The 72,089-nt window shown below is 45.7% G+C and overlaps 1 pseudogene; it reads left to right on the top strand.

Annotated features, from left to right (window-relative positions):
• Positions 1-56,476: 56,476 nt before the first annotated feature.
• Positions 56,477-56,965, top strand: LOC147711700 (serine/arginine-rich splicing factor 2 pseudogene; annotated as a pseudogene).
• Positions 56,966-72,089: the final 15,124 nt, after the last annotated feature.

Here is a 72,089-nt window from a genome sequence, read left to right as displayed (position 1 = left end):
TCAGGTCTCAATAAAAATAAAATGGGTGTACGAAATTTACAAGAAACAATGATCTTGAAACATGATTGCCCGGTATACCATACCGAGTGCCTTGGATATATATATATATATATATATATATATATATATATATATATATATATATATATATATATATATATATATATATATATATATATATATTCACTGAAAAAACCATAGGTTTTAGGCCTTATATAGTTAGGAATTAGCATTTAAAAAACCTTTGAAATTCACTGAAAAAACCATAGGTTTTAGGCCTTATATAGTTAGGAATTAGCATTTCAATTCAATTCAAATAAAGCTTTATTCGATTTTTTTCAGAGAAAATCATAAAAGCACATATAATACAGCATAAAAATGAATATGAACTACAATCAGAAAGACATACTACTTGTTAAAAACATGTTAAAAAAGGGTTACATTTGTGCAAAATTGTGCAAAGTTTAGCTGATGGGGAGCGGAAGACAGTTAGTTCATGGATGCTCTACACCTTACAACATATTTCAAAAAGCTACTAGCTGCATTGATTGTGAGTTCATCTTCAAGCATATATAGCTTAAGTAAGGCTGGTCGGCACTGTCTTAGGCCCCAGTATTTGAGGAGCGGAGAAAGATATTTCCGTCTACCATAGTCATAAAATTTACAAAATAGGATAACGTGAATGTTGGACTGCTTGGAAACATTGTCACAAGGACAGACCACCGGAGTAGGTGACCAATCGTTTACAGTGGGAAAGGTTAGTAGGCGAAAGAAACAATCCGTCCTCATCCTTGTCAGCAACATTCTCGTGTAGGGGGTGGTGAACGGGGAAAGGTAAGATGGGATGCCGTCGTCATACAGTAGGAGGTTGTGATTGACAATCGATGCTTTGTTGCCTTCGAGATAAGAACGCCTATCTGAAAGCATTAAAAAAACCATGAAAATTCACTGAAAAAACCATAGGTTTCAGGCCTTATATAGTTAGGAATTAACATATAAAAAAACTATTGAAATTGCTACTATATAGTTAGTTGGACTAACTATATTTGGCGCACCCGCAATCCACTGCTGATGATGTCCCATATTACATCATTCATGACATGGTCAGTGACATCACTGATGACATCACTGATGACATCTCAAATGACATCACTGATGACATCTCATTTGACATCACTGATGACATCACTGATTACATCATTCATGTGATAATACGATGCACCTCCTCACACTCTAATATAACCTTTGATACACCCAGTGTTAAATACAGACTACCATTCTTGAAACTATTGACACACCAATACCAGTTACTACATAGGCACTCACTGATTCCTAGGTCTACTCACACATCCACTCATTCACCCATACAATCACTCATACATACAGTCACTCATCAATGCAACACTATCATATGCACTCATACACCTATGCAGACACTCACACACTGCCACTTATCCATGGAGTTACTCACACACCTGGTCAGTCGTGAAAGAATCAATCACACTTCCATTTCCTCATCTATATAGTTATACACACAACACCTTACTTATTCAAACATATACTAACACATACTTACTCTCTTATACAATCACTGATACAATTACACATTGATCTGCACAGAGTCACACACCTCCCAGCCAGCCACACACACACTCAGTCTCCCATACAAATACTTGGGCAACCAATCAATAACCCATATAGCCACTCATATAGCTACTGATCACCGCATGCAGCAGCTTACACAACAGACATACTGATGCACACATTCACACAGTTTAGTCACTAACCTATGCATTCAGTAAGACACATTTAATCACTCACTCATACAGTCAGTCAAGCACGTACTAAATCCTTCATCCAGACACTTATACATCCACTCATTCTTCAATAGGTAAAACATATTTAAACTTTACAGAAAAGCACAGTCACTGGATGATGTCATCAGTGATGTCAAATGAGACGTCATCAGTGATGTCATCAGTGATGTCATTTGAGATGTCAGCAGTGATGTCATCAGTGATGTCACTGACCATGTCATGAATGATGTAATATGTGACATCATCAGCAGTGGATTGCGGGTGCGCCAAATATAGTTAGTCCAACTAACTATATAGGAGCAATTCCAATGTTTTTTTATATGTTAATTTCTAACTATATAAGGCCTGAAACCTATGGTTTTTTCAGTGACTATACATATATATATATATACATATATATATAAAAACCATAAAACTCTCCAAGCTTACATACGATGAAAAAAGAGAGTAACGGACACCAGGATACAATGGCAAGTTTATTCTTCACACACCTCGGTATTACCTACTGGCGGTAGCCAGTAGGTATATATAGTTAGGACGGTTTCCCATAGGAAATCCCCAACATTCTATTGGGAATAACTTTGGCCCTGGTTGATGAATCTTCGGAAATTTCTCAAAGAAGATGGCTCGCTCTGCTCCGCTCCTTCCCTGAAAATTTGGGGGGGATTCGTCAAGTGGGGGCTGAGAAAAAAGGGGGGTCCCAAAACGTGTTTTCCCCATGTTAATTTCCATAGGACCTTTAGACTCGGCTACAGCCCGAACGGCTGAACGGAATTATTTGAAATTTGGTAAAATGGAAGAGACTGGTTCGCAGATTACGCTTTTTTTAAAAATGGTGTAAATCCGTCCAGTATTTGCTGAGAAAATTGCATTTAAATTCAATTATATATCTATAAGCGCGCACGCGTGCGCGCACTGTCCCCGCCTGCCTGCCTGAAATTGGGCCGCCGCGCTGCCCACGACGACCCGGAAGTGCTGCGCGGCCGGCTGCAAATGTCCGCCCCCGCCGCGAGGGGGAAGAAGGATGATGGCAGCTGACTTTGCAGGGCTCTCGTGATGGGAGGGAGCCCTGCCACCCGCAAGAGAAGAGGCTAAGTGCCCACCTCGTTTTTGTCCCCGCCTGTTTGCCTGCCTGAAATCGGGCTGCCGCGCTGCCCGCGGCGACCCGGAAGTGCTGGGGCTGGCCGGGCAATCACAGCGCGGCCGGCCAGAAATGCCCGCCCCCACCGCGAGGGGGAGGTAGACCCTGGGCTCTAAATTCCGGATACAATGGCTCTTTCCCACGTCTAGCCTGTCATAATGTTGTTAGCTACGTTCACCCCTTCGCACACAGGCAAGTCATCTCTACTTGTCTGGCAAAGAACCGCTATCGGCTGGAGCACCGTGCGCCTATGCAGCCGGCCTGCCTAGACTGCAGCTTCAGTATTCAGGGACCGTAGTCTCCGTGTGAGGTAAGCGTGGCCCTATTAGAGACATTTAATAAAAAATAAACAATACTTTCCATCACGGAAGTGCTGGGGCCGGCCGGCCAATCACAGCGCGGCCGGCCAGAAATGCCCGCCCCCACCGCGAGGGGGAGGTAGACCCTGGGCTCTAAATTCCGGATACAATGGCTCTTTCTCACGTCTAGCCTGTCATAATGTTGTTAGCTACGTTCACCCCTTCGCACACAGGCAAGTCATCTCCACTTGTCTGGCAAAGAACCGCTATCGGCTGGAGCACCGTGCGCCTATGCAGCCGGCCTGCCTAGACTGCAGCTTCAGTATTCAGGGACCGTAGTCTCCGTGTGAGGTAAGCGTGGCCCTATTAGAGACATTTAATAAAAAATAAACAATACTTTCCATCACAGTCAAGGGGCGGGGGGCCTTGCACGCGACTATGGTCAGACCCCGCCCAGTACACCGCGGGTTACCCTCGGCCATACTGGGCGCAGGTTAGGTGTCCGCTGCGGGTGCTGCCCATGCACTTACGGCTGTCATACGTTCACCCCGTCCATGCGAAAGAGCCGCTCTGTTTGTCTTCTGAGCATCTGCTGGAGCACCCTGCGCAGGTATCCGCTGCGGGTGCCCATGCATAACAGAGTGCTGTGCGGAGATGGACTGAGCTTTGCGGCCATAGGATGTGCTCACAAACCAACGTATTTGACAGGCTGAATATACAAACGTCGCTTTATGGTAACCCTGCATGCTGAGTTTGCAGGTCAAACATTTGTTTATTCTCTTGTTAATGCATTAAATTTGGCATCTTTTTTTGGGAGGGGGGCGGGGGCGTTACAGATATTAAACGTGGCTGAAAGTATGGGCATAAGAGATGGTATGTAATTTCCACTGTTTCAGTCAACACTGCTGTTTAAGATGGCCCAGTGGGTTTATTCGTTCAGAAGGGAATTTGTTAGAGTAAATGTAACCTTACAAAATACACATCACTAAAAAATGAAGTTTAGGGTGTACGAAGCAATGTGGTATGAATGTGGGTCCCATTGAAAGCTTTACAGTAAGTAGACATGGTGTGTGCCCCTGTGTGTCGCCATGACAACCTCTGGGCCTGGAATTTATCCCGTGCGAGATGTTGTCGCTCGCTGGTGCAGGAAAGTAACTAATTAAATGTTAAATGTAGGTTTATTTAGACTGTGATCTATGGTTGAAGGGAAATATGAGTGTCTTTTTTTCATGGGGGCTAGGCATGTTTATAGAAGTAAGGACACCCTTTTTAAATTAGTCTCGCTTGTTTTACAATTTAGTGTCACTGATCCCAAATTGTGTTTTATTCCCGAGACCGCTGGAATTTAGGAGGACCAAATTATACGTTAAGGGTGACTAAATTATATGGCATGAAAAGAAAAGTACTGTGGAAATTTTGTGTACAAGTATATTGTCATTTTAACACTAATTATCACTAAAAAAAACATAGGTTTTAGGCCTTATATAGTTAGGAATTAACATATAAAAAAACATTGAAATTCCTCCTCTATATATATATATATATATTAGCATTTAAAAAACCAATGAAATTCACTGAAAAAACCAAAGGTTATACACTATATATAGTTAGGAATTAGCCTTTAAAAAACCAATGAAATTCACTAAAAAAACCATAGGTTTTAGGCCTTATATAGTTAGGAATTAACATATAAAAAAACATTGAAATTCCTCCTATATAGTTAGCTGGACATTTTATTGATATAAAACCTATGAAATTCGACATATAGGGGCCGATCAGGATGGCGGACGGAAATGGGTACTGTCCGCCATGGTGGGGGAAATTTTACTCCCGGCTGCGCCGCGGAGATACCGCGTTTGGGATTAGGATATTCATGTGACGAAACTCCGACCGCGGCGGACGGTTCACAACCAACACCGTCCGCGGCGGTCGGAACACAACCAAGTCCGTCCGCGGCGGACGGAGTTCAATGAACAACCACTGCCGCGGACGGAAATGACCGCGGAAAATAAAACATGTACCGCCATACCTGAGAATACTCCGTGGCCGCAATTAGGATAAATCCGCCCGTACCACGGAACGCACAGCCATCCACGTCCGCGGCGGAAACAATGCCACGAGAACCACAGCATCACCGCGGAAGGCCAACACGCACAACATCCCTAGCGCCGAACAAATGTCAGAAACTGCACCGCAAGTCCTAAGCAAACATACGAACATTGACAAGCCCCCCCCCCCAACACCAATCACAAGCCACCATGACAAGTCCCAATCATCCAATAATGCACACACGTCAACACGCCCACCTACCACCTGACTCGCAACAACCATTGAGACACGACTACAAAATGACACCCACACACAACCACAATCCTTTGCACCACAGCATTGCTGCCAGCAAGAGGGCAAATCGAGAAACTGCTAACTCACATAAAATCACATAGAAGACACCCACCCACCACCCTACCACACCCACCACACAAACACCCACCACACAAATCCGACACATCACACACCACACACCTGCACCTCCCAACTCACACAACTCACACACTGAGCACCACACACCATGGCACCCAAAAAAAATCCTAAATTCTCAGAGACAGAGTTGAGGGTAATGGTAGACGAAATAATCCGTGTCGAGCCCCACATCTTCGGGGCCCAAGTCCAGCAGACGAGCGTGGCGCAAAAGAACCACATGTGGGACAGAATCGTCACTCGGGTGAATGCGTCGGGGACTGTGCCGAGGACGAAGCATGACATTCAGAGGCGGTGGCATGACCTGAAGACCAGGGTCAAGGGCATCCGAGCGAAAAACGTCACTAGAGCCAATCATACTGGCGGTGGCACACCCCCGGAGCCATTACCCTACACAGATTGGGAGGAGAAGGTGCTGGGGATACTGCACCGAGAGAGCCTAGACGGACTTGACGAAGGAGAAGAGACTGGTGAGTACAAACCAACACCACGATCAGCACGACATGGTCAGGCTCACACAACTGAGAAGAAACATCCCCCACGCCCCAAACCATGCACGTTCGACACCAACTCACTAACATGTCCATGGCTCCCAACAGGCCCCCATGTTCACGGGGAGGGTGGTGGTGGTGGTGGTGGTGGTGGAGGGTGGGGTGTGTGAGAGGCCCAAACTACAACTCCCAACAGGCCCCCATGTTCACGGGGAGGGTGGTGGTGGTGGTGGTGGTGGAGGGTGGGGTGTGTGAGAGGCCCAAACTACAACTCCCAACAGGCCCCCATGGTCACGGGGAGGGTGGTGGTGGTGGTGGTGGTGGTGGAGGGTGGGGTGTGTGAGAGGCCCAAACTACAACTCCCAACAGGCCCCCATGTTCACGGGGAGGGTGGTGGTGGTGGTGGTGGTGGTGGAGGGTGGGGTGTGTGAGAGGCCCAAACTACAACTCCCAACAGGCCCCCATGTTCACGGGGAGGGTGGTGGTGGTGGTGGTGGTGGTGGAGGGTGGGGTGTGTGAGAGGCCCAAACTACAACTCCCAACAGGCCCCCATGTTCACGGGGAGGGTGGTGGTGGTGGTGGTGGTGGTGGAGGGTGGGGTGTGTGAGAGGCCCAAACTACAACTCCCAACAGGCCCCCATGTTCACGGGGAGGGTGGTGGTGGTGGTGGTGGTGGTGGAGGGTGGGGTGTGTGAGAGGCCCAAACTACAACTCCCAACAGGCCCCCATGTTCACGGGGAGGGTGGTGGTGGTGGTGGTGGAGGGTGGGGTGTGTTCGACAGGAAACCGAAATGGCTACAAATCCATATACCCATGTAATGTCCAAATTACTGACCAGCTCGATCTTGTCCCTCAGGTGATCGTCAACTGACTGCGGAAACCAGTACCCGGCCGCCAGCCTCGCCTCTCACATCTACAGGACTCTCTGGTGACGAGGACACAGTCAGCTCCGGGGCGGAGGATGGAGCGGGACCAAGCACGCAGCCAGGGCCATCTGGCTCACAGGGACTCCCTGGACAGACCAACGTCGCATGTGTGACTCCAGCGGCACCTGTCTCTGTGATCTGCACAGTCCCCACCACCACCAGTACCACCAGTACCACCAGTACCACCAGTACCACCAGTACCACCAGCACCACGACTCCTGCCGCTGCCACCCAGCAGAACCCACCGCGCAACGCTGGTCCAACGGCCCCACACACAAGCAGGGTGAGTGGGCCACAAACACAGGCAACGGGACAACATCCAATCAGGCGAGCCACACACCGCCGTGCAGAGGAGGAACAGCTACCCCAGCCAGTGGCACAGTCCCTACAAGCTCTTGCCAGGTGCCAGGCGTCATACGACCGGTCCCAGGCAAACGCTGATCGTGCACACCAGGACTCAGTGGACAACACCAACACCCAGCGCCAAATCGCTGGCATCCTTGGCCAGATGTTGCTGATCATGGGGCAGCAGGCAACGATGTGGAGTAAATGGGTTGGCCGGAACAACCCCCCCCCCCCTCCACCAAGTGTGGTAGCGCCACCGCCACCTCCGCCTCCCCCGCCACCTCCGCCTCCGCCGCCACCTCCGCCTCCGCCGCCACCTCCGCCTCCGCCTCCACCGCCGCCACCACCACCTGAGCCCCTGGCGACGGATGTGGCCCATCAACAACCTGCCCTCCCAGCTGACTCTGTTCCAGGTCAGAGACGGAGGGGCCGTCCGAGTAAGAAAGACGCTGAGAGCAGTGTTGGAGCGCCAGGCACACGCTCCAAGAGGGGACGACCATGACAATGTCACTGCCTGTGCCACACATTCACCCAGCTAAGTAGCCTGTCCCACAGACAATCATTCCCACTGGTCTGCTGGTCTACCCTGACACCCCCCAATGTGGCGTCAGCACGGACATTTCTTCAGCCAATACCTTCAACTCCAACTCCCTCCACCCCACTGACTTGTAAATATTCACCAGCACAGAAGCACAACCTGTAAATAAATAGCATTAATTCACACAATGATGTTTTGCCTCCATGTTTATTCACATGATTGCCATCAGATACAGACGTAAACAGGTACAGGGATCATAGTCGTACATGATCATGGCGCTGCGGGAGTGACCTAGAGAAAACCAGAGACAGCAAACACACGTCAGTAAAGAGATTCACACACATCACAACACAATGCACAGCTACATTACACAAACGACAACCATCACACAAGCATGGGATGAGAGCACACACATCATGGACACTTCCATGTCCAAAGACATGAAGACACACATGTGCAACCATCACAAACAACACCCAGCTGATTAACCCCATACCCACACAACACCAGCAAACATACATGAGGCATTGTCAACCGCCACTACAGGTAGATACTCACATTCAAGGGAAGTAGCGATCTATGAGCTGGCGCCTCTGGTCCACACCTTCCTCCTCACCACTATCCTCATCAGTGGACATGGGTGGGATGGGAGGCCGAGGCACTCCTTCGTCTTCAGGGTCCAACAGCAGTTCAATGCCATTGCGTACTGCAATGTTGTGGAGCATGCAGCAGGCTATCACGATCTTGCATACTTTTCCTGGTCTGTAAGGCAGGGCCCCTCCGGTCTTATCGAGGCACCGAAACCTGGACTTCAGCAGTCCAAAGGTACGTTCGATGACTCTCCGTGTCCTTCCATGTGCCTCATTGTACCGCATGTCACCCGCCGTCCTCGGATTACGTAGGGGACTGAGGAGCCAGGGCCGGTTTGGGTAAGCCGAGTCGCCTATGTAGGGGGATGACAGAGACAAACATCTGAAATATATATGGTGGGTACCCCATGCAACACAGAGATCACAAGAGTACCCACTGCACACTCACCAACAAGCCACGCTTGACCGGGTCGCAGATTTGCCATGAGTCGTGGGACATTGCTGCTCCGCATGATGTGGGCGTCATGTGCGGATCCAGGAAATCTGGCACACACATGGGAGATGATGTTGTTCGCCAGGCACACCACCTGCACGTTCAGCGAATGAAAGTGTTTGCGATTCCTGAACACTTGTTCGCGTGCCCGTGGTGGAATCAGAGCGATGTGTGTGCCATCAATTGAGCCCACAACGTGAGGCATGTGGCCCAGTGCATAGAAAGCAGCTTTGACAGCTGGCAACTCTTCCGGCCGTGGAAAATGTATGTACTCATCCTTGTAGAGCATCATAGCTGTCAACACATCCCGAAGAACCGTGCTAAACATGGCCTGCGACATCCCCCCGGAAACTGCAACAGTGAACTGAAAAGTGCCAGTAGCGAAGAAATGTAGTACCGCCATGACCTTTGCAGTGGGTGTAATCGACCCAGGATACGTTCTACGTGGCTGCAGATGAGGAGACAATAGTGCCACAAGGTCCATCAACCGACGTCGATCCAGCCTGAATTTCCGAATGATCTCCTCGTCTACCATATCCTCCAGCACAGTGTATGGCCGAAGCACATTTGGAGCCCTCCTGTGTGGGACAGAGATGTAACTTTGGTCAACTTACAAACGACGCATACGTGTAGAACTCCATCACATGTGTACCTTACTAGACAAAACTTCTGTCATCACCCTAATGTTTCGTAGACACATCACAGACACTCATGCTACTGCATGCACACAAACGATAAGTGTACACACGCCATGTCATCAAGCACAAATGCCACCACCAATAATGATGTGCATACGGAAATGACATGCATGGTGACACAACGTACAAAACACATACACGGAATGCATGTGTACCACCACCACTGTAGTCACCTCGACACAACAAGAAACTGACAACAGATGCATTAATTGGCCACACAGCCGTGATGTACTGTGTAGTTGTGAAGATGTAACAACGTCTGTAGGGTCACACCCGACGTCAACAAGTAGAAATGCACATCTTTTGCCCATAATGTGCCGACCGATTGCCATTGTATGGACACACATGCTATATTGTATGACATATGACCTTTCCCAATCACGCTCACATCCCTCATGACACAACTGCACACAACACATCACGGTGCAGCGTCTGACAAGATCACATAATTGGCGCCGCCATGGCGGTGCTCAACTTCCGCTACTTCCCAAAGGCCATATGCGGCCAGCGTCCCTCTCCCCATTGGCTGCATGCGCATGGACCGTCACGGGCAGACATCGGCGACTGCACGTGCAAGCCTCAGGCACGGATGCTTCCGTTGCAACAATGTACTATCACTGGCGCCTCCATGGCGGTGCACGTACTCAGCGGGGGAGGTGCAGGCCCATACACCCTGTAGATGTAGTCAATGGACATGCCATTTCATGACCCCCCTTACAGTCACCTTGCATCATCCACCGTACACCGGCCGGAGCGGCCGGGCCTAGGACGACCGCCGTGCCCGGCCATGTACAACCGCCGTGCCCGGCCATGTACAACCGCCGTGCCCGGCCATGTTCAACCGCCGTGCCCGGCCATGAACAACCGCCGTGCCCGGCCATGAACAACCGCCGTGCCCGGCCATGTTCAACCGCCGTGGCCGGCCATGTTCAACCGCCGTGCCCGGCCATGAACAACCGCCGTGCCCGGCCATGAACAACCGCCGTGCCCGGCCATGAACAACCGCCGTGCCCGGCCATGAACAACTGCCGTGCCCGGCCATGTTCAACCGCCGTGCCCGGCCATGAACAACCGCCGTGCCCGGCCATGAACAACCGCCGTGCCCGGCCATGTTCAACCGCCGTGCCCGGCCATGGCGCTTGTGTTCATGGCCGGGCACGGCGGTCGTCCTAGGCCCGGCCGCTCCGGCCGGTGTACGGTGGATGATGCAAGGTGACTGTAAGGGGGGTCATGAAATGGCATGTCCATTGACTACATCTACAGGGTGTATGGGCCTGCACCTCCCCCGCTGAGTACGTGCACCGCCATGGAGGCGCCAGTGATAGTACATTGTTGCAACGGAAGCATCCGTGCCTGAGGCTTGCACGTGCGGTCGCCGATGTCTGCCCGTGACGGTCCATGCACATGCAGCCAATGGGGAGAGGGACGCTGGCCGCATATGGCCAATCGCAAGTAGCGGAAGGTGTGCACCGCAACTATGGGCCAGTCATTGGCCCATTTCACGATCACGCTTCCAGGGCTGACCAATTGCTGGCGACGTATGCCACTGACACGTGCTGAGGGCCCTATATATGTGTGTTGGCCAAAACGACGCTACCTACCCTGGGGACCAGTGCTGCCTGTGACCATCACCTCGACCTACTGCTGCTGCTGAGCTGACCACCGACTGCTGCCTGTGACCATCACCTCGACCTACTGCTGCTGCTGAGCTGACCACCGACTGCTGCCTGTGACCATCACCTCGACCTACTGCTGCTGCTGAGCTGACCACCGACTGCTGCCTGTGACCATCACCTCGACCTACTGCTGCTGCTGAGCTGACCACCGACTGCTGCCTGTGACCATCACCTCGACCTACTGCTGCTGCTGAGCTGACCACCGACTGCTGCTCTAGTGCCATACTCCGTGATCTTGCCATGTCGAGAGGCAATGAGATCCGGTCTCGACCCTTCACCGCCGCGGAGCTTGATGTCCTCGTGGACGGTGTACTCCGCAACTATGGACGCCTCTACGGCGCACCAGGACGGGTGGTAAGTGCAGTGTGGGACATGTTGGTGTGCATGAGGGGGCTAAATGATCTTGCCAATTTCTATCTTAGCTGTGTAGTGTGGGCTACACATATGTTCCCGATTGTGCATGTCTGCTGACAGTTACGTCTTGCCCCTATGTGTGTCACAGGCCACCTGTCCACTGACTAAAACCCTTTTCTCTTTCATCATGGTAGGTCAAGCTGCACCTTCGCAAGGACCTGTGGAGGGGCATAGCACGGGAAGTACGGGCATTGGGGGTGTGCAACAGACGACATACACACTGCCACAAACGCTGGGACGACATTTCCAGGCTGAGCAAGAATGTAGCTGAAGTAACACTGGGCCTGATTCCAAGGACGCCCCGTCTGGCCCGACGCTCCATGACCCCTCTCATGCACCGTATAATTGCAGTGACGCATCCTGAACTGGCCGAACGTCTGAGTGCCGATCAACAGCAAACTAGCGGTGAGCATACTGTCTGTGTAGGAAACTTGTGAGTGCTATGCATGTATTGGTGCCCAGACACACTATTGAGTTCTGTGTTGCGTACGTATGCCTGTGCTGCCATCTTGGTCCCATTGGGTGGTACTCATTTGACAGCCAGGTCCGCCATGTTGACACGCCACTTGCTTAGTACTTGAGTGTTAATGCACATCCCCTAGTGGTCCATGGCCCCATTCCAGGAAATGTGAGGATGAGTGGTAGGGGTGGGCCATGTGCAGGATGTGGGCTCCTAAACCTTTGTCTGCTATGTAATTTGGCTATCCTGTTCCTTCTGTACGTCAGTCTGCCCATGACTCACACATCTTTTCTGTGCATTTCAGCTTTGACAGAGGACACTCTGCCACAGACGGTGGAGAGTAGCCGAGGAAATGAGTCCGGCTCAGACATCGCACACACGCAGACTGACACGGAGGAGGCCAGCGCCGGAGAGGGGGACAGGACCGTCCCTGAGGACTCGCATGTGGAGACACCATCGTCCTCCTCGTCGGACTCTCTTGGTGAGCCTGCACTGTTGTCACAGACTGGGAGTGGGCACTCATCACCTTCTGTCGGAAGACAGCACACAGGGCCCACACTTCCACCAACTGCACCATGTACTGTTCGTGGCCGGAGGAGTAGGGGGAGCAGAGTGGCGTTCGGTGCAGGCACCGCTGCCCCTGCCACGGTGAGCCAAAATGCACTGTGTGCTGAGGCAGTTGATCTGCTGCGACAGCTGTGTGTGGGGCAGACCAATATGACGAATGCATTCCAGGACCATGATAGGAAGTTGGGGCAGGTGGTGGCATTCATGGAAGGGATGCATGGCGATCTTTCAGGTCTACACAGGACAGTGCAGTCATTGGCAAGCAGTGTGTCGTCTGCAATAGTTCAGTCGAATGAACAGGGTCCTACTTCTGTTTCCCCATCTACACCGCTGGATGTCTCAGGGGGTAGTGATTATTGTGAGCAAGACTCAAATAAAGGTTATTGCACTAGAAGCAGCGTCAGACAGCACGTCAGGGCACGCAGGGCACATACCACATCCCCTAGATCACCTACATCTGTTCACGTACACGACGTCAGATGCACTGGAGTACACACACAGGATCCACAAGTGTTGTTGGAGGACATGCCTTCAGGAGCTACACAGGCATTCAACACAAAAGGTACTCCCAAGGCATGGGATACTCACATGTCCATGGACTGTTCCTTGGACAAGGCCAGTCAGAAGACTAAGGCACCTACTAAGAGCAGGGAGAATCCCAAGAGCAGGCCCACAGCGGTCGATAGGAACACTCCCAAGGACAGTGAGAAGACTAAGGCAGCTACTAAGTGCAGGGAGACTCCCAAGAGCAGGCCCACAGCAGAGGTAGGGGACACTCCCAAGGACAGTGAGAAGACTAAGGCACCTACTAAGAGCAGGGAGACTCCCAAGAGCAGGCCCACAGCGGTCGATAGGAACACTCCCAAGGACAGTGAGAAGACTAAGGCAGCTACTAAGTGCAGGGAGACTCCCAAGAGCAGGCCCACAGCGGTCGATAGGAACACTCCCAAGGACAGTGAGAAGACTAAGGCAGCTACTAAGTGCAGGGAGACTCCCAAGAGCAGGCCCACAGCGGTCGATAGGAACACTCCCAAGGACAGTGAGAAGACTAAGGCAGCTACTAAGTGCAGGGAGACTCCCAAGAGCAGGCCCACAGCAGAGGTAAGGGACACTCCCAAGGGCATGGACACACACAGAGAGCAGGTGTCTACTGGAGACAGGTGCACCACAGACGACAAGTCTGCTAGCAGGAACAGGGCGGCGAGCAGGGCACAGGCTACATCCAGAGACAACACTCCACCTAAGGATAAGGCACCTCCTACGGACAAGGCATCTAGCATGGACATTGGCGCAATCAAGGACAGGCATACTCCACCCCTGGCTGCACTGAGGCTGATGTTTACTACTGGACGCCAAACTAATGTCTCCGCGGCGGAGTCCCCCCATACCTCCACTCCCATCCAGGCCAGTCAGAAGCAGAGGTGGGTGTCCCCTGTTGTAGCATCCCCCATTACACATCATTCCGAGTCCAGGCGGCAGGCACAGAGCAAACGACAAGCAGGCTCCAGCACGTCCCCAGAAACCAGGTCCCCGGCAGCAGTTGCTCCACCTATGCTGGGTGGTGATTCTTTGGAGTCCCCGCCACTTGGCAGTCCAGTCCTGTCCAGGGTGCACTCACACCTCCATAAGAAACGCAGACACACACCATTGACACCTGCCACACCCGATTTGGCTCTAGGTCACCTATCACCAGCTCCCAGGCCCACCCTGCCTCCTGGCCCATACAGCCCTGTGGCTCATCATTTCAGTTGTCCCAGTGGCGCTGGTGCAGTTGACTCTCATGTATCAGATGGTGGCACAGTGTCAGTTGTGCCCTCTCCTGTTGCACGTCCTGGCAGTGTATCTGGGTCTATGGCTCACGTGTCAGTTAGGAGATCTGTGGCTGTGTTGCACACTCCTGTTTCTGGTGCTGCCAGTGTGTCTGGGTCAGTGGCTCACGTGTCAGTGACTACATCTGTGTCTGTGTCTCACACTCCTGTTGCTGGTGCTGCCAGTGTGTCTGGGTCCGTGGCCCATGTGTGTGTGACTCGGGCTGTGGCTGTGTCTCACACTCCTGTTGCTGGTGCTGCCAGTGTGTCTGGGTCCGTGGCCCATGTGTGTGTGACTCGGGCTGTGACTGTGTCTCACACTCCTGTTGCTGGTGCTGCCAGTGTGTCCGAGGCAGGTGGTTCACGCAGTCCCCCTGAGTCTGTGATGTGAGGTGCTGTACACTTCACTGAAATGTTACTTCACATGGTGTGTCCATTGGGAACTGCGTGGCACTCTTGTGGTTCCTGTGACGGGTTGGTAGGGACACGTAGTTGTGCAGCCTCTGATGTACCTGCTGTGTACTGCACTGTGCCCTGTTGATGCTCTGATACTGCATACTGCCCTCTCGTTACCTGCTATGATGTACCTGCTGTGTACTGCACTGTGCCCTGTTGATGCTCTGATACTGCATACTGCCCTCTCGTTACCTGCTATGATGTACCTGCTGTGTACTGCACTGTGCCCTGTTGATGCTCTGATACTGCATACTGCCCTCCCGTTACCTGCTATGATGTACCTGCTGTGTACTGCACTGTGCCCTGTTGATGCTCTGATACTGCATACTGCCCTCTCGTTACCTGCTATGATGTACCTGCTGTGTACTGCACTGTGCCCTGTTGATGCTCTGATACTGCATACTGCCCTCCCGTTACCTGCTATGATGTACCTGCTGTGTACTGCACTGTGCCCTGTTGATGCTCTGATACTGCATACTGCCCTCTCGTTACCTGCTATGATGTACCTGCTGTGTACTGCACTGTGCCCTGTTGATGCTCTGATACTGCATACTGCCCTCTCGTTACCTGCTATGATGTACCTGCTGTGTACTGCACTGTGCCCTGTTGATGCTCTGATACTGCATACTGCCCTCTCGTTACCTGCTATGATGTACCTGCTGTGTACTGCACTGTGCCCTGTTGATGCTCTGATACTGCATACTGCCCTCTCGTTACCTGCTATGATGTACCTGCTGTGTACTGCACTGTGCCCTGTTGATGCTCTGATACTGCATACTGCCCTCCCGTTACCTGCTATGATGTACCTGCTGTGTACTGCACTGTGCCCTGTTGATGCTCTGATACTGCATACTGCCCTCTCGTTACCTGCTATGATGTACCTGCTGTGTACTGCACTGTGCCCTGTTGATGCTCTGATACTGCATACTGCCCTCTCGTTACCTGCTATGATGTACCTGCTGTGTACTGCACTGTGCCCTGTTGATGCTCTGATACTGCATACTGCCCCTCTCATGTGCTGCCTCTGATGGACCTGTTCTGTGCAATGGACTGTTGATTCTCTGTGCCCCTCTCATGTGCTGCCTCTGATGGACCTGTTCTGTGCAATGGACTGTTGATTCTCTGTGCCCCTCTCATGTGCTGCCTCTGATGGACCTGTTCTGTGCAATGGACTGTTCATGCACTTGGCCCCTCTCATGTGCTGCCTCTGATGGACCTGTTCTGTGCAATGGACTGTTGATTCTCTGTGCCCCTCTCATGTGCTGCCTCTGATGGACCTGTTCTGTGCAATGGACTGTTCATGCACTTGGCCCCTCTCATGTGCTGCCTCTGATGGACCTGTTCTGTGCAATGGACTGTTGATTCTCTGTGCCCCTCTCATGTGCTGCCTCTGATGGACCTGTTCTGTGCAATGGACTGTTCATGCACTTGGCCCCTCTCATGTGCTGCCTCTGATGGACCTGTTCTGTGCAATGGACTGTTGATTCTCTGTGCCCCTCTCATGTGCTGCCTCTGATGGACCTGTTCTGTGCAATGGACTGTTCATGCACTTGGCCCCTCTCATGTGCTGCCTCTGATGGACCTGTTCTGTGCAATGGACTGTTGATTCTCTGTGCCCCTCTCATGTGCTGCCTCTGATGGACCTGTTCTGTGCAATGGACTGTTCATGCACTTGGCCCCTCTCATGTGCTGCCTCTGATGGACCTGTTCTTTGCAATGCCCTGGTGATGCTCTGATACTGCATACTGCCCTCTCGTTACCTGCTATGATGTACCTGCTGTGTACTGCACTGTGCCCTGTTGATGCTCTGATACTGCATACTGGCCTCCCGTTACCTGCTATGATGTACCTGCTCTGGTGCCCACTTTGCCCATGCTCACGCATACACTGTGATTGAACCCCTATTTTGTGAAATAAAGGTGGTCTATGAAATCTCGTGGTTTTTCGTTGTCATTCCTGCTTGCGTACTACAATTGTGTATTCGTATTTGCTTCTCATCAGTGGTTACGGTGACATGACACTCCCCCTCCCTACGTCACGTCCCTTGCTGGTATTCACCTCCAGACAGCCAATGGTTTGTGCCTTACCTGCGTCGTCCATAGTAGGCCATGACTAGGACGTGGTGGATCGCGAAGAGCATCGGGAAGGCGTGTAGCGCAGGGTCCATGGTGGTGGTCAGCTTGCGGTGGGTATCTCGGCTATGTCACCTGTGTTCGCTGTGGGGATTCCGACGTGTTCAGACAGGTTGTTTTTCCGCTGCGGTTTTATGTGTGTTTTCCGCCATCTTGATTGGGGGGACGGTCTTCGTCGTCAGTACGTACGGCGGTGCGTCCGGATCTGTTACGTCCGCCGCGTGGTCGTGTGTAGTTGGCCGGCGGAGCGTGCTTTTCCGTCGCGGACGGAAATTTGACAAGTTTTCCTATCCTGATATGGCGGACGGAGTATCCGCGGCAGGCGGACACGGAAAAGGCTTTTTCCACCTACTCACGGGCCGCGGTGGCTCTTCCGTCCGCCATCCTGATCGACCCCATAGTTAGGTCCACTAACTATATATTTCGCGCATCCGCAATCCAATGCTGATGATGTCACATATTACATCATTCATGACATCACTGATGACATCACTGATGACAGCTCATTTAACATCAATAATTACACCACTAATGATATACTTCATGTTATAATTCAATGCACCTCCTTACACTCTAATACACCTAGTGTAAAATACAAAGTATCATTTTTGAAACTATTGACACACCAATACCATTTACTACATACCCACTAACTAATTCCTATGTCTATGTGATAATACAATGTACCTCCTTACACTCTAATACACCTAGTGTAAAATACAAAGTATCATTTCGCGCATCCGCAATCCAATGCTGATGATGTCACATATTACATCATTCATGACATCACTGATGACATCACTGATGACAGCTCATTTAACATCAATATTTACACCACTAATGATATACTTCATGTGATAATACAATGCACCTCCTTACACTCTAATACACCTAGTGTAAAATACAAAGTATCATTTTTGAAACTATTGACACATCAATACCATTTACTACATACCCACTAACTAATTCCTACGTCTATGTGATAATACAATGCACCTCCTTACACTCTAATACACCTAGTGTAAAATACAAAGTATCATTTTTGAAACTATTGACACACCAATACCATTTACTACATACCCACTAACTAATTCCTACGTCTACATGCACATTCATTCATTCACCCATAAGGTCATTCGTACATACTGTCACTCATCATTGCAACACTATCATATGCACTCATACACCTATGCAGACACTCACACACTGCCACTCATCCATGGAGTTACTCACACACCTACTCAGTCCTGTAAAGAATCAATCACACTTTGATTTCTTGATCTATACAGTTAAACACAGAACAGCTTACATTTTCACAGATATACAAACACATACTTACTCACTTATACAATCAAATCCTTCATCCATACTCTTATACATCCTCTCATTCTTCAATATGTAAAACATATTTAAACTTTACAAAAAGACACAGACACTGGATGATGTCATCAGTGATGTCATGAATGATGTAATATGTGACATCATCAGCATTGGATTGCGGATGCGCGAAATATATAGTTAGTGGACCTAACTATATGTCGAATTTCATAAGTTTTATATCAATAAAATGTCCAGCTAACTATATAGGAGGAATTTCAATGGTTTTTTATATGTTAATTCCTAACTATATAAGGCCTAAAACCTATGTTTTTTTTAGTGAATTTCATTGGTTTTTTAAAGGCTAATTCCTAATAATATATAGTGTATAACCTTTGGTTTTTTCAGTGAATATATAAATATATATGATCTTGTATCAGAGAACGGGTGCTAAGTAACCAGCTCCTCGCTGGTTCTGGAGGCTTCGCAGCAGGAAGGATTACAGAGGCTCCTGGACTTTATTGACTCGCCGTGGGTCCCTGCTGTTGGTGTTGAACTCGGGACAGATCCACAAAGATACCGGGTTGACGCGGGATTGTGGGACTGCAAGGACCAGCATTCCCTGATGCTATCAGTGTGTGCCTCTTCCCCTAATCAGCCCCCCTGCCTGCTCGCAGCTACTTAACATCTCACGACCCCCGCTGCACGGGAGCCGCTCGCTGCTAGAGCCCATACCTTTGTTTCTTAGAAGAATTACGGAGGCTCCCGGACTTTGTTGACTCGCCGTGGGTCCCTGCTGTTGGTGTTGAACTCGGGACAGATCCACAAAGATACCGGGTTGACGCAGAGTCTCAGAAGAAACTCCAGCTCGTTCAGAACTCGGCCGCTTGTCTACTCTGTAAAGTTCCTTGGAGATCCCCCATTTCCCCTTATCTTAAAGATCTACATTGGCTCCGCATCTAAAACAGAATCAAATTTATGGCCCTCTGCTTTATGCTTGGTAGTTCGGGCTGGACTGTTCCCATGAGGCACAGGGTCAAGGCTGATTTGCATATAGCCAGTGTCTGACCTAGGGTGGTGTGGAGTGCAAAAAACCGATGGATTTAGGCCCAGATCTTTGTACTGGGGTGAATGTAAGACATTGTTCTGCATTCTGTCCATCAACTGTGTTTTTTGCAATTTTCACCCCGAGTGGGCTGGGTATGCTCAGACGTGAGTCCCAGGCTCTCCACATTACTGGAGTCAAGCTATCCATGCTGAAGAAGGCTGATAGCCAGAAACCGGTCCTTGGATGCTTGATTCCAGTCTAGGAATGACATGGCTTGGCAGTTCGGGCTGGACTGTTCCCATGAGGCACAGGGTCAAGGCTGATTTGCATATAGCCAGTGTCTGACCTAGGGTGGTGTGGAGTGCAAAAAAATGATAGATTTAGGCCCAGATCTTTGTACTGGGGTGAATGTAAGACATTGTTCTGCATTCTGTTCATCAACTGTGTTTTTTGCAATTTTCACCCCGAGTGGGCTGGGTATGCTCAGACGTGAGTCCCAGGCTCTCCACATCACTGGAGTCAAGCTATCCATGCTGAAGAAGGCTGATAGCCAGAAATCGGTCCTTGGATGCTTGATTCCAGTCTAGGAATGACATGGCTTGGCAGTTCGGGCTGGACTGTTCCCATGAGGCACAGGGTCAAGGCTGATTTGCATATAGCCAGTGTCTGACCTAGGGTGGTGTGGAGTGCAAAACACCGATAGATTTAGGCCCAGATCTTTGTACTGGGGTGAATGTAAGACATTGTTCTGCATTCTGTTCATCAACTGTGTTTTTTGCAATTTTCACCCCGAGTGGGCTGGGTATGCTCAGACGTGAGTCCCAGGCTCTCCACATCACTGGAGTCAAGCTATCCAGGATGAAGAAGGCTGATAGCCAGAAACCGGTCCTTGGATGCTTGATTCCAGTCTAGGAATGACATGGCTTGGTAGTTCGGGCTGGACTGTTCCCATGAGGCACAGGGTCAAGGCTGATTTGCATATAGCCAGTGTCTGACATAGGGTGGTGTGGAGTGCAAAAAAACTATGGATTTAGGCCCAGATCTTTGTACTGGGGTGAATGTAAGACATTGTTCTGCATTCTGTCCATCAACTGTGTTTTTTGCAATTTTCAGCCAGAGTGGGCTGGGTATGCTCAGACGTGAGTCCCAGGCTCTCCACATCACTGGAGTCAAGCTATCCAGGCTGAAGAAGGCTGATAGCCAGAAACCGGTCCTTGGATGCTTGATTCCAGTCCAGGAATGACATGGCTTGGTAGTTCGGGCTGGACTGTTCCCATGAGGCACAGGGTCAAGGCTGATTTGCACATAGCCAGTGTCTGACCTAGGGTGGTGTGGAGTGCAAAAAAACGATGGATTTAGGCCCAGATCTTTGTACTGGGGTGAATGTAAAACATTGCTCTGCATTCTGTCCATCAACTGTGTTTTTTGCAATTTTCACCCCGAGTGGGCTGGGTATGCTGAGACGTGAGTCCCAGGCTCTCCACATCACTGGAGTCAAGCTATCCAGGCTGAAGAAGGCTGATAGCCAGAACCGGTCCTTGGATGCTTGATTCCAGTCTAGGAATGACTTGGCTTGGTAGTTTGGGCTGGACTGTTCCCATGAGGGACTGGGTCAAGGCTGATTTGCATATAGCCAGTGTTTGACCTAGGGTGGTGTGGAGTGCAAAAAAATGATGGATTTAGGCCCAGATCTTTGTACTGGGGTGAATGTAAGACATTGTTCAGCATTCTGTCCATCAACTGTGTTTTTTGCAATTTTCACTCCAAGTGGGCTGGGTATGCTCAGACATGAGTCCCAGGCTCTCCACATCACTGGAGTCAAGCTATCCAGGCTGAAGAAGGCTGATAGCCAGAAACCGGTCCTAGGGTGCTTGATTCCAGTCTAGGAATGACATGGCTTGGTAGTTCGGGCTGGACTGTTCCCATGAGGCACAGGGTCAAGGCTGATTTGCATATAGCCAGTGTCTGACCTAGGGTGGTGTGGAGTGCAAAAAAACATGGATTTAGGCCCAGATCTTTGTACTGGGGTGAATGTAAGACATTGTTCTACATTCTGTCCATCAACTGTGTTTTTTGCAATTTTCACCCCGAGTGGGCTGGGTATGCTCAGACGTGAGTCCCAGGCTCTCCACATCACAGGAGTCAAGCTATCCAGGCTGAAGAAGGCTGATAGCCAGAAACCGGTCCTTGGATGCTTAATTCCAGTCTAGGAATGACATGGCTTGGTAGTTCGGGCTGGACTGTTCCCATGAGGCACAGGGTCAAGGCTGATTTGCATATAGCCAGTGTCTGACCTAGGGTGGTGTGGAGTGCAAAAAAAACTATGGATTTAGGCCCAGATCTTTGTACTGGGGTGAATATTAGACATTGTTCTGCATCCTGTCCATCAACTGTGTTTTTTGCAATTTTCACCCCGTGTGGGCTGGGTATGCTCAGACCTGAGTACCAGGCTCTCCACATCACTGGAGTCAAGCTAACCAGGCTGAAGAAGGCTGATAGCCAGAAACCGGTCCTTGGATGCTTGATTCCAGTCTGGGAATGACATGGCTTGGTAGTTCCGGCTGGACTGTTCCCATGAGGCACAGGGTCAAGGCTGATTTGCATATAGCCAGTGTCTGACCTAGGGTGGTGTGGAGTGCAAAAAAACGATGGATTTAGGCCCAGATCTTTGTACTGGGGTGAATGTAAGACATTGTTCTGCATTCTGTCCATCAACTGTGTTTTTTGCAATTATGCATAAGATCAAGCAGGGGCTAGCCCCTGCCTACCTCCAGTCTCTCGTCCAATCTTATGCTCCTTCCCGCCTTCTCAGATCCTCGTCTCAAGGGAATTTCCTGATTCCACGTTTCAAACTGGCAAGAATGGGCGGACGCTCCTTCTCCTGTCTTGCCCCCAAACTGTGGAATGCTCGTCCAGCTCGATTGAAACTTGAGCCTTCCCTGACGAAATTTCGTAAAAAGCTTAAAACCTTGCTTTTCCCTCAGTGATGACCACCTGACCTCAATACCACTGCCTTTAGCTGGCGCCGGGAGACCCCATGCGGGTAGCTGCGTGCATTATAAGTCTAAATACAATACAATACAACACAATACGATACGCAGGATTGGGGGACTGCGAGGACCAGCATTCCCGGCTGCTATCAGCTGGTGCCTCTTCCCCTAATCAGCCCACCTGAACAAAAATCACAAGTCACTGACTTGTGATTCTTGTTTTAAATTGTTTTTATGAAATGTATAATCATGTTTTTTAAAAATTTGTATACTGTATGAAGATCAATTTTGTTTTGAATATGTAATAAATGTACAACAGAGGTTTACGAAATTCATGGTGTGGAAAATATCTTTTTAAATCACTCTAAATTGTTTTATCTGCGTTATTCATTCTCGTAGAAACTAATGCTTATGTTTGAATTTTAAAATACTTATGTTAAAATCTTTTTTAATAAATACACTCTTAGATACGTAACTCACTAAAGACTTGGTCACTGCAGATATATAAGATTGTTGATCCATAGACTTTCCCTCCCCAGTTGAAGTACGCTCTTAGAGATTATTATTCAAAATCTTGTAACTTTACCTTTCCCGCCGAAATAACGGCATGCTGGTTCTTGGGTAAAATACTCAACTTGTGTGTTTTCTTTGTTGAGGGGACGCTCGAGTCTGTTTCAGATGTTGTTACTGAACACAGCATTATTTGCTTACAGGAAACATGGTCAATGGAGGAACAACACATAATCGGGTACCAAACTTTTCATACCTCAGCGGTGGCTAGTGCACTGGGCCGTAACAAAGGGGGACTGTGCATATATGTTTCCACCACCGGGGGCATTAAAGTGCACAAGTTTCTGTCCACTGAGTTATACCAGATACTGAGGATTAAATGGGGCCATTTGAATAATATGATCATAGTAAATTTTTATAATAACGTGCCACCCGACATGATGGAGACTATAATCAACAAGCTCTTGTCAAGCTTATTTACTCTAAATGACCAGTCAGTAGGAGAAAAGGTTATGATCTGGGTAGGGGATTTCAACTGTACTACCTGCCCTTATAGCTTGACGGGCATGTGCGCCCTATCTGAGCATATGGAAGATAGCCCCACTCATTTCAACCATACGAAACTTGATAGTACTCTCAATAACATCCTCTTTTGTTTTAACCTGTCTTTTGTAAATGAGTTATGTAGTCCGAGTATACCGTTTCAACCTACCTTTAATGGGAGGGGGAGTAACTCCATAATTGCCTTTACACTAATTTCAGCAGCCCATGCTGGGTTAGTAGTAACTTGGGAAACGGGTCAGGCTTTGTTTTGTGATCACTACCCTATATACTTCAGTATAAAAGTTAAAAGACAGACACGAACGGCAGTGGTTAACTCACCATATACAACAGAGATCAAATTGGCCTAAAAAAATAGCTTCACTATCAAATGGGAGAAGGTAAAACCCTTAGGCTTTTTGAAAAAAATTGTTTCAACATCTGTTGAAGATATGTACATTTGTCTGGCACAAGATGAGGTCCCAGAAAGAATAATGGTCTCCTTTTCTAAGATACAAGCCGCCGCAAAAACTCTATTGACTAGAGAACATCGGGTTGAGGTAACAAACGTCCACAGGTGGTTTGACAGCAAGTGTACCAAAGCATTAACAACTCTTAAAAAGGCCTTGCAGGCAACACCAAAAAACCCTGACCTAATTTGGCAAGCTAGAAAGTCATATAAAAAGATAATTAAGGTGAGAAAAGCCACACTAAAGAAAGAGGCATGGGTGGTCTTAAAAGAGGCGTCGCAAAGAAGAGATAATACGGCCTTCTGGAAGGTGGTAAACACCCTCTACTGGCAAAGCAAAGAGGCTGATTTTATAGACATTGCAATAACTGGGGATTGTTGGGTGGCTCACTTTAAACATCTTTATGATAGAGCCACCCGTGGTGACTCCGAGATTGCTCCCAGTAATGGGACTGTCAATTTTCCTGACGGTAACCAACCTAGCCCATTCCCATTAGCCATAATTTTAGCTGCCAGGAGGTTATTAAAGCGATAAAAGACAGTTCATCAGACAAGGCATCGGGTCCGGACGGCGTGCCGATCGATGTCTATAAGGCTGAGCTAGATCTGTGGGCCCCCATGATAACGAATGTCCTAAATAGGGCGAACAAACATAGCTTCATATCCTCCTGGACTGATGCTATAGTTGTACCTATTTTTAAAAAAGGTAATAGGAACCACCCCACCTGCTACCGGCCAATTTCGTTGCTGGACGCGTTGATGAAGGTGGCGGGTCGTATTATCCTAAATAGGATACAAACCTGGGGGGAGGAAAATCAAGTTATTTCTAAGCATGGGCTGAAAATTCGTTCTGCTCGTGGAATTTGCGGATTTTCTGTGATTTCACGATCCGCGAATCTCACAAAATCGCGGTAAAATCCGCAAATCAGCGGTGACGAATTTTTAGCCAAGCACTTACAGGGTTACAGCAGCAGGTGCAAAAGTTGAAGCTAATTTTTTGTAACCTTTTACAAAAGGGTTACAAAGAAATTAACTTCAACTTGGGCACCTGCTGCTGTAAGCCTGTAAGTGCTTCCTGGCGCCTCGTTGCCTACTTGCAACTATTCTCTGACCCTTGAAGCCGGGTCAGAGAGTAGTTACAAGTAGGCAATGAGGCGCCTGTCACGAAAATTAAACCTCAACAGGAAGCACTGTCACATATAAAAACAAGCATTTGCAATGCAATAGGTCTCGCATTAGGAAAGTTTGAGCTATTGGTCTTGTAAATGCCAATTTTTTTTATTTATGTGTTGGTTTTGAAAATAGCCAAATTAATAGCTTTGTCATTTACAATGCCAATAGTTATAACTTTCGCTAATGTGACACCTATAGCATTTGTAATGCAACATATTTTGTATTTACGTGACTTAGATGTATTGATATTACAAATTACAATGGCTTTTAATTTTTTTAAATCATTAATGCTTAAATAAAAGTGATTTTAATTTATAATGGCAATAGCTTAAACTTTTGTAAATAACTTTTGTGAAGATTACGTTCAGTGTATTTTATTGTGACGAAAATACAAGAACAGAAGTGAAATATTAACATCTTTTTGTGACATTTGTAATAAAGCTTGAAACGTTGAGAGAACATATTTGAACCAGTTGTTGTTGCATGGTTGTGCAGATTGATGCAGGGGTGGCGCTGAGTGGTGCTGTGGTGGTGCTGAGTGGTGCTGTGGTGATGCTGAGAGGTGCTGTGGTGGTGCTGAGTGATACTGGGATGGTGCTGAGTGATGCTGGGGTGGTGCTGAGTGGTGCTGTGGTGGTGCTGAGTGATGCTGGTGTGGTGCTGAGTGATTTTGTTGTGGTGCTGAGTGATGCTGTGGTGGTGCTGCTGAGTGATGCTGTGGTGGTGGTGAGTGATGCTGTGGTGGTGCTGAGTGATGCTGTGGTAGTGCTGAGTGGTGCTGTGGTGGTGCTGAGTGGTTCTGTGGTGGTGCTGAGTGATAATGTGGTGGTGCTGAGTGATAATGTGGTGGTGCTGAGTGATGCTGGAGTAGCGCTGAGTGATGATGTGGTGATGCAGAGGACAGAAAGGCACAAAAAACAGTCTAACAACGGGCAGAAGGGCAGAAAAACAAGGGAAAAACGAGTCTAACAGAGGGCAGAAGGGCACAAAAAAACAGTCTAACAGAGGACAGAAGGGCAGAAAAACACGGGAAAAACGAGTCTAACAGAGGGCAGAAGGGCACAAAAAACGAGTCTAAAAGGGGGCAGAAAGGCACAAAAACGAGTCTCACAGAGGGCAGAAGGGCACAAAACACGAGTCTAACGGGGCAGAAGGGCAGAAAAACAAGGGAATAACAGAGGGAAGAAGGGCACAAAAAACGAGACTAACAGAGGGCAAAAGGGCAGAAAAACAAGGGAAAAAAGAGTCTAACAGAGGGCAGAAAGGCACAAAAAAACGAGTCTAACTGGGGGCAGAAGGGCAGAAAAACAAGGGAAAAACGAGTCTAACAGAGGGCCGAAGGGCAGAAAAACAAGGGAAAAACGAGTCTAACAGAGGGCAGAAGGGCACAAAAAACGAGTCTAACAGGGGGCAGAATGAATCCCGCCCTACGTGTTTGTCCACGAAGATGCCACCATTTTGTGCAATACCTCTACTCAACTGGAGTACTTTCTACTGTCTAATCAGTAAGTGCTCCCTCGTTGGCTAAATGTATAGGGGCAGATTTACAATAACTGGCGCATCCCCAGGGATGCGCCAGTTATTGTGCGCCACAGCTCCGCCACTCATGGTCTGCCGCATTTACAATGCGGCGCACCATGTGGCAAAAACGGCACAGATGCGTGACGCATCTGTGCCATAAAAGCAGCATATTGCTGGAGCTGCATCGCAAATGCGACGAAGCTCCAGCAATGCTCTGGGGGCCCTATCTCCCCAATGCTGCGTCAAGCCTTGCGCCTGCTTCAAGCAGGCGCAGGGTTTTGATGCAGCATTGGCCTAAAAGTGACAGAGTGAAATCTTGTAGATTTCACTCAGCCACTTATAGGAGGCGTTCCTGCGCAGTAACGCCTTCCCCTGCGTCGGAACGCCTCCTAATGCGCAGGGCTTTACAACGTGACGCATCTCTCAGCATTGCTGGGCACAGCTCCAGCAATGCTCTGGGGGGCCCTATCTCCCCAATGCTGCGTCAAGCCTTGCGCCTGCTTCAAGCAGGCGCAGGGTTTTGATGCAGCATTGGCCTAAAAGTGACAGAGTGAAATCTTGTAGATTTCACTCAGCCACTTATAGGAGGCGTTCCTGCGCAGTAACGCCTTCCCCTGCGTCGGAACGCCTCCTAATGCGCAGGGCTTTACAACGTGACGCATCTCTCAGCATTGCTGGGCACAGCTCCAGCAATGCTCTGGGGGGCCCTATCTCCCCAATGCTGCGTCAAGCCTTGCGCCTGCTTCAAGCAGGTGCAGAGTTTTGACGCAACATTGGCCTAAAAGTGACTGAGTGAAATTTTGTAGATTTCACTCAGCCACTTTTAGGAGGCGTACTGCGCAGGAACGCCCTCCCCTGCGCCGGAACTCCTCCTGATGGCGCAGGGCTTTACATCGTGACGCATCTCTCAGATGCGTCACATTGTTAATACCCAGCACCATGGCGCATCTTTTGTGCTGCCGCTGCGTCACAAAAGTGACGCAACTGCGATGCAAGCGGCTTGTAAATCTGCCCCATAGTGCTTTTTCTACACTGTACCTGCGTAAAGGGCCAGAAGATGTGTCTCCAGTGACCATATGTGCCTGTGCCTGTGTTACAGGCACACATGGTCACTGGAGACACTTCTTCTGGCCCTTTACGCAGCTGCAGTGTAGTAAAAGCACTATACATTTACCCAAGAGGGAGCACTTACTGGATTAGCCAGTAGAAAGTACTCCAGGGCAAATCGCAAAAAAATCCCCGATTTCGTGGGAAAATTTGCGAATTCCCGTATTTTTTTGCGATTGCGCGGGGAAATACGTGAATACGCTGAATGCGAATTCGCAAATTTCGCCCATGCTTAGTTATTTCAAACCTGCAGTATGGTTTTAGATCAGGAAAGGGGACTGTGGAACAATGTTTAAATCTGGCCCTACTTATCTCGAAATATGCAAAGAGAGGAAATATTTTTTATCTCCTTCATCGATTTAAGTGCCACTTTTGACTGTGTAGATCACGAGTTTTTATGGATAAAGTGATATGGGGATTGATAGCCAAATTCTTTTATTTATTAAGGAACTTTATAGGGGTGCAGGTGCAAGGGTGAGGTACGGTCGAAGGGGGGAGCGTTCAGATAAATTTCCTATAAAGAGGGGGGTCAGACAGGGGTGCATTTTAGCACCCCTGTTATTCACCTTATACATCAATTCAATCAGACAATATCTTAGGGCCTCACAGCACGATTACCCAACCATCAGTGGGACCCCAATACCAATATTATTATACGCTGATGATCCGGCCTTAATGTCGCGGACTAGACGAGGACTACAGAGGACTGTGGATAAATTTACCAGCTTTATGAGGGGCAGAGGTCTAAGAGTTAATATATCAAAAACCTACACAATGGCCTATGGGAAAGGTACATAGTGGGCGCCCTGCCCAATTTTCCTCGATGGTAAGAGAATTGAAACCATGGATAGGTTCTCTTACTTAGGTGTAAACTTTGGTAGGAGGGGAAGTTGGCAAACAGCAGTAAATGCTAGGCAATTAGCTTTTACATGTACCATTGGAGCCTTAAGAAACTTTGCGACCAAATTAGGGGGAAAGCCAGCGAAATAACTAATTTATATTTATTAAGCTAAATACGTCTCAACTGCTACATATGGTGCTGGCTTGTGGGGGACTGAAAATGCTCAGGCGATACAACGCTGCGAAAATCAGTTCATCTGCCACCTACTGGGTGTTTCTAAATCTTCATCCACATACATACTACATATAGAAGAAGGCCTTCCCTACATTTCAGATAGCATAAAGATCTCTCCCATACTCCTCTGGCATAAGGTTTGGGTTACTCGTGAGACCTCACTAAATAGAGACTTAATAAACAACTGTCTCTCTCTTGACGGAGTGGCCAAAATTAAATGGCTATCCTATGTAAGAAACACGTACAATGAGATAGGACACCCGGAATTCTTTGATAGGCTAACTAGTACGGAGGTGGTATCAAGAGGCTCGCTCAAAAAGATGGCTCTTAAGCACTTAGCTAGTTCTAGGTGGAACGTTGAAAAAGGGAAAAATACTATCCTCAGATATCGGCAAATTACCTCTCATGAGGGGCTACAAAAGTATCTTATATGCTGCTGACTCGCTTCAGGCTAGGCACCTTTTTTCGTTTGGTTACTTTTCCTCTTTGTAATAATTGGTCCATGGATAACTCTGTATGTCCCTGTGATGACATTTCTTATCAATCGAACATACATTGTTTGCTGTTCTGTAAATGTTACCAGGCACCACAAAGGTCGTTCTTATTACCTGTCCTCAGGGCATAGGGTATCCGAACCTGCATATTAGCCTTCGTTAAGTTGCAACAGCTAGAAGAAGATAATGTTATCCATGCAGTAACCAGTTTTTTAAAACTTGTTATAAAATTTCGGAACACAATGTGATGGTTTTTTAGCAATTATAAATTGTTCTTAATGTATAATACTTAACTATGATACTCTTGATATCAATTAGCTTTGACCTAGATTTGTTTTATTCGATCGTGTATTTCGTAAAATGTGTATATATATATATATATATATATATATATATATATTACCTACTGGCGGTCGCCAGTAGGTAATTATAGTTAGGATTTTTTTCAATGTTAAATCTCAAAATTCTATTTGGAATAACTTTGGCACCGGTTGACGAATCTGCCTGAAAATTTCCTGAAAATGGCCTCGTTGAGCTCCGGTCCTTCCTTGAAAGTTTGGGGGGGATACGTCAAGCGGGGGCCGAGATAGAAGGGGGGTCCCAAAACGCGTTTTCCCAATGTTAATTTCCATAGGGCGGTCGATTTCACTTTTAACCCGAACGGCTGAATGGATTTCCACCAAATTTGGCAAAATTGTAGGGACTGGTAGCCCGATGTGCCTTTGCTATGTCTCAAGATATGTGCTCTAGTGGATTTTGAGTAATTTAGGTTCCAAAAAATATATATATCTATAGCAGCGCACCGGTGCGCGCACCGGGGAGCGCTCCGGGCGCGTGACGCGAGGTGCGCATGGAACGCTGATTGGCTCTCGGGTGTCTGTAAACATTCGAAACAGTCCAGAGCGGCCGCCATCTTGTGTCTCGGTAAAATCGAGACATAAGAGGTGGCTAAAAAAAAGGGGGAAATGACCATAAGGCGTCAGGGATAGACCCCTTTGACCCCCTAGGTTTGATGTGGGGGCTATAAAAGGGACCCGCGGGGCATTTAAAATATTTTTTTTTTTCGTTTTGCGCGGGGGAAGCGCCCGGTGCGCGCACCGGGGAGCGGCCCGGGGAGCGTACTATGATGAAAAAAGGTGACAGAGTTTTTAAAAAATGAAGTTTTGATTTAGAAATTGGAGGTAGTTCTAAAAAGAACTTTTTTTTTCTTCTTTTTGTTGTTTTATATTTTTTTTGTGTTTTTTGAACTTTTTGAACTTTTTTGGCTTTTCAAAACAGTTTTATATTTTTTTTTGTATTTTTTTAGGGGGAGAAACAAAAAAAGGGAATTGAAACTGGCTCAACTGGAGCAAAAAAACAAAAAACCCAAAAAATTACTTCTTTTTGGGGCACTTGTGGTTGTCACCTGCAAGGACGATGAGCTTAACGCTTTTTTCGCCATAGGCGATAAGCTTGCCACATGCAGAACAAGTGATTTTAAAATCAGCAAATCTCGCCTGAATGCAAGGCATCACCTCGGATGTTTCTGGTTCCGATGGAGTGGGTTGGTTTCTTTGGGAGGGGGTCCTTGATGACTGGGGGAGGTTACTGGCCAGTTCCCTGAACTCTGCACGAGAGTAGTTGATTGGGTGCTTTCTGGTCATGTGCCGAATCATGGTATAGTTACCAAATGAATATTTTTTGTTTGGGTTGCCCCGTGAAAGTTCATCATTGCAGATGAGGCAAGTCACCTTGGGCGCATTCACCTTTTTTTTCCCCTCTGGGATTGAAAAAAACTCCCATACAATGTGTGGTTTGGGTTTGTATGGGGTATTTTCTTCTGGCAGCCATCTTCTTCTCCCCTCCTCCTCTTCCTCTTCCTCCTCCTCCTGTTCTTGACCACCAATATAATTTGGAGCTGGTCCTCTTGGTGGTTGTGGTGGTGGTGGTGGGGCAGATGCACCAGCTGATGCTACTACTGAAGCCATTATTTGGAGCAAAAAAGTAGAGAGAGCAACAAACAGGTCTTCCTCAGTCAAAGGACAAAGTCAGAATAAGGAAAAAAGGTGGGGTCTTTCATCATTTAGAAAAAAAAACTGTCCTGAACCAATGAGAAGTGTTATTTTCAGGTCACAAGACCAGGGGCTTCATCATTATGAAACTAAAACTGTTATGAACCAATGAAAAGTGTTATTTTCTGCTCACATGACCCGACGCGCTTACGCTACGCGCCCGGCAGCGTAAGCGCGTCGGATGTTTACGTTGTGCGATCGTATTCGCTCGAGTACTTCCGGGTGCGCTTACGCCGTGCGTATCACGCGGTCGCGGCTACGCGAAACGTCACGATCATGTTTTCGTTTGCGATATTGGCGCTCACGGGACGCTCCCCGGAGCGCGCCCCGGGGCGCTTTTCAGAAGTACGCTTTTCGGGGCGCTCCCCGGGGCGCGCTCCGGGAGCGCTCCCCAAAAAAATAAAAAAAATAAAAAATGGGATAATTGTAGGGACAGGTAGCCCTATTCTGAAGTGGTTTGTAAAAAAATTAACTTTAGAAATATGTATTGTGCTACATTGGGCTTAATATATGTTAGAGCCAAAATGTAGCCCAAATGTAGCCCAAAGTAGCCCAATGTAGCCCAAAGATGGCCACCAGAGACCAAAAAATGTAAATGTAGCCCAAATTTCAACTAGATGTAGCCCAACTGTAGCCCAATGACAGAATGTACCAGAGTGTTCTAAAGAACAACTAGAGTGCTAACAGTCTTATTTATAAAGTGAAACTTATAGTTAGGAATTAGCATTAAAAAAACCTATGAAATTCACTGAAAAAACCATAGGTTTCACACCAGTTATAGTTAGGAATCAGCATTTAAAAAACCTATGAAATTCACTGAAAAAACCATAGGTTTCACACCGGTTATAGTTAGGAATTAGCATTTAAAAAACCTATTAAATTCACTGAAAAAACCATAGGTTTCACACCAGTTATAGTTAGCTGGAAATTTTACTGATATAAAACCATTGAAATTCCCACGTTATAGTTAGTCGGACTCACTATAACTTGCGCGTGCAATGCACTGCTGATGACATCACATATTACATCACTCATGACATGGTCAGTGACATCACTCATGACATCACTGATGACACCATCCAGTGAATATGTGTCTTTCTGAAAAATAAATATTAGTGAGTTATGTTTAAATATTTAAATACATATATTAGTGTTTCACTTTGTGTATAAGTGGCTACATGTGTTGATAAGTAGCTACATGCGTATGTATATGGGTTATTTGATATTTTTATTAGTATCAGTATGAGTGTCTATATGGTTTGGTGGGGGTATTACTTAGCACATAGATGCATGAGTGACTGACTCTTTGTTTGTATGTGTTTTGAAGACAGCATATGTACAGGACTGTATGGGTGGATGAGTGTCTATATGTGTTTGTTAGTGAGTGAATGAATGTCTCACTAGTGTCTTTATCAGTAACTACATATGTTTTAATCTAGTATATATGAATATTGATGTATATAAGTGAGTATATGTGAGAGTAAGAGATTGTAAGATTTCCTGTTTAAATAAGTATGTGTTTCTATAAGTGATTGTTTAAGAGAATAAATATGTGTAATTTTCAATAGAAGTAAGGTGGAAGTGTGTGTATAACTCTATATTCAAATAAATGGTTGTTCAATAGTTTATTTGCACGTGTGAATATGTGTGTGAGTAACTTTTGGATGAATGTCGGTGTGTAACAGGATGTATAGGTGTATCTCTTCATATGATGAGTGAGTATATGTATGAGTGACTATATAGAACTGTTGGTGAATGAGTGGATGTGTATATAGATAGTGGAATTACAGAATTGCTTGTTGTAACTGATATAGGTATCTCCATTTTTTAAAAATTTCAGTTTCTATTTTTGAATATGTGTCTGAAGGGTGACTTTACACTGAGAGGAGGTCTGTCACTGTGTCACAAGGATGGTGTCATCAGTGATGTCATGAGTGATGTCACTGACCATGTCATGAGTGATGTAATATGTGATGTCATCAGCAGTGCATTGCACGCGCAAGTTATAGTGAGTCCGACTAACTATAACGTGGGAATTCCAATGGTTTTATATCAGTAAAATTTCCAGCTAACTATAACTGGTGTGAAACCTATGGTTTTTTCAGTGAATTTAATAGGTTTTTTAAATGCTAATTCCTAACTATAACCGGTGTGAAACCTATGGTTTTTTCAGTGAATTTCATAGGTTTTTTAAATGCTAATTCCTAACTATAACTGGTGTGAAACCTATGGTTTTTTCAGTGAATATATATATATATATATATATATATATATATATATATATATATATATATATATATATATATATATATATATATATATATATATATTCACTGAAAAAACCATAGGTTATAGACCATATATAGTTAGGAATTTGCATTTACAAAACCTTGAAAATTCACTGAAAAAACCATAGGTTAGAGACCTTATATAGTTAGCTGGACATTTTATTGACATAAAACCAATGAAATTCCATATATAGTTAGTTGCACTAACTATATATCGCGCACCCGCAATCCACTGCTGATGATGTCACATATTACATCATTCATGACATGGTCAGTGACATCACTGATGACATCACTGATGACATCTCAAATGACATCACTGATGACATCACTGATGACATCTCAAATGACATCACTGATAACATCATCTAGTGTCTGTGTGTTTTTGTAAAGTTTAATTATGTTTTACATATTGAAGAATGAGTGGATGTATGGAAGACTGAGTGTGTGTGTGGCTGGCTGGGAGGTGTGTGACTCTGTGCATATCAATGTGTACTTGTATCAGTGATTGTATAAGAGAGTAAGTATGTGTTAGTATATGTGTGAAAAGTATGGTGTTCTGTGTTTAACTGTATAGATGAGGAAATCGAAGTGTGATTGATTCTTCACAGGACTAACTAGGTGTATGAGTGCATATGATAGTCTTGTAATAATGAGTGACTGTATGTATGAGTGATTGTATGGGTGAATGAGTGAATGTGTGTGTAGACGTAGGAATCAGTGAGTGCGTATGTAGTAACTGGTATTGGTGTGTCATGATGTCATCAGTGATGTCATTTGAGATGTCATCAGTGATGTCATTTGAGATGTCATCAGTGATGTCATCAGTGATGTCACTGAAGTATGGTGTTCTGTGTTTAACTGTATAGATGAGGAAATGGAAGTGTGATTGATTCTTTACAGGACTGACTAGATGTGTAAGTAACTCCATGGATGAGTGGCAGTGTGTGAGTGTCTGCATAGGTGTATGAGTGCATATGATAGTGTTGTAATAATGAGTGACTGTATGTATGAGTGATTGTATGGGTGAATGAGTGAATGTGTGTGTAGACGTAGGAATCAGTGAGTGTGTATGTAGTAACTGGTATTGGTGTGTCATGATGTCATCAGTGATGTCATTTGAGATGTCATCAGTGATGTCATCAGTGATGTCATTTGAGATGTCATCAGTGATGTCATCAGTGATGTCACTGACCATGTCATGAATGATGTAATATGTGACATCATCAGCAGTGGATTGCGGGTGCGCGATATATAGTTAGTGCAACTAACTATATATGGAATTTCATTGGTTTTATGTCAATAAAATGTCCAGCTAACTATATAAGGTCTCTAACCTATGGTTTTTTCAGTGAATTTTCAAGGTTTTGTAAATGCAAATTCCTAACTATATATGGTCTATAACCTATGGTTTTTTCAGTGAATTTCATTGTTTTTTTAAAAGCTAATATCTATAGCTGTAAAATATATTCTTTATTACGTGACGTATCACGTAGCCACGTGAGACGCCTCATGACGCGTCGCATAACCGTGACGTATCGGCTCTGCAGCGCAAACAAAACCCGTAACGTAAGCGTGCCGGAGCACGCTTACAGATATATTTTTTTTAACCTTAATTAGACAAAATCCACACGTGCACATATCTTGAGGCCTTGCAAAGGCACATCAAACAAACAGTCCCTACAATTTTGTCAAGTTTGCTGGAAATCTATTCCCTTAATTTTTTTTTCACTGTTTCTCTTGGTTTTCCCCTTGTTACGCTTACCGGGACGCTACCCGGTACACGAACCGGACGCTCCAAAAACACAAGATGGCGGACTCCCGTTACGCTGCCGGTTAGCTGCCCGGTTCGCGTACCGGGAAGCGCCTCTACCGCGAAAAATCGCTGGGGACTTTAATATCCCCCTCATCAATCCTAGGGGGTCAGGAGGGGTTTACCTTGCCCCCTTTCCTTCATTTCCCCCTTCTTTTTTCACCACATCTTGTCTCTCGAACCTACCGAGAGACAAGATGGCGGCCGCTCCGGACTGTTTACAATGTTGACAGCTGCGCTGCCGGTTAGCTGCCCGGTTAGCTGCCGGGTGAGCTGCCCGGTTCGCGTACCGGGACGCGCCTCTACGGCGTAAAATCGCAAAAAAATTATGTTTATTTTTTTTGCCCCGCGGGGCACTTTAATATCCCCCTCATCAATCCTAGGGGGTCAGGAGGGGTCTACCTTGCCCCCTTTCCTTCATTTCCCCCTTCGTTTTTCACCACATCTTGTCTCTCGATCGTACCGAGAGACAAGATGGCGGCCGCTACGGACTGTTTAGAATGTTGACAGACACCGGAGAGCCAATCAGCTTCGCTTCGCGAAGTTCCGTTACGCGTCAGGTACGCAAACCGGGGCGCTCACCGGAGCGCTGTCACAGATATATATTTTTTTTTAAACGTTAATTTCTCAAAATCCACTGGAGCACATATATTGAGACATAGCAAAGGCCCGTCGGGCAAACCATATCTACAATTTTGCCAAGTTTCATGTAAATCTATTCAGCCGTTCGAGCTAAAAGTGAGTCCAACCGCCCTATGGAAAAATGAATGGGAAAAACGTGTTTTGGGACCCCCCTTGTTTCTCGACCCCCCCTTGACGAAACCCCCCCAAATTTTCAGGGGCTGCTAAGAAACGAAATGTGCCATTTTCCTGAAAATCTCAGCCAATTCCGTCCACAAACGCCAAAGTTATTAGACATAGAATTTTCAGAAATCCCATAGAGAAAAAATCCTAACTATATATACCCACTGGCTATCGCCAGTAGGTAATATACATATATAAACATATATAATCTGCATATCTATATAAATATAAATGCATGCATACATATACATATATGCATACATATGCATGTTATTTACATGAAAGTTTTTAAAACACTAATAAAAGCAAAGCTAAAAAGCCACCTCATTACAAACAGAATGGCTTTAACTTAAACGAGGGCGAGATCTATTGCATTTTCAATGCTTGTTTACTTTGGTTCTATCAAGAAGGCATTCAGATGTTTCACACATTTGCCATAAATTCTGAATGTTAGCACTCTAGTTGCTCATTAGATCACTGTAGTAAAGCTAGTGCTCACCAGGGAAGTCTGCTGCTAATCATGGTTTGCAGCCATTTTCCAGCATTTTTTATGCCGCAGACTTTCAGTCCGCATACCATTATCCCGCAAGGTCATTGACCTCGCATACCATTATCCCGCATTTTTTCAAAACGCATGTGCATTTATCGCGCATGCCTTTACAAAGAATTACGTTTTAAAGGCATGTATGGTAAATGCATTTGCGTTGTGAAAACCACGATGACGAGAGAGGTAAGTGGGTTTGTGTTAATTTTTTCGTGGGTTAGTGATTGTGTAGTGTAGTGTAGTGTTGTGTAGTGTAGTGTTGTGTTAGTGTAGTGTAGAGTTTTGGTGGTTGTTTAGTGTAGGGTCATGCTGGGGGTAGTGTTTTAGGGTTTAGGGTTGTGTTGTAATGTTTGCGTAGTGTAGGGTCATGCTGAGGGTAGTGTTTTAGGGTTTAGGGTAGTGTTGTAGTGTTTGCGTAGTGTAGGGTCATGCTGGGGGTAGTGTTTTAGGGTTTAGGGTTGTGTTGTAGTGTTTGCGTAGTGTAGGGTCATGTTGGGGTGTAGTGTTTTAGGGTTTTGGGTAGTGTTGTAGTGTTTGCGTAGTGAAGGGTCATGCTTAGGGTTTTGGGTAGTGTTGTAGTGTTTGCGTAGTGTAGGGTCATGCTGGGGGTAGTGTTTTAGGGTTTAGGGTAGTGTTGTAGTGTTTGCGTAGTGTAGGGTCATGCTGGGGGTAGTGTTTTAGGGTTTAGGGTAGTGTTGTAGTGTTTGCGTAGTGTAGGGTCATGCTGGGGGTTTTGGGTAGTGTTGTAGTGTTTGCGTAGTGTAGGGTCATGCTGGGGGTAGTGTTTTAGGGTTTAGGGTAGTGTTGTAGTGTTTGCGTAGTGTAGGGTCATGCTGGGGGTAGTGTTTTAGGGTTTAGGGTAGTGTTGTAGTGTTTGCGTAGTGTAGGGTCATGCTGGGGGTAGTGTTTTAGGGTTTAGGGTAGTGTTGTAGTGTTTGCGTAGTGTAGGGTCATGCTGGGGTGTAGTGTTTTAGGGTTTTGGGTAGTGTTGTAGTGTTTGCGTAGTGTAGGGTCATGCTGGGGGTAGTGTTTTAGGGTTTAGGGTTGTGTTGTAGTGTTTGCGTAGTGTAGGGTCATGCTGAGGGTAGTGTTTTAGGGTTTAGGGTAGTGTTGTAGTGTTTGCGTAGTGTAGGGTCATGCTGGGGGTAGTGTTTTAGGGTTTTGGGTTGTGTTGTAGTGTTTGCGTAGTGTAGGGTCATGCTGGGGTGTAGTGTTTTAGGGTTTTGGGTAGTGTTGTAGTGTTTGCGTAGTGAAGGGTCATGCTGGGGGTAGTGTTTTAGGGTTTTGGGTAGTGTTGTAGTGTTTGCGTAGTGTAGGGTCATGCTGGGGGTAGTGTTTTAGGGTTTTGGGTAGTGTTGTAGTGTTTGCGTAGTGTAGGGTCATGCTGGGGGTAGTGTTTTAGGGTTTAGGGTAGTGTTGTAGTGTTTGCGTAGTGTAGGGTCATGCTGGGGGTAGTGTTTTAGGGTTTAGGGTAGTGTTGTAGTGTTTGCGTAGTGTAGGGTCATGCTGGGGGTAGTGTTTTAGGGTTTAGGGTAGTGTTGTAGTGTTTGCGTAGTGTAGGGTCATGCTGGGGGTAGTGTTTTAGGGTTTAGGGTAGTGTTGCAGTGTTTGCGTAGTGTAGGGTCATGCTGGGGTGTAGTGTTTTAGGGTTTTGGGTAGTGTTGTAGTGTTTGCGTAGTGTAGGGTCATGCTGGGGGTAGTGTTTTAGGGTTTAGGGTAGTGTTGCTAGTGTTGTAGTGTTTGCGTAGTGTAGGGTCATGCTGGGGGTAGTGTTTTAGGGTTTAGGGTAGTGTTGCAGTGTTTGCGTAGTGTAGGGTCATGCTGGGGTGTAGTGTTTTAGGGTTTTGGGTAGTGTTGTAGTGTTTGCGTAGTGTAAGGTCATGCTGGGGGTAGTGTTTTAGGGTTTTGGGTAGTGTTGTAGTGTTTGCGTAGTGTAGGGTCATGCTGGGGGTAGTGTTTTAGGGTTTAGGGTAGTGTTGTAGTGTTTGCGTAGTGTAGGGTCATGCTGGGGGTAGTGTTTTAGGGTTTAGGGTAGTGTTGTAGTGTTTGCGTAGTGTAGGGTCATGCTGGGGGTAGTGTTTTAGGGTTTAGGGTTGTGTTGTAGTGTTTGCGTAGTGTAGGGTCATGCTGGGGGTAGTGTTTTAGGGTTTAGGGTAGTGTTGTAGTGTTTGCGTAGTGTAGGTTCATGCTGGGGTGTAGTGTTTTAGGGTTTTGGGTAGTGTTGTAGTGTTTGCGTAGTGTAGGGTCATGCTGGGGGTAGTGTTTTAGGGTTTTGGGTAGTGTTGTAGTGTTTGCGTAGTGTAGGGTCATGCTGGGGGTAGTGTTTTAGGGTTTTGGGTAGTGTTGTAGTGTTTGCGTAGTGTAGGGTCATGCTGGGGGTAGTGTTTTAGGGTTTTGGGTAGTGTTGTAGTGTTTGCGTAGTGTAGGGTCATGCTGGGGGTAGTGTTTTAGGGTTTAGGGTAGTGTTGTAGTGTTTGCGTAGTGTAGGGTCATGCTGGGGGTAGTGTTTTAGGGTTTAGGGTTGTGTTGTAGTGTTTGTGTAGTGTAGGGTCATGCTGGGGGTAGTGTTTTAGGGTTTAGGGTAGTGTTGTCGTGTTTGCGTAGTGTAGGTTCATGCTGGGGTGTAGTGTTTTAGGGTTTTGGGTAGTGTTGTAGTGTTTGCGTAGTGTAGGGTCATGCTGGGGGTAGTGTTTTAGGGTTTAGGGTAGTGTTGTACTGTTTGTGTAGTGTAGGGTCATGCTGGGGGTAGTGTTTTAGGGTTTAGGGTAGTTTAGTTGTTTAGTGTATGCTAAAGGCATATTCGTTCTAAAAGTTTTCGTTATTTTAATTTGCGGCCTAATAGTACATGCGGGATTTTTTTTGCAGACTGATGGTATGCGGGATTTCGTCATATATTCGCTAATCATACTTTCTATGGCAAAATGAACCCCCTCATTTTGTTCCTTTTTAAATTAAATGTTTTAAGAGTTACCACTTTATTCCAATCAAGATGGCTTCAGGTGTGCCATACCTTTGTAATAAGTAGGACTGTTAGCACTCTAGTTGTTCTTTAGAACACTCTGGGACATTCTGTCATTGGGCTATAGTTGGGCTACATCTGGCTGATATTTGGGCTACATTTGTTTTTTTTGTCTCTGGTGGCCATCTTTGGGCTACATTGGGCTACATTGGGCTACATTTGGGCTCCAACATATATATAGCCCAAAGTAGCCCAATATATATTTTTCAAAGTTAATTTTCGTAAAAACCACTGGAGCCTATATCTTGAGACATAGCAAAGGCACATCGGGCTACCAGCCCCTACAATTTTGCCAAGTTTGGTGTAAATCCATTCAGCCGTTCAGGCTAAAAGTGAGGCCAACCGCCCTATGGAAAATTGCATGGGAAAAACACGTTTTGGGACCCCCCTTTTTTCTCGGCCCCCCCTTGACGAAACCCCCCCAAATTTTCAGGGGCTGCTCAGAAACAAAATGTTCCATTTTCCTGAAAATTTCAGCCAATTCTGTCCTCAAACGCCAAAGTTATTCGACATAGAATTTTCAAAAATCCCATAGGAAAAAAATCCTAACTATATATACCTACTGGCTATCGCCAGTAGGTAATATATATATATATATATATATATGGAACAACGCCTCCTCCTCAGCAGGAAAAAGCACGACACATCTCCGGAGTAGCAGGTAAGGGCTTTATTAAAATTACATGCGCGTAGTGCTGGCAGTCCCTCGAAACGCTTTGGCAGACGCGTTTCAAGCCTTCCAATGGCTCTCATCAGTGCCTGTTCCAGGGGCTCCGCGCTCTCTGTTGATGGCAAACCAGGTGCAGGTGAATGGAAACCGCTCCCTTAATAACGATGTTATGCTCCTCCTTCAGTGGATGTAGTACTAGCCACTCGCGCTTTCCCCCTGCCAGGCAGATGCATGCTGGTAATTGCAGTCCAAATGGAGTGTCTGTACAGTGACAGGGCAAGCTCCCCACCATGTGGTGTCCCATCATTCTGGAAATGGGCCGCGGACCAGCTCGAGTGCCCAGCAGGTTGACCAAAAGTCTTTTCCTCTACTCCTTATTCAGGCGAACGTCCTCGCCTCCTCTCTCCCCATAGCACCCATATCGCGCCTTGGTGGCAGTTTACGCCGCTATGGGGGGGCTCCGTGTTGTTTGCAGTTCATGCAAAAATACAAAAGGATTTGCTGGTCTTCACACGGTGCACCAGACCGAGAGTGTGTGCCGTCAGTCAGTGACCTGCATGCCGACTTAACATAGGGAACAACGCCTCCTCCTCAGCAGGAAGAAGCACGACACATCTCCGGAGTAGCAGGTAAGGGCTTTATTAAAATTACATGCGCGTAGTGCTGGCAGTCCCTCGAAACGCTTTGGCAGACGCGTTTCAAGCCTTCCAATGGCTCTCATCAGTGCCTGTTCCAGGGGCTCCGCGCTCTCTGTTGATGGCAAACCAGGTGCAGGTGAATGGAAACCGCTCCCTTAATAACGATGTTATGCTCCTCCTTCAGTGGATGTAGTACTAGCCACTCGCGCTTTCCCCCTGCCAGGCAGATGCATGCTGGTAATTGCAGTCCAAATGGAGTGTCTGTACAGTGACAGGGCAAGCTCCCCACCATGTGGTGTCCCATCATTCTGGAAATGGGCCGCGGACCAGCTCGAGTGCCCAGCAGGTTGACCAAAAGTCTTTTCCTCTACTCCTTATTCAGGCGAACGTCCTCGCCTCCTCTCTCCCCATAGCACCCATATCGCGCCTTGTATATATATATATCAGCACAGCAATCCTCATAACCTCCGCGAGGGCAAAATGAAGAAGCGGACCCAACAGCTTCAGGCAAGTCGATGTTTTTATTTAATACAACCTTTCACGTTGACGCGTTTCGAGCATCAAGTTTACTTGTTCACACAACGAGCACCGCATCAGCCATTGCTTTTTTAAACTATACTAGTGAATGCCACCTCCCTTTATGAATCACATGACCACACCAATAAACATGGAAAAAATACTGTTACATCTCGATGATTGTAATCACATTGATGGCAACATTAGAACTCACAAATGTTTTTGTGTCGGAGCTGTCATTGTGCAAATGCATGTATTCATTAACATTACAATTTGTGCACATTATATTCTGCTTGAATGCAGGAAAGTTTGAGTCAAAAGTGGCAAGTGCAATAAATAATTATGATGTTCAATAAAAAACATTTAAAAATAAATAAATACACCTAAAATACATATTGGTACTTTAAAATCCCACTTGGCGATATATCTGCTTAATGCATATCTGGGATTTGTATTGTGACTGTGTAAACATTATAAAGTGCAAAATGCTGATCTTTATTTGATTTGTCTAATCAAAATATGTGCAAAATATTCACAAATGTGCAAATCCTAGCAATATGTGCAAAATTCCGCATTTTTGTTTACATGTTTCCAAAGCCTATGTATCGTCTGTCACATACCTTGCACTTGCATTGGCTTCACTTTGTGATTTATCAAACTTTCTTTATGATAACTGCATCAATGCGCATATTTGCATAAACATATACGATCCACAATATTGTCTCCTTCTGTATCTGTCCTTGCCAGTGATTATACTCAGTATTTATATTTAAGTCAGTGTGGTATGTCTTTTTCTCTATTGTAAAGTGCTTTTTTGTGCCAAACAGTACTTTTAACATAAAAAGACTGGCTAAATACTTAAAAAGAAAAACCTTTTACCAAAACCTTCACAAACAAAAGGTGCACATAATAACAATTCATAATGATTTGAAAGAAGTCTGTTTTGTGGGAGTTTTTGACAGTTCTCAATTACTGTATGAAATTCTTGTAACATGAATTTACTTGTATGAATTCTCCAATGAATGTTTAGCCGTGGCTCTCAGTGTAGCTTAAGTTTCATAATATTGCATTGCCAGTATCCATCAGCTATTGGCAAAAATATTCTAAAGAATTAAAGAGTTATAAAAAGTTGTGTAAATCCTCTGTTGTATTTAAACCATTAGGATACTTACTATCCAGTTCTACTATATAGCCTGTCTTCTTTCTCCTCAACAATTTTTCTCTATCTCCACCTTTCCTTAGGGGGGCCACAGAGTCGATCACAAAATATGAAAGGCATGCTAAGTTGTTGTTATGTGTGGCCCTAAAATTCTGGGCCACCGGATAAGCATTGTCATTATTTACGATTGCCCTGAGATGCTGCAATATCCTGACGTGTACCTGCAGCTTGGTGCTACCCACATAACGTAAGCCACAGGTGAACACCAGAACATAAACAGCAAACTCAGTAAGACAACCGTAATTGCCTTTGATCGCAGTTTAACAATTGGAGAAAGGAGTGCCATAATAGGTAGTATTTATCCCACATTTACACACTCGACAAGATGAGCATTTGTAAAATCCGTCCTTAGGTTTTAGCCAGGTACTGCCACTACCTATTTCTGGACTTGTTTTTACCAATTTGTTTCGCATGGATATAGCTCTCCTATATGTAATGGTAGGTATGTCGGGTAATCTGCTTCCCAAAACCCCTATCAGTTAGTATAATGGGCCAATTCTTCTTAATGATCAATCTGATCTTTCTCTCTTGCTTGTTGAATGTCATTATCAAGCGAGGAGTGTCATTTTCCTCTGATTCATTAAGTTCTTTGGGTGTTAACAAAGATTCTCTAGACCGTTCTTGTGTCTTGGTTAATGCTCTTGATAGAGTTAGATCAATATAACCTCTTGCTTTTAGGCGTCCTACCAGTTCTTTTGCACCCTCTTCAAATTTTTCAGGAGAGCTGCAGATTCTCTTTAATCGTAAAAGCTCCCCATAAGGGATGCTTTCAATTAGGTGTCTCGGATGCCAACTGCTGGCATGTAAAATACTGTTGCCAGCAGTAGCTTTGCTGAATAAAGATGTTACTATCGTGTGGCTTTTGATTTCAATTTGTACATCTAAAAATTCAAATTTTGTCCTACTGACATTAGATATAAAGGAGAGGTTAAGTTGGTTGTCGTTCAGTGACTCAACAAATTTCATTGCACTGGACTCATCCCCCTCCCACACAAAAAACATCGACAATAAAACTAAACCAATGGCGTACATGATTAAAACCGGGGTGACGATGAGATCCCGCTCCTCCCACCAGCCAATATGTAAACATGCATAGCTGGGGGAGAAGCAGGATCCCATCGCCACAACCCTTGTTTGTCTCCACATGTCTTTACCGATCATAAAGAAATTGTTAAACACCAGCTCACAATTCATATAGCATTTGATTATGGCTATAATATTCACAGGATCTCTGTCCTAAAAAATGCTGTATGGCTTCCATTCCTTTATCGTGATTGATACAAGTATATAATGATTCAATGTCCAATGTTAACCTGCACCAATCATTTTGACACTTTATCAACTTAAGTCTGTTTAAAATATCTCCAGTATCTTCGATGTAACTTGGAAGATTTTTTACCATGTCCTGCAAATAGAAATCAATATATTGAGAGATATTTTCACTACTACTGTTAACTGCTGAGTTGATCGGTCTCCCAGGCTTACGGATCCTCATCTTGTGTACATACTTGGAATTACCGGGTTTTCTGAATATAGGAAGCCAAATTCTGTTGATGATATCAGGCCTTCCCTTTTGAAAGTGGGCAATCGCTTCTTTAGACCATCCTTTGCTTTCTTGTATTCCATACCATTGCATTTTGCATAGCAATCAACATTTTCCAACTGTCTCATGGCTTCACCGATATAATCCTTTTTTCCGCCAGAGTACAATATTCCCTCCCTTATCAGATTTATTGATTACAATTTCTTTTTTTTGCTGAGTTTATTCATTAAGTTTGCATATTGTACTTCATTGTACGTTCTTATATGTTTTTGACTGTTGACTTTCTTATTAAATTTATTTAAATCCTCGACCACACATTCATGGAATATATCCACCGCGTCTTTAGGCATTATTGGGACAAATGTACTTTTTGATTTAAAAGGGCTTTCTTCTGCTCCTTTTTGTACAACATTTATTCTCTGTAAGCTATTTTGAGTGCTCAATGCTTCCATCTCATTAATCGTAAAACTGCGTTAGAAGTATTCCCCAAATCACAAAGGGTTAACAATAACTTGGCATCTGCTGCGGCAGCAATAGGTATTTTTTTGAGTTATATATATGAGTTTCACTTACCTTATACATATAACTACTATACATTGTAAAGGCGATGCTTGGTAAAGGTATTTCTTTGTAATGGATGCGTGGTAAAGGCATGCAGTGTAAACACATGTCTGGTAATGTAAATCAACCAGTGGAAAAACCCCAGAAGCTTATCCCACCACATAGCGGGCACCAGGTATAAAAAGGGGACCGTCAGTCCCATACTTCAGTACACTCCTGGGCCTGTGGATACTACCCTGTCCTACTTCTTGAGGCCTGCCCTGCTTTCTGAGAATGAAGCCTGGACCTGCACTCTTCATACCAGGAAAAAGTGACTCCAAGAGTCAGCTAACTGACCTATTTTGAGCTACAGGGACAAAACAAGCTCCAGAGACCTCTATGAATCTGCCCAGCTGACCTTCTGCCCGGACCTGCTGCTGGACCTACAACTGGAACTGCCTGAGTCCTGTTGGTCTCTGCAATAGTGAGTCCCTGATCCCCAAAAGGTGCCTCTCCGGGTCCTAGGCCCTAGGCTGGCATCAGAGTGCACTCCTCTGACTCAAAAATGAGAAGTCCTGAAGTTTTGTGCTTTCTGGAACCGTGAACAGCCCCTTTTTGCTCCAAGATCTTTCCGCCCACACAGACCCCCAATATGAAGCTCTGGTAAACCCAACTGCTTACGCTAAAATGACCGCAAGTCATGACTCGCAACTCGAGAACTGCACTTTGCCCTACAGCATCAACTGACTCCCGTGATTGGCAATGCAAATCTCCAACAACTGTCCACAATGCCCAACAGGATCTTTGCACTACTGTGACGACCATGTGCTACACCGGCCTACTCTGTGCATTACAGCAACAACCATCATTGATTCACTCCATGCTCCTGGCTGCCTCCTCCATCGTGAACTTAACTCTTTGAACTGGACTTTAAAAGGTAAGTTTTCCAGTGGGAATACCCAGCATTCAATCCCTGTCAGCCAGAACATGTGACTTTCACCCAGTTTCGCAAGACTAGCATAACCGCAAGTGGCGCTTTGTGCTTTTAGGCACTTACCTGAAATCTTTGAAATTGCATATCCCCGGTCCTACTGATTGGATCATTATCATTTTAGTGTCTAATAACGTATTGCATTTCCCTTTGTTTATTGTTATCAAAATTAGTGTGGGATATTTCATGTGCTATGTTGTTTTTTTACATTATTAATTTTTTAGGGCTACATGAACACTTTACACATTGTCTATAAGTTAAGCTTGACTGATTTTGTGCCAAGCCATCACAGGGTTAAGCACAGGCTAATTTAGTGACTTTCTGTAGCTCACACTGACAAGGATTGTGGCTGAGGTTGAGTAGGGTTTCACCCCCTCAACTAAAAACCCAATTTTTCACACCTTCAGTTTTAATGTGAGATAAAAGCAAATGTATCTCACAATGTTTTGCATATTTTTTGTGAATCCCAGATGACACCTACTGGAATTGGTAAAGACCCCCAATAACATATGCCAAACCCCACAAACCTTAGAAATCAAAGGCTCTACAATGGTTTATTCCAAAGTAACTTTAGAAACTTTATATGGTTCATGTCCAGTGTCCAAAATGCATGGCGTTTGGTCCTAAAGGTATAAGGCTGCCAAGTACCTTGCCTCGTGCTGCAATAATTATTAGAGGATGCTGTCCGCTGATGATTATTGACCTTGATAAGTCTATGTGCGGTATTGCATCAAGACTGGCGTGCCGTGCAACAAAACTTCATTCCCAGTGCAAGGTAAGTCACTTGGCAGCCTTATACTTTGAGACCAAATGTCATACACTTTGAACACAGGCCATTCAACATGTAAAGGCTCTAAAGTTATTTTGGACCAAACCATTGTAGTGCCTTTAAATGGAAAAGCAGGTTTATGATTTGACACTTTATTTTCACCTCAGTAGGCTTCTAGCTTTGTGCGCATTGTTTGCATGAATTCCTTTGACTGTGAGTTTCACTCAGACATAGCCTTGATAAAGTCCCTATATAGGGACGAAACACGTGTTGTAGTGAGAAAACGGTTCTGCCTGCACACATTGCTATGTTAGCATAAGTAAGTTAGTTGCTCAAACACCATTTTGACGCCTTTGCACACAACACTAAATGTCTCAGTTTTGAAGACAAACTGCTTGCTTTCCTTCATATAAAACGGTCTGTTTTTCACATTTCTAGACTCACACTGTAACCTCAAGTCTGCACAAAGTGTTCAAGGTTAAATAACAATGTATGGTGTTGATGCTGGGTGATTGACCCACGCTCTAGACACAACATTCAGACAGCTGCTCATGTTCTGAAACTCAGGTTCTTTTAATATTGCACTGCATGCCTTAGAGAGGCATCTTTTTGAGAACATCTTCCCATCGACAAAGAGCTGTGCTGATCTGGGATGCGATTCACTTCACCTGATCTTGGAGGTATGGGGTTCCCCGTTTTAGCCTACAGATCTTCTATTATTGTAATACATAGCTCCTAGCAAGGGACAGTGGACCACAAGGCACTATAGACCTGGTTCCACTATCATTATAATATGATTTCTCCTTTTGCATTATATGGAATTGTAACAATGCTGATTGTATTGATTGTATGCATCTTTTTACTTATGTTAGCAAAGATACTGCATCTTAGAACACATAGTTGAAATAAACATTTTAACCTATTCCTTGTCTCTGATTACTCACATTGTGGACCTTCATGAGAATAAAAAGGAAAGAGTGTTCTTGATTTCACTATTCCTGAGAGGTACCTAAGTCGCTTATTCGGGGTTGTCTAATCATTGGTAGTTTTGCTGTAGTACGGAGAACGAATGAGACACTGATGCTAGTCGGATTGGGGTTCTGGGCACTGAGGTGGGTTTTTGGTACACCACAAAACACCGAGGTCCTGGTTTCCTGCGCATAGATCTGTGCATGAGCAGAATCCGCGCAACATGACCCATCTAACGTTTGGTCTTATATTCAAGATACTTGATTAGTGCTTATACCTGTCCACCATACCCTCACTACTGCTTCTGGATGACAGGCGTGACGGATTACCCTACCTATATGAAAGTGTTATAAGTCCATTCAGGTTTGAGATTTATAAAAAGGTTCATGTTTTGAATTACTACCCTTTTTGTGCTACACTTCATATGAATTGTCTTTCTTCCCTGTGTCCTTATGGGTGATATTGATATAGCTCAGCATAGTTGCGCAGCGCTCCGGCATCATCTGACGCAATTTGGAGTGCCTGGCGATGGTATGTCAGTAATCTTTGTGGTTAGTGCCGATGCAGCATTCCCCTTTGACCTTTTCAACTCTTGGGTTACGCTTCCTGCGGTTAATGCGGATGATTATACATTCCATACATATACTCCCACTGCGATACTTGTGAAGTATACTCCATATAGTACACAAGAGATTCCAATTTTGGCGTGGCAGCATCGTATTTGGTTTAATTGTGCCCTCCCCCACACCGTAACTCCGGTTTGGTTAGGTCCCTTGTCTATTCCTTGGGCCACTTGGCCAGTCTTGGCCGGGTTCACACCACATCCACGTTATCTTAACGTCCCGGTTGACGATTTGCGTCAACTTTATACCTCCTTAGTTGGGGTACATAGAGCTTTAGTACAATGCATTTCTCGCAACGTCCCGATGGGGGCACCTGTGGTTGCGGTGCTACCAGCTGGACTGGCCGGGATGACAATTAGTCCCGTCAAGGTTAATTCGGTAATGGGCAAGCACCCCTAGATTAAGGATGATATGCCTTATTCGATTGCAGAGGAATTTGACCAACTGGAAGCTGTATTTCCCAATACGACACCTGTAAAAAAACACATGATGCTGACAATTAGTTTGCAGAAAGACTTAGTGCCAGAGGTAACAGATTGTGAGAATTGGGGTAAAGTATTTGTAGCGGTATATGCGAAGTGCTTCAGCAGTCCGTCTATGACTGTCCTGTCCTCCGTGATCAAGCAGGTTTAGGATGAGCAAGGTCCGGAGCCGGCTGTCGAGGTGGGAATAAGGCTTGTCGGAATGTTTGACGTAGTTGCTGATCTCATCCTTTCAAATGTGAAGGGAGATGTGGTTAACTTCCAGGTGTCTAATGCTCTGCACCTTGTACCTGACGCCAAAAATCCCTGAGCTTTACTGAAAATTATTGCTGAGGCTTATAAGAAAATTGGCCGCAATAGTTTGGGTGTTAGTCCTTTTGCTAAATCGGCAGCTCAACCGCAAACTCAGACGGCGAAGTCTGCTAAAGACGACCCTCTAAATTTTCCAAAACAAAATTGGAAGAATAAAGAGCAGGGGAAGCTGCAACAGAAACGGGGGTCGTGTCCTGCTTCACCGATATCAGTGTCTAGTGAGCGCACTTATGATTTGCATGACCGCGCGAGAATTAGGTCTCCTGATAGATTTCAGGTTCCTGATCAACGTTCTCCACGTTCTTCACAGGAAACATCGGGCATGCAAGCCGGTGGCGTAGAACGCGGCAGAGGTCAGGGTGCCCCACAAGGACGTGAGCAGCCCCGCCCAGCTGATGGTAAATGGTACATGTAAGAACGGGGTCCCCGCAAGGAAAGCGTGTTGTATCCCACACACACTAACACTATTGGAAACTAACAGACAAGGATACAAAAGAATTCACAGGTGTTGTATTTTATTTCGCAACACCAGGTTTTGCCCACAATTGGGTTACTTCATATTGAATAAATAGCCCCAAACAGTGAAAGGAAAGGAAGGAGGGGAAGGGGTAGTGCTCGAAGGAGTGTAAAGTCAAAAACAATAGACACAGTCAAGAAATCATGTGATAAATACAAATATTCAAAAGAATTTGCAACAGTTCAGATTCACAAGCCCAAAATCAAGGAATCCATTAATAAACTGTTAACTAATGACATTTCAACGGTCACATGATAAGATTAACAGTGGTTGAGGGCATGTGCCGGAAGTCCAAAAAGAAAGCCGTCAATGTTTCGACCCCTATCTGTAGGCTACGTTAAGTCCTTTGGCGGGGTCTTCATCAGGACATATACGGGAGGGAGGTGAAATGGGGCAGTCCTATCTGAAAAGTTAAGAAAAGAGGGGGGGTGGATTAGAATTATAAGTAGTAAATTTAATTATATCCATTTAGTTTAGCAGTGTTACATTCATAATAATTACCATGGAGTCATGGCCTTGCTCGGCTCTAGACGTAGTAATTTTAGTCAACCACGCAGAACGTCGTAGTCGGTCTGAGCGAATTTATTGCGTGAAACTACAGAGGAAAGGAAAACATACAGCCAGTTGAGTGGTTATTTGTCAATGAGCGTTGGCTGCTCAATTAAAAATGGAAGTGGAACTTACAAAAACTTCACCCATTCAGCCGAATGGTGAGTTTAGTGTCGCCCCACAGGGGGCATTGGCCGTTTACAGTTGTCTAGACAAGGGTGCAACTAATGTACATGAACTGTGAATTAAAAGAAGTCCACAATCAGCTTAAAGGATTTCTTACTCAAAGTAAGTCTACACAGAGTCGTGGCCGATATGTGGCCTAAGCCCAGTGTGACATCAAAGGCATAAGGCCACTCACTATCTATAAGCAGTAAACACCGTTTTCTTACATAACTTGATGACCAGTGGGGTCTAAGGCAACAGGTCCTTAAATACTGGCGATCGCTGAAAAATATATAAAGACACAGGGCTTCGTTGTTAGCTTACCAAAATCTAATGTGTACGCACCAGTCGTGTAAGGAAGGCGCAATAACAATATGTACCTCCGAGTTAAAAGCGAGGGGGAGAAACGTTCGTCGTTATGGAGAGTCAGTACTTGGTGGTGCAGGCAGGCTGGGGATGTCCGATACCCAATCGTCCCAGGGAAACAAATGCAGCGAGAGACGGGCAGCCGTTCCGTCAAACACGGGGGAAAATCAATCCTACGGAAATAAACGTGGATGCCCGTCAGGGGTCTGAGATATCTATTAACCGTGGAGTACTTCCCAAGGTTCATGGCCACTCACTGAAACCCTAAAGGGGCAGCTGTGTTCGATGCCGGTCCACGAAAAACTCTGCAGCCTCGCTACCCGGAGTATGGGGGCGGAGTTAGTTAAAACGTCCCAAAAAAGGAAAGTGAAGAGTTACTTGGTAGCTACGGCAGTGCATGAAGCTAACATGATGCAAAAGCAGTGCGGGGGACCCTGTCTACTAGAAATTCCATACATTACCATATCGATGATAAATACAAAATTAGAGGAAATTGTGAAATGTTTGAAAAACCACATTACATGGAACAAGATATAAACCATCTTAAGGGGGAATGCAATGTGTCACAAATAAATTGTACTCGTGCAACACTCTCACAGGAGGTTGTAAACGAGTTTACATATCAAGATAGATGATATCACTCGATTTCACAAATGAACTGAAGAAAAAGGTCTAATGCAGAAAAAACCTCTAATGCAAAAGACAATGTTTGTTAATGTCCGTGCAACTCTCTGACAAGAGGTTGTAAGCGAGTAACGTTACATCTAGCATAATGAACCACTGGTAAATTCTGAAAATTTCAAGGGCATTTGGGAACTATGACAGCCATGCAGGAAGCGGAGTCTCGTGCACTTCTCCAACATGAGAGTGAAACGAGTATCAATAATGATCTGCATATTAGGTGTAGTGCGTTGTTTACATTAACCCAATGCCGCCAGTTGTGCCAAACTACTGTCCTGTTAGTTAAGGCCATTTTTAATCGAGTCTAGAATGGACATCCATTTGGATTCACGTGTATTTAATACATGCATTCCCCCTTAAGATGGTTTATATCTTGTTCCATGTAATGTGGTTTTTCAAACATTTCACAATTTCCTCTAATTTTGTATTTATCATCGATCTCGTAATGTATGGAATTTCTAGTAGACAGGGTCCCCCGCACTGCTTTTGCATCATGTTAGCTTCATGCACTGCCGTAGCTACCAAGTAACTCTTCACTTTCCTCTTTTGGGACGTTTTAACAAACTCCGCCCCCAAACTCCGCGTAGCGAGGCTGTGGAGTTTTTCGTGGACCGGCATCGAACACAGCGACCCCTTTAGGGTTTCAGTGAGTGGCCATGAACCTTGGGAAGTACTCCACGGTTAATAGATATCTCAGACCCCTGACGGGCATCCACGTTTATTTCCGTAGGATTGATTTTCCCCCGTGTTTGACGGAACGGCTGCCCGTCTCTCGCTGCATTTGTTTCCCTGGGACGATTGGGTATCGGACGTCCCCAGCCTGCCTGCACCACCAAGTACTGACTGGCCATACCGATGAACGTTTCTCCCCTTCACTTTTAACTCGGAGGTACATATTGTTATTGCGCCTTCCTTACACGACTGGTGCGTACACATTACATTTTGGTAAGCTAACAATGGAGCCCTGTGTCTTATATATTTTTCAGCGATCGCCAGTATTTAAGGACCTGGTGCCTTAGACCCCACTGGTCATCAAGTTATGTAAGTAACTGTGTTTACTGCTTATAGATAGTGAGTGGCCTTATGCCTTTGATGTTACACTGAGCTTAGGCCACATATCGGCCATGACTCTGTGTAGACTTACTTTGAGTAAGAAATCCTTTAAGCTGATTTTGGACTTCTTTTAATTCACAGTTCATGTACATTAGTTGCACCCTTGTCCAGACAACTGTAAACGGCCAATGCCCCCTGTGGGGCGACACTAAACTCACCATTCGGCTGAATGGGTGAAGTTTTTGTAAGTTCCACTTCCATTTTTAATTGAGCAGCCAACGCTCATTGACAAATAACCACTCAACTGGCTGTATGTTTTTCCTTTCCTCTGTAGTTTTGCGCAATAAATTCGCTCAGACCGACTACGACGTTCTGCGTGGTTGACTAAAATTCCTACGTCTAGAGCCGAGCAAGGCCATGACTCCATGGTAATTATTATGAATGTAACACTGCTAAACTAAATGGATGTAATTAAATGTACTACTTAGAATTCTAATCCAACCCCCACCCCCCTTTTCTTACCTTTTCAGATAGGACTGCCCCATTTCACCTCCCTCCCGTATATGTCCTGATGAAGACCCCGCCAAAGGACTTAACGTAGCCTACAGATAGGGGTTGAAACGTCGACGGCTTTCTTTTTGGACTTCCGGTACATGCCCTCAACCACTGTTAATCTTATCATGTGACCGTTGAAATGTCATTAGTTAACAGTTTATTAATGGATTCCTTGATTTTGGGCTTGTGAATCTGAACTGTTGCAAATTCTTTTGAATATTTGTATTTATCACATGATTTCTTGAATGTGTCTATTCCTTTTGACTTTACACTCCTTCGAGCACTACCCCTTCCCCTCCTTCCTTTCCTTTCCCTGTTTGGGGCTATTTATTCAATATGAAGTAACGCAATTGTGGGCAAAACCAGGTGTTGCGAAATAAAATACAACACCTGTGAATTCTTTTGTATCCTTGTCTGTTAGTTTCCAATAGTGTTAGTGTGTGTAGGATACAACACGCTTTCCTTGTGGGGACCCCGTTCTTACATGTACCACATACCGCCCAGATCCCCGCGACTGCATGGGTTCAACCCTCTTTTTGTAACAGCTGATGGTAAAGGCAAGCAGGGCGTCATTCCACGTCAATACCCTCAGTTTTAGAAAAATAAAGTTGCTGCGTTAACCGCAAGGTATGCCACAGATAGTGAGAACATAGCTTTGGAACCTGACATGAGCATTAATGCTGCTCGACAGTGCAGCGGAGGTTACAATAGTGCAGCAAGCACTGCGTCCATATCTGAAGGTGACAACAACTGACACTTTTATCCCTGTGGAAACTGCAGACACCCGAACGGCTCCCCCTGACAGACTATATGATATAGTACTTTTAATGGAAGGTGACATACAATGTGTAATAAAAGGGATTTTTGTGGAAAATCTGACCTCTACATATGACATTCTGTTCGCTGTGGCAGATTGGCCCCCGCCTTTAGTTTTAGCCGCTCAAAGAGGGGAGGAGGTGATCCTCCCCAGTTTTTTTCACACAGAGCCCAATGAGTAGGTGCAGAACTTTGCAGAAGAGTGGGCTCTGGTGTTATACCATACTCAGGTCGGGTGGGGTAAACTTTCTCCCAGACATGAGATTCCATTGTGGTCTATGCCACAGCCACAACTTCAATATCCCATGCGGCGTGAAGCAAAAGCTCCTGTTGCGGAAATCCTTGACTAATTAGAATATCAAGGTGTGATTGAGACATGTGTGTCACCCATGAATAATTTTTTTTTGTCATAACCTGTCCCCTATTAGTAGTCAAGGGACAGCATTCACTTTTGGCGGCAAACAAAACAATGTAAAAGATTGGCCATGGGCTATATAAACATCCCAGGCGTCTTTGCCACACGTGTTGTCTCTTTGTTAGACTGCATTGTCCCTGATGAATACTTGTACATTGATGATATTTATCTCATGGACAACGTATTATGGCCACATCTCTGTTGCGTGGACTGCATCATAGTTATGTTTGCGGACTTTGGATACAAATTACACTGTTGTTTCTGGGTTATGAGCTCAACAATGAAGGTCGAGGTCTTGCACCTCACTACCTGGAGAAATGCGCATGTTTGAGATCTCCTACAACTCTGAAACAAATTACAATCTTTGCTGAGATTTTTGAATTTCGACCGTACTTACGTTCCCGATTATACCCAGCGTATCAAGCTGCTAAATGTCTTGATACAACCTCCTTTTTTTAAGTCATGCTGGCTGCCTGAACATTCAGCTATTCTGAAATCTTTGCAGTCTGATCTTCTAGAATCTAAGTACTTATTGACTTGTGACAACCTCATTAACCTGGTGATAAGAATTGTTCCAGGTGCCGTGGGTTTCACATATTCGATGTTTAATGAAGGAGACACAGTACCTATTGCTTACAAGTCACACTTCTACACTTCGGCTGAAATGCGCTTTTCTTCCGTCAAGAAGATTTTGGCAGCTGTACAAATGGCGATTCTAAAAGAGAGAGCGCTGTCACAGGGAAAACACATGTTGGTTGTTACACCTTACCCTCACTTGAAGCAGTGACGAAAGCCAGTGTACCAAATTCTAAAGCTTTACATCCTTGTTGGATACAATGGGCCACGTCGCTGACGTCGCTGACGTCTCCGGATGTCACATTTATCTTTGACCCCTCTTTGCAAATACAGGTCTCGCCTGGAAATCGCATCCGAAGGATGCGTCCAGGCTGGAGACTTATAGCGAGCTGACACGGGGGAATGACGGACAAGAAACTGTCACGCGCTTCTCCCCAGCTGGATTCAGCTGCTTGCACGCGCACCAACATTCACGCATGCGCACATCACAGCCACACGCATACACAGCACTCACGCATGCGCACATACACACGCATACACAGGCACACCCCCGTCGCCGCCGCCGCACCTACACGCATGCACAGAGACCCCTCCACACACACCAGCCCCTCTCCTCCCGGCTCCACTCACCGGTGTCTGGCGGGCGCTCCCCGGGTCTCCAGGCTCCTTCCCTTCCTCCGCAGCTGCAGGCTCTCAACATTCACACATGCGCACATCACAGCCACACGCATACACAGCACTCACGCATGCGCACATACACACGCATACACAGGCACACCCCCCGTCGCCGCCGCCGCACCTACACGCATACACAGAGACCCCTCCACACACACCAGCCCCTCTCCTCCCGGCTCCACTCACCGGTGTGTGGCGGGCGCTCCCCGGGTCTCCAGGCACCTTCCCTTCCTCCGCAGCTGCAGGCTCTCCCCACATCACGGGGGCCCGCTGCTAGACAGAAGGCTTCTCTGTGGCCGGGCGGTGGTAGCGCTCGGCGGGGCTCTCTCTCCACATGGGAGCCCCGCCTCCTCAGTGCGCCCGCTTCGCCTCGCGGGTCTTCACCCGGTCCCCCATCTCGGGACCGGGACTTAAAGGGAAACAGTATCCAGGGCTCCTTCCTGGTCACGGGAGCCCCGGGGCCGCAATGCTCACGCCACTTCCTGCTGCCGGCTCCTCTTCCTGGTTGCACGTCAGGTCCCGGGCCAGCAGCCAATCAGAGCGCGGCCCGGGAATGACGTCACAGAGGTGTCCCGCAGTACCGCCCCCGGCCTGCCTGACTTCTCAATTACTTTATTCAGGTTATTTTTTTATTTTAACTAACTTTGGCCAAAGCTCTTGTCAGTGTAGGCGCCCACGCCTGCTGACTTTCACCTTTCTGAATAGTTAAGGTTCCGCCCGACGCCTCTCACGGGTTCCCTGGAGATGAGTTACGGCAGGCCGCCGCCTGACGTAGGAGGCATGACGTCCTTGAAGGTGGACAATCTTACCTACAGGACGTTGCCCGAAACACTTCGAAGAGTTTTCGAGAAGTATGGACGAGTAGGCGACGTCTATATCCCCCGCGACCGATACACGAAGGAGAGCCGCGGTTTTGCCTTTGTAAGATTCCATGACAAACGTGATGCCGAGGATGCCATGGACGGAGCCGTACTGGATGGGCGCGAACTTCGGGTGCAGATGGCTCGTTATGGAAGGCCACCAGACTCACACCATAGCCGCAGGGGACCACCACCCCGAAGATATGGAGGCAGTGGAGGAAGTTATGGACGCCGGAGTCGCAGTCCCAGGAGGCGTCGTCGGTCGAGGTCCCGCAGTCGGAGTCGCTCCAGATCCCGCAGCAGGAGCCGCTACAGCCGATCCAAGTCAAGATCCCGCACACGATCAAGGTCTCGTTCCACATCGAAGTCCTGACAGTGAGTGCAGAGTGCGTGCAGAGTGCAGAGTGAGTGCAGAGTGAGTGCAGAGTGACAGTGAGTGCGGAGTGACAGTGAGTGCAGAGTGACAGTGAGTGCAGAGTGACAGTGAGTGCAGAGTGACAGTGAGTGCGGAGTGACAGTGAGTGCGGAGTGACAGTGAGTGCAGAGTGACTGAGTGCAGAGTGAATGCAGAGTGACAGTAAGTGCAGAGTGAGTGACAGTGAGTGCGGAGTGACAGTGAGTGCGGAGTGACAGTGAGTGCAGAGTGACAGTGAGTGCAGAGTGACAGTGAGTGCAGAGTGCGTGCAGAAACAGTGAGTGCAGAGTGCGTGCAGAAACAGTGAGTGCAGAGTGACAGTGAGTGCAGAGTGAGTGCAGTGACAGTGAGTGCAGAGTGACAGTGAGTGCAGAGTGACAGTGAGTGCAGAGTGCGTGCAGAATGACAGTGCGTGCAGAGTGACAGTGCGTGCAGAGTGACAGTGCGTGCAGAGTGACAGTGCGTGCAGAGTGCGTGCAGAGTGACAGTAAGTGCAGAGTGCGTGCAGAGTGACAGTGAGTGCAGAGTGCGTGCAGAGTGACAGTGAGTGCAGAGTGAGTGCAGAGTGACAGTGAGTGCAGAGTGACAGTGAGTGCAGAGTGAATGCAGAGTGACAGTGAATGCAGAGTGACAGTGAGTGCAGAGTGACAGTGAGTGCAGAGTGACAGTGAGTGCAGAGTGCGTGCAGAAACAGTGAGTGCAGAGTGCGTGCAGAGTGAGTGCAGAGTGACAGTGAGTGCGGAGTGACACTGAGTGCGGAGTGACAGTGAGTGCAGAGTGACAGTGAGTGCAGAGTGACAGTGAGTGCGGAGTGACAGTGAGTGACAGTGAGTGCAGAGTGACAGTGAGTGCAGAGTGACAGTGAGTGCAGAGTGACAGAGTGCAGAGTGAATGCAGAGTGACAGTGAGTGCAGAGTGACAGTGAGTGCAGAGTGACAGTGAGTGCAGAGTGACAGTGAGTGCAGAGTGCGTGCAGAAACAGTGAGTGCAGAGTGCGTGCAGAGTGAGTGCAGAGTGACAGTGAGTGCGGAGTGACAGTGAGTGCGGAGTGACAGTGAGTTCAGAGTGACAGTGAGTGACAGTGAGTGACAGTGAGTGACAGTGAGTGACAGTGAGTGCGGAGTGACAGTAAATGCAGAGTGACAGTGAATGCAGAGTGACAGTGAGTGCAGAGTGACAGTGAGTGCAGAGTGACAGTGAGTGCAGAGTGACAGTGAGTGCAGAGTGACAGTGAGTGCAGAGTGCGTGCAGAAACAGTGAGTGCAGAGTGCGTGCAGAGTCAGAGTGAGTGCAAAGTGACAGTGAGTGCAGAGTGAGTGCAGTGACAGTGAGTGCAGAGTGACAGTGAGTGCAGAGTGACAGTGAGTGCAGAGTGCGTGCAGAGTGACAGTGCATGCAGAGTGACAGTGCGTGCGGAGTGACAGTGAGTGCAGAGTGACAGTGAGTGCAGAGTGACAGTGAGTGCAGAGTGACAGTGAGTGCAGAGTGACAGTGAGTGCGGAGTGACAGTGAGTGACAGTGAGTGCAGAGTGACAGTGAGTGCAGAGTGACAGTGAGTGCAGAGTGACAGTGAGTGCAGAGTGACAGTGAGTGCGGAGTGACAGTGAGTGACAGTGAGTGCAGAGTGATAGTGAGTGCAGAGTGACAGTGAGTGCAGAGTGACAGTGAGTGCAGAGTGACAGTGAGTGCAGAGTGCGTGCAGAAACAGTGAGTGCAGAGTGCGTGCAGAGTCAGAGTGAGTGCAGAGTGACAGTGAGTGCAGAGTGAGTGCAGTGACAGTGAGTGCAGAGTGACAGTGAGTGCAGAGTGCATGCAGAGTGACAGTGCGTGCAGAGTGACAGTGCGTGCAGAGTGACAGTGCGTGCAAAGTGACAGTGCGTGCAGAGTGACAGTGCGTGCAGCGTGCGTGCAGAGTGACAGTAAGTGCAGAGTGCATGCAGAGTGACAGTGAGTGCAGAGTGCGTGCAGAGTGAGTGCAGAGTGACAGTGAGTGCAGAGTGACAGTGAGTGCAGAGTGACAGTGAGTGCAGAGTGACAGTGAGTGCAGAGTGCATGCAGAAACAGTGAGTGCAGAGTGTGTGCAGAGTGACAGTGAGTGCAGGGTGAGTTCAGAGTGACAGTGAGTGCAGAGTGACAGTGAGTGCAGAGTGAGTGCAGTGACAGTGAGTGCAGAGTGACAGTGAGTGCAGAGTGCGTGCAGAGTGACAGTGCGTGCAGAGTGACAGTGCGTGCAGAGTGACAGTGCGTGCAGAGTGACAGTGCGTGCAGAGTGACAGTGAGTGCAGAGTGACAGTGAGTGCAGAGTGACAGTGAGTGCAGAGTGACAGTGAGTGCAGAGTGACAGTGAGTGCAGAGTGAGTGCAGAGTGACAGTGAGTGCAGAGTGACAGTGAGTGCAGAGTGCGTGCAGAGTGACAGTGAGTGCAGAGTGACAGTGAGTGCAGAGTGACAGTGAGTGCAGAGTGACAGTGAGTACAGTCACTCAGCACCCCCACATTATCACTCAGAACCACCACAACATCACTCAGAACCACCACAGCACCACTCAGCACCACCACAGCATCACTCAGCACCACCACAGCACCACCACAGCACCACCACAGCACCACCATAGCACCACTCAGCACCACCACAGCATCACTCAGCATCACCACAGCCCCATTCAGCACCACCACAGCATCACTCAGCACCACCACAGCACAAATATGTTCTCTCAATGTTTCAAGCTTTATTACAAATGTCACAAAAAGATGTTCATATTTCACTTCTGTTCTTGGATTTCGTTACAATAAAATACACTGAACATAATCTTCACAAAAGTTATTTACAAAAGTTTAAGCTATTGCCATTATAAATTACAATCACTTTTATTAAGTATTAAAAAAAATTAAAAGCCATTGTTATTTGTAATATCAATACATCTAAGTCACGTAAATACAAATGTTGCATTACAAATGCTATAGGTGTCACATTTGCGAAAGTTATAACTATTGGCATTGTAAATGACAAAGCTATTAATTTAGCTATTTTCAAAACCAACACATAAATGAACATTTGGTGAATTTCCATTAAAATATTTGACTTTTTTACTAAGATATTATTATACTCTTTTATGTAAACAAAATTTAGATACTGCATAAATAACTTTAATAAAACATATTTTATATGTAGCTTTTTATGTAAAAAAATAACTATAGCACAAAGCAAAAAACAATTGCCATTTACAATGCTAATAGCTCAAACTTAAATAATGCGAGACCTATTGCATTGCAAATGCTTGTTACAGTATGAATTTGGTCATCCTGCTCCTCTGTCTATGCGTCCACTTGAGGATTACCATTGTATCATTTACACTGATGGTTCGGCGCAACCGGCGACGGAATCTAAACATTCTTATTCAGCGGCCTGCACAATCATGGCTGGTACCATTGTGAATGGAGAATTCAAGTCCGATGTTATGCGCACACAGACAGTAGGTGACTATACCGCCCAGCTGGAAGAGCTCCGTAGTTTGCTGAACCTTGTGTGACTACTTTAATTGTGAGTGACTCTTACTACTGTGTCCAGTCTTTCAATGACAATTTATTATTTTGGACTCAAAATGACTATTGAGATTCCAAAGGTGGCACAATTGCTATGGGTTCGAGTCGCAGAACTTAAGGAGCGTCTGCCTCTCGTAAATGTAATTCATACTCTTGGTCACCAGCACGTAGGAGTACATGCTGGCAATAGTCTTGCTGACGAGGCAGTGAAGACAGCAGTAGCAACATATGTAGCAGCAGCAGTTACAAGGTCCAAAAGTAAGATTGAAGATGACATCTTGGCAGCTATTGCTGCTACAGAGAAGGGTGATAATTAGCCTAGAGGTTTCCCTTCCAAATACTCTGATCATTTAAGTCCTGATAATGTTCCCATTGTGAGAATTAACGACGTTGGTGACATGCTGATTCCCAACGAGGACCGCAGGCTATCCTTGATAACAGCCGCTCACGAAGGTATGGCCTCGGCTCACGCTGGCGTTTCAGCGACTGTATCTTTCTTACAGCAGTGTTATTGGTGGCATGGATTGTATAAACAAACTTGTGAATATGTCATTTCTTGTGATTTTTGTCAGCAGATGAAACCTTTCACTGCTGCACGGCCACCACAAACTCAGCTGTGCATATCTAATAGACCACTTGGTTATGCTTATGAGATCACTGCTGTACCTTTTCTTCTGATACTGCGTTCAAGTATATCTTAGTTGCAGTGAATCTGTGCACATGTTTTCTATGGGTTTGGCCACAAAGGAGTGCTGATGCTCGAACTGTCATCAGGGATTTGCTTGTCTTTGTGGGAATTTTTGCATGTGGCACCTTTCATTCTGACCAGGGTCCAGCGTTCGCCTCTAAGACGTACAAGGAAGCCATGGGGTCTTTGGGGGTGCAGGTCAAATTTTCGTCTCCATACCAGCCTGAGGGCAATTCTGTTGTGTAGCGAATGAATCAATACTTAAAGCAATCTTTGACCGCTAGGGTTTTGGGTACTGGCAGGAACTGGTTTGCTCATCTGTATAGCATACAGTGTGCACTAAATAATCTCCCTAGAAGATCTCTGGGTGGGCGGACCCCATACGAAATGCTCTTTGGCATAAAAATGTTTGTCCCGGATCTTGATGGTCTAGACATGGCGGCGACAGCCGTACCCTTTGACGTAGATAATCATTATGCTGTGTTACAGAGCCTACATGAGACTCGAGACAGTCTTGCAAAGGAAAACTTGCCCTCTACATCTGGAGCTGAAGCTGCTCTACAGATTCCGGTAGTTGGCTGGCTACCCCGAGTCAAAGACCTGGTCCCTGAGAAGATGGAGAACAAGAAGGAATTCAACCCCTCTTATTGTGCACCAAATCCAGTGCTTTGAGTGCAGGGCACAAGAACAGTCATTTTACCACAACTTCCTGGTTGCAGGGAAAACAGGTACATCTCCATTGACAATGTCAAACTATAACAAGTGGCTGATTCTTCTTAGTATGACTCCTGCAGTCTCTTGTCCATAGATGCTGAGAAATTCTGTTTTGGCCTCGGCTAACACCAACAGGCCTGACATTGCCATAGAGATGTCCACAGTTACGAATCTGTTATTAAATCAACCCGCTGGTGATCGACATGAAGATACTGAGTACACCTATCACACAGATGTGTCATTGCCTGGTGTGCAAGCCCGTCCTATTGACCAGTCATGTTTTTCATTTGATTCTGACTCCATAACATTGAGTGTATCATCAAGGTTTTCTATGTTTGTTACTTGGTTTAAAAGAAATTTTTTTGTTCCACCTTGGACTTACATCTGTTTAGTTCTCATCTCCATTTTTTTGTTCATGTCGATTGGATTTGTGATTGTATTTTTTCATCTAGTAAATGGATACTATAAAACTGAACGATCAAAAATCAGGTCAATTGATGGAACTTTGGGGTAGATGTAATAACATCCTGATTTGCGAATCTAAAATAGCGTTTTTTAGAAATCGCTATTTGAGATTTGCAAATAGGGATGTATATAGAAAAGCGCAATTTTTTTTCGATTTCTTAAAATTCCTTAAACGCGATTAGCAAATTGCGAATCGCAATTAAGGAATCATTTCCCATTAATTTCTATGGGCCAGGAGGCCCATAGGAATGAATGGGAAGTTATTCTCAATTTGCAATTCGCAATTTGAGAATCGCAAATTAAGAATAATATCAAGGGTGCAAGGGTGTCATAAGGACAGCCTGATACACCCCTGAAATGAACATGTCTGCACATATGACGCACAAACATGCCCTAAGGGCATGTATGTGCTCCATATAGCACCTTCACAAATGCCAAAAAGTGCATTTGTGAAAGAAATCGCAACTTACCACGAACTTGAAGTTGGTGGTAATTTGTGATTTCTTAAGGAGAATTTGCAAAAATTAAATGCTTGTTGCATAGCATTTAATGAATCGCAAAATGTTGCGTTTCCTTAATTTTGCGATGCGATTTCCCTAATACATACCATTTAGCGAGTTTTTAGCCGCAAACGCTGCTTTTTTGCAAATTGTAGCGTTTGCGACTAAAAATTGCCTTGATACATCTGCCCCTTTGTCCCCACACTCCTCATCACACATCATAAAAAGAGACCAGACTTTTGTCAACATCATAGCCTGTCCTGTGTTGTATGGAATACTGTAAAATTTCAAATTCATGGACCCACAGAGGTAGTTAATGTTCCAAATATACTTCGTGTTTTAATGGGGGATGTTGTCAAACAAAACATACGCTCTGATGATTGGGATGTCCAAGCCATTGATGCTCTCTTTTCTGATTTGAAATATTATGCTGCTTTTGATGCTGAGGATTTATATTTAGACTCTGCAAACTACGCTAACTTGTTCTGTTATCAACACTAAGGCCATCATTTTCTGCATAAGGCTAATACATTTAGAAACGTGCTTAATTACACCCAATGGGAACATTGTCCTACTCCAATAGAAGGCAGCTCTGTTTCCCTTTTGAAAAAATACACATATTTCACTGACTTTGATCGGTCTAACCTAAGCTCATTTTATTTTAAATTAAATTCAAATTCAAATTCGAAAGCGAGGCTTACTCATACAAAATTGCTGTACTCCAAATCCTTTATGGATAGGTTAGCAGTGGGTGGCTGTGAGCTATGGAATGATACCATAGATCTTGAGTCTGTTTGGGGTTCTAAACCTTGGCAGGTGCAGGGCACTGAAGCTTTGCACCATGCATGTCTAATTCCGTCCCACGTGTTTTTTTTGAATAGTACGATTTCACAAACAACATGTCTTGGTTTGGCAATTTCAAAACACATAAATCCCCCTAGAATTCGTAATTTGTATCCATACCCTAACTGGGACAATCATACTGATATGTTCCTTGAGGAATTATAATCATTAATTTGGAATTCCTCATTTAACATTTTGTCCCTGGATCCTGCGGGCTGGCTAGTGTGGCCAACTCGTTCTGATTCTTGTCATCATCCCTTTCTGGGTTTAGACCCTGGCCTCACACAGGACAGAACTGGTCCCCGTTTTGAAAATTCCTATTCAGTTACCACCTATTCTGTGGGGAAATTGTGTCAAAATTGGCTGCAACATTCCTCCCTGGCATCTGTTAAACATCATTTATCTTTGTTGAATGACAATGTGGACTTGACTGATTTTGTTACGGGTCATGTGAGTGGCAGATCTAAAAGATATATATATGCTATTTACAATGAAGTTTTGGAAACTGTCGCACGTTGAGGCTGCTTCCCGTTTAAGAGCAATAGCCCAAACACATTTGGAAAAATTGTTTGCTGTAATTGATAATAGCATTAACACACTCTCTTCCAGGATTTACACCTTAGATAATATTGTTTCATCTGTTGTGGATATTGTGCAAGAGGATGTTTCTGTTTTGTTCCATGGTCAAAATCAATTGCGGTCCAAAATGCAGTTTGCATGGACCTTACAGACTTTAAAATCTGGAACAGTGCCTCGGGACTACATGAATATTTCTTCAGTGTTTTTACCGTTTAATTTAACAGAACAACAACAATTCATGTCCATGAAGGATGCGACATATTCTCTATCGTATATTAAAAAGTTAAAACTGTTACCATTTTCTGTAGCCAAATCTAATTCAGCTGTGTGACTCATTCACGGTTTAATAACGTTGCCTTTTCCTCTGTTTAAGTTTAGTTAATGTATGAAATACTTTGCCCTGGGTAGATGTGATCCACTTGTTACCGCTTTTCTCCATGAAGTTTGGTCTCTGCCCTTCTCATACAGATGTCTGAGGAATGGCAAGGAGGTATACTTAAATGGGGAAGAGTGCAGTTCAACACCTGGTCATTCACTTGTATGTAAAAATGTTCAATTGCACAGTGCGTGTAACATACAGGCTCCGAATTTGGCTTGCATTTTAAAAGGAATTCCAGGGCCAGATATCGTACCGTGTCATTCACACTATTAGCTAACGGTAGCAATTTACTTTTGTTAAATGAAGCTTGCTGCGGGATGCTGGCTGGAATGCTGTACATTGTCACAGTTTCACAGCAAGTAGTTTGCTGTAAAAATGTGCTTTTCCCGCCCCTGCATGGGAGGCTTGATATCTCTATTTAGCCTTCCATTCCAACGCTGAAAGCAGAGTTCAACAAGTTAAACAAAAAAAGGGCTGTATTGTCCCAAAAAGAAGTCCCTCTCACTTCTTCTCATGAAAGATTTTTCCTTCACATTGCTAACACACGTACAGAAGTACATGTGCTTTTAAATACGGATCTCCCACTTCATGTTCAAGTTCAAGTTCAAACGTCTTTATTTCAATATATTTCATCATAAAAGACATCATAAAACACTTTCATCTTCTAATTACAGCGTAGACCATAAAAAGATACTTTAAAACCTAATTGGCCAGAAATTCCCAAACCCATCTCCTATCAGTACAAAATTACACATTTACACAGTAATAAAAAGATTAATTGAATAAAATACACAAAACAGGATTAAATTAGCGAATATAGACGTTCCAGAAAATACATTACTGTTTAAAACAATCAATTATTTGACTAACAAACATCAGTTGGGTGCCTGGCTCTAATAACCCAAGTCCAACCCAAAAATGTAGCTACGGCTGTGGCCACGGGGACTGATGTTGTCGTCCTCAGCAGCCATAAAGCCTCCTGACCCACCCATGTTCTCGGATTGATGCAAATTAGTTTTAACCATTTTCTCCGTGGGGCTGAGTATGCGGGACAGACAAAAAAAGACATGGCCAATAGACTCTATCTGATCGCTACACCACAGGCAGGTTGCCTTGAACTGACCCCCCAATTCTTTGTAAAGGATCTTAGTGGTAACGACCCAACTCTAAACTGGTGGAACAGCTTCCTATCAATACTCTTGGTGATAACATCCCAGTAAATTTCAAATGAGGGGTCAAGCTTATGATACAGGAACCTACCAGTCAAGGAAACTGAATCTGACTGGGCAATAAGCTGATTCCTTTGGGCCACCCAATAAAGATCCTTAAATGCCTTTTTAGGAGGGAATACATTATTTCCAGGGTCCAACCACAGCTGACTTAAGCCCATGTTCTCCAATATAGATTTAACAGTCTTGAACCATGGAAGATTACCAGAACCCACTATAGATCTAACATCTTGGATTTCCTTCGCAAAGGATGCGAGTTCCGGCGTTGACCATATACTCCTCCACAGGGCAACAGTCCTAAAGCGTGCAACTTCTTCAATCGGTTGACAGCCTAGATCCAATAACAGGGGCATCATAGGAGTAGATTGGGGCAAACCAACCAGACAGCGCAGAATTTTTTTTGTACTCTCACTAAGGGGGACAAATCCGAGTAACCCCAAAGGTCTGCGCCATACAATATGGATGAACTAATTTTAGCGTTATATATTTTAAGTGCTGGACCAATTCTTTTATTTAGTGAGGTTCTCTGTTCCTTGAAAAGGCTTCCAGTCAGCTGTGCAAACTTCAGAAAAAGTACTTCAATCTGATCTCCATCTAAGCCTATTTTCAAGGACAACCCTCAGGTAGGTCATCACTGCCACCTGCTCTAACCCGACACCATTCATACTGACATGACTCGCCAGCGGCCTATTTTTTGTTAGCACCAAAAATTTGGTCTTATTCACGTTAACCTGAAGTTCATTATTGTTACAGAATTCCTCAAATTTATTCAGTGCAATTTGTAGCCCCTTTTGAGTTTTAGACAGGATAAGGGTGTCATCGGCAAAGATGAGGAGAGGGAACTTTGTACCACCTAAAGCAGGTGCATCTGTCGAAGTGTCCGCAAGGAAATGCACAACTCTGTTGATAAATAATAAAAACAAAGTCGGAGCTAATATGCACCCCTGACGGACACCATGAGTAACTGGAAATCTCTGGGTGACCTGCCCCTGTCTGCCCCATCTAACTTGTGCAAAATTTGCCTCATGCAGTCTTGTGACCAAATCCAAAAGATCACTAGGCATACCCATACTCCCCAATGCCTCCCATAACTTGGCTCTGGGGACAAGATTGAATGCAGACTTTAAGTCAACAAACGCAGCATAGATTGTTCCTCCACTCAGGGACACCACTTTCCATGAATAAGAATAAATCTGAACACCTGGTCGATTGTGCTGACACAGGATCTAAAACCGGCCTGCATGGGGGATAAGATGTTCTCAATATCCATCCAGACCTGAATGTTAGCCAACACCATCCTAGATATAATTTTCTGGATTGCGTCTATCAGGCTAATAGGGCGGTAGTTCCCCGGGGCCGAACAATCGCCCTTTTTAAATATGGGAAGAATTTCAGCCCCCAACCAAGAGTCCGGAATCGGAGCCCCATTCGCATTTGCGTTCGCAAATAAGGTGATATATGTCACCCAGATCCCGGGCTCGTGCTTAAATAAGTCTGCCGGGATGTAGTCCATGCCTGGGGCCTTACCGGCTTTTGTTAAAAACAGTGCAATCTCTGCATCTTTGGACTCAAATACTGTGGGAGGGCACCTTGACCTTGGCAGTGCGGCAATTATTTCCGAGCCACTGTTTCGGGACCCCTAAACTGGGACTCAAAGTAATCTACCCAATCGTCCGCGGCGACATGATTAGAGGGGGTTTGCAATTCGGGGGTTCTTCCCCATTTAACAATCTGCCAGAAGTTGGTCTGGTTAGTAGACAGGCTTGCCTCACATAAGTCCTGCCAATGACAGTCATCCCATTCTCTCTTGGCCTCTCTCTGGATTTTTTTGTACTCAAGCCTTGCCTTCCTGATGTCTGCACTAACACGGGATTTTAGTGCAATAATCGGGACACTTGTGCCTGTCGGTACTGTTTGTTATACCATTTATGCCCTGGTTTCGTGCCCGAGATAGTTGGGGGCTTAATATTTTTGGAAAAAAGGGCTTTCAAGGAACTAAAAAGCTGTTCATGCAGTACACTCATGTCCACCAGTTTGTCCAAAGGATCAACCAATGCCTGTATGTCATGTAGAGTATTTAAAACTGTGAAGGAGATCTTATCCAAAACTGCCGGGTCCTCCACTACCCTGCTCCACCTCACCCTCCGCCTATCATTTGTTATAATAGCCTCTGCAGTAGCGTACTCAGTGGCTCTAGTACTTACTGGGTTACTTTCAAGCTTCAGGCTAAGGACCAGAGGATTATGGTCACTCTCCGGACGGGCAAAAATGGACATGTCCACCAGCGATGACCAGCACTCTACTTTAATAAGAATATAATCAATTCGGCTCATTCTAATACCATTGTCGAATGTGGCCCTACCAGTTTTATCGGAGGGTGATCGGTCATTTACTGCTCTCAACCCTCATTCTAGGCAAAATCCTAACCAGTGTAACGCAGTCTTGTCCCATACTTAATAGGTTTTAGATCGAGGGCTGGAACAATCCAAAGTTTATCTTCTAAAAAGATGTCGTCCCCACCCCCCACATACAGCCCAAAGGTACAATTAAGGTCCCCGGCCACGATTACGAACTTGTCCCTCCCTATCGAGCTAAGCAGTGAATCAAGCTCTTTTAAAATAATCACTGGACTCCGCCCACCAGGTAAACCACATTAACAATGAAAATGTCCCGCTGGTTAGACCTGGCGAGCTTTATCCCAACAATGTCTGGGGTAAACACAATCACCTCAGTGGGCCTGTAATTAACTGAATGCCTTACCCAAATGGTTAGGCCTCCTGACGCTCTACCCTTATAGGCCCTTATAGCAGGTTTATAAAAGCTGAGATAACCTATGAGGAGTATAGGGTCTGTGGCCCAGGTCTCCTGGAACAATAGGATATCATGAATGTCCACAAATTCAGCCCACTCGCCAATTGCTACCTTACTTTTTAACCCTGCAATATTCCACGAAACTATTTTAAGGGGGGCGTCCTGGCTGACCAGCTGAGATTGAACTAACACATTCAAAGAGGCAAAAGAGACATAGAATCATGCCAAAGCCAATAGGCAAGCCCTACAAATAGGCTAAAAATAGGGATCTAACCACTATACTAGGATGGTAGTAGACCAAAGTCACCATCACTCAGAAATAGGACAAAATATCCGGTCACTACAGTAGTAAACACGTTTTATTCATTGCACCTGTACCAAAACGTTCAAACATCAGATATGATCCGCAATTTTCTTTTCAATAAAGCTGTATCTAGGCCCAACTTCAAAATGTAGATTAGTTTAATATGTGACCAGAATATTGAGTCCTAAATACTATGCTACAAAATACCAAAGCCAGAATATCAACTAAACAAATATATATGGTGACTGTAAGTATATATTGGTAAGTACAGAATTACTATTCCCAGCTCCACATCTATATGCAGGTATCTTTACGATATATATATATATATATATATATCTCTCTTCAAGCTATCTCCCTTTAATCTACATTTCTTTATAACTATAAACTAACATCAATATTTCACAAGTTATCAAGGTAGCCGTTGGATTGAAGCTGTCAGGTTGGCAATGAAAGGACATGTCCCTTATGAGTGTTTGAGTAACCCTAAGGGGCTCATGAAAGTTCTTACCTTTTGAGGTGGGAGGATATGTGCCCTTAGGATTTATGATATTTGCCTTCTTTTCAAACTACCACCCATTGTGCACATTACCCCTGCCCTTTCTTCTCCACTTAAATGTATCTTTCCTGCACTGATAACATTCTGCTGTCTGAGTTCTCTCAAAAGGCACTCATGTATTTACCACTCCTTATCTTTGTTCATTTGTCTATTTCAGTGGTCCAGGACACAACCTGGGCTCACCATTGCTTGACTAATGAATTTTCCTTGTACACTTAGGGGCATATTAGCAAGAACCTCGTTAAAATGATTTCCGTTTTAGCGGCTGGAAACTGCCGCTAAAACGGCGATAATGGGCTTGCTAATATGCGTTATGGAATTCCAATAGAAGCCCAGCTTAGATGTCCTGCACATCTAAGCTGGGCTTCTGTTGGAATTCTATAACGCATATTAGCAAGCCCATTATCGCCGTTTTAGCGGCAAAACGGCGATAATTTTAACGAGGTTCTTGCTAATATGCCCCTTTGTCCCTAATTCAACTTCCTTTCTCCACCTCTGCTCCATGTTCTCTGGAATGCTTTACCTATTCATATTTCAATTACCTACACTCTCTTTATTCCATTAACTGTTGAATAACCATTTTCATCCCACACTTGAATTTTCCCTTTTTCATGTTGCTCTAATTTCACCTGGCTTATTGTGTGCATTGTAGTTTGTAATTACAGAAAGTCCTTCGGTGAAAGTGCTCTATCATGAGTACATTAAATTAAAAGAATAAAATGCACCATACCTGCTGTTCAGTTGAGGGACTTTACAGCCCTGTTGTCAGGGTATCTCTCTCTCACTATGCCTGCATGCACAAGGATCCTTCTGGAGGGCACAGTTATGGCATGTGCTGATCCTTTGCAGTCCTGAATTCTATCTAAATTTCCACCAGAAGAGCAATATGAAAGGTGAGCAGGAGGCACATGCCCTACCAGGGAGTATGGTGGGACTACAGCAACTGTACCTATTTCAGCAGAGGTACACTTAGCCTTCTAGCCCCTGCCCGACCACCACCAGCGTGTGTCTCATTGCAAGCCATCCTGGAAATACAGTGTGAATGCAGGGCTGATCAACCAGCCTGTAAACACGATTTCATTTGCTACTGCTTTTACAGCTGGATTGGTCACTGTTCAACCTCTGCACTCTTTCCACACCACAACGGGGTCCACCTTTCTCCCCCTCTAAAGGTCTCCACCTCGCCACCACATTTTGTATTTCCCAAAAGCTTCTTAAATATCAAACAACTCATCTAGGCAGGAGTAATGAATACCTAAGTACTGGGCAGAGGAAGGAAGAACCGGAGTAATGAAAGTTGGCAATGAGTAACCCAGCCATTATCTCCTTATCGCATTCCTTGCCCTCTTTCTTATGTCTGTCTAGCTGTCTAGAGGTGTCCAAGTGATATGCCAACAAACCCATATATGTTTCCTTTGCAGAAGACACACTTATCTCCAGAAATTATGATTAACTCCAATACATTATCATTCCATCACACTGCAATTTACTGGATTTATTAACACCCTTGTACAAAAAGCAAACGTGAGCATTCTGAGCTGCATTCACTCTGCAGTGACTTACAAATGTGGAAGTTTAGACCAATTTCCGGCTCAGGATCAATCAGGACCTGGGGCTCTACCTCTTTAAACCCAAAGAAGCAACCATGTGCCTAGTTGAGGATCTATCCTGATTAGAACCAAATGTGTCACACCCTTTTTGTTATGTAATCAAAACTAATAAAGATATATATTTTTTAAAAGACCTTTCCAAATACAGTCCAAAAAAATAACTGAAATGTTTGCATTTTTAGAATTTAATTTAAGAATATTTAAGAACTTGTGGTTTAAATCATTAAAACGCTCTTAAAATTCTTAGGATGTGCTGGATAGATAGGAATCCTTTCACGCAGACGGACCGAACTCAGGTGTGGGTGAGAATAACACATAAACAGGGAAATGCTTGATGTAAAGGGGGAGCCTATTCTTCACAACCGTTAGAAAGATGGAAACAGATGATGAGGTTATTTTGTTTCTTATCGTGGTTATAGTGCAGAAATGTGGGGACCACTCCATGTCGACCCGTCCGAGCACAATAGCCAACTGTTCCAGAAAACATCAAGTGAAAGCTCATAACTAGAAACATTTATTTACTAGCTCGCTTACTCTGCTGGTGTGTCGCTTTTAACACGGGAAAAGGTGACGCACCAGCGCGCGAGGGGCTTGTAGATAAGCCCCAATGTCGTTCCTCCTACAAAGCATGCTTTGGCAAGGGCAGAAGTCCTTCTTTTATTTACGCTACATGTAATCAGAATGCAATGGAAGGCAAAGTAGGACTGGATGCACTGCTCGCACAGACTCCTCACACGAAAAAAAACTGATGGATACTGAGCAATGCATCACCGAGCAAACAGCCCTTGGCTGTGGAGCTGTTCCACACCGGGGCGAGGTTAGGTGCAGGCCGCATGAGCTGCGTGGACCGGCGTCACGTA

Source organism: Lissotriton vulgaris, chromosome 5, assembly GCF_964263255.1.
Source record: "Lissotriton vulgaris chromosome 5, aLisVul1.2, whole genome shotgun sequence".
Taxonomy (NCBI): Eukaryota; Metazoa; Chordata; class Amphibia; order Caudata; family Salamandridae; genus Lissotriton; species Lissotriton vulgaris.
The sequence above is the reverse complement of the archived record's forward strand: the minus strand, read 5'-3'. Positions and strand labels throughout refer to the sequence as shown.